General features: G+C 36.4%; 1 protein-coding gene and 1 long non-coding RNA gene across 2 annotated transcripts; both read right to left on the bottom strand.

The window, feature by feature from the left end:
* Positions 1-7,271: 7,271 nt before the first annotated feature.
* On the bottom strand, positions 7,272-15,011 carry LOC143250385 (ADAMTS-like protein 1). The gene is made up of 8 exons (XM_076500830.1): positions 14,980-15,011; positions 14,018-14,163; positions 13,314-13,443; positions 12,214-12,415; positions 9,691-9,844; positions 9,281-9,365; positions 8,815-8,945; positions 7,272-7,799 (listed from the first exon to the last, which is right to left on the bottom strand). The coding sequence occupies exons 1-8, from the start codon at positions 15,009-15,011 to the stop codon at positions 7,423-7,425; spliced, it is 1,257 nt and encodes a 418-aa protein (XP_076356945.1). The 3' UTR covers positions 7,272-7,422.
* A 296-nt stretch (positions 15,012-15,307) lies between these two features.
* LOC143250314 (uncharacterized) lies at positions 15,308-23,624 on the bottom strand. Its single transcript, XR_013028141.1, has 3 exons — positions 23,521-23,624; positions 16,347-16,511; positions 15,308-15,519 (listed from the first exon to the last, which is right to left on the bottom strand). It is a non-coding gene; the product is annotated as an uncharacterized LOC143250314 (long non-coding RNA).
* Positions 23,625-63,093: the final 39,469 nt, after the last annotated feature.

Here is a 63,093-nt window from a genome sequence, read left to right as displayed (position 1 = left end):
CAAACACCAGCATCAGACACAATTTCCACAACACCCGTTGAGAAAGTCCAACACTAGTAATTGGTTGACCCTAGCTTAAATGAACCAACCAATTGACCCTGGGGAGCCACTCTAAGGCCTCCCATCTACGAGAATTCGAGGTCAAGGTGGTGTGATAAGGTTGACCCCTCACCTCTCAACCAGCAGGATACTCTCCTTCCCTTCACGGGTCACCGCACAAACATTTTAGATCCCAGAGGAGGTAAACTGAAAGTACTGAACCTTTTTTGAAAGGTCCCTCAACACGTACAGGAATCCACACCGAGGGAATACGTAGAGCTAGACAATAGTTACTAACTAGTTTTATTTTATGATTCGGTTGGTGTCCTGCTCTTGTTTTCATGAGAGAACTGGGAACTATTTAGTTTTAATGGTAATCAGCTTTGACGTATGGTGTATTTGTATTTCAAAGGGTACAGATATAGATGTATTCAGTCAATTATGTATGGCTCATAATCTCTATATAAATTACACATTTTTCAAACAAAATGAATTTTGCACATTTCATAGACATTTAAGTCATCAATTTATTCAGATATCAAATGTAACCAGCTTTCTACTTGTAATAAATTACAATATAAAATATTGATAATAAATATAATAAATTCTAGTATCAATCATAAATGGAACAAGGCATTTCACTTGTTGTTGTTTGTTTCTAATTCGGGTACAACAATATTCTCAGAGAACGTTTCATTTGTTTGTTTGATTACTTGCTATTGTAAAACGATATTTTAATAATCTGTGTTTCCATAATAAGACAATAAGACAAGCGAGGAACAAAAACTGAAAATCTTTCTTCACTTATCTACAACGAGAATGAATCAACTGTTAAAAAGGATTTGGTTACCACATTTCTTTCTCTCGTCTATACCTTTCGTGTTTTTCCTCAGTAATTAATCCCGACTTTCATGTCTAAGTTGGCGTGATATTCAACGCAATAACACAGAGCACGAACATGTTTGCAAAGGGAGTTGTTACAGCAGTGCATTAGAAGACATTTAAACCTTATCTACTGCGCCATCCAACAATTTTTTAATAACGTATCGTTGTTTCTCTCATTATATAAGTTAGTCGAGCTTTTAAGCAAAAACTATTATGGAAATATGTGCACAATACGGGAGAACTGATGTCTTAATCGAACATCAAATGTTAAAGCGTGTTGCACTTTTAATCAACATCAGAACATTCAGCTTCAGCGGCACATTTAGGGGGTGGCTTGGGTAACTACCTCACTCTTTTTCTATATATTTTAAAAAAAGTTATGTCACATTTAGAAATATATTTAATTATTAGTGAATAATTCATTGCTTAAGTAATTAAAATTCATGATCTGACTAACTAATTTCATTGGATAATACCTCGAATAAATAGGTACGTCTGTAGCATTATGTTACATTTTCTGTAGCGCCTCTAGCGGTCGACCATTCATACATTTAGACTCAGGGAATCCCACAGTCACTTAATATAATATGTTTTACATTGCACATCTGCGCAGGCGAACAATTCTTCTTTCAAACAATTTGCACCATTTTAAGTGTATTACATATTTACTATGTATGTGCTCCTGTTATATTAATTCAACTTTACACTTTACTTACCTAGCTAGTTTAAATGGTATTACTGATTCCTTATACTCAATATTTTATACTTTTGTCATGTTAAGCGAACTACCCTCAACCCATTAAGCGTCTAAAACAACGCTGTCTCTTCTATTTTGATTTTGGGTTCCGAAGTCCAACGAAGCATGCTGTCAAGACAAATCAACACATACGACTACAACACAGCCTTCTGAAGCGATTTCAGCAACACATATTACATCTGTACTTAATGAGTGGCTCCACGAAAGCGTAATTTGTATAAATGTTGATGCAAGCACCCCCTACATTAGAAATTTCACAATGAAACGCTCAAAATTGAAGACAATTTAAGACAACCGCTTTACAATCGACATGGATTCATGACTATAAGTGGATTACTTACAGCAGTCGCCCTTATTACAAAAGTGGATGGTGTCACCTTTGTGTTTTCTTTTCATAAGAAGTGGAAAAGCATATCTTGGGTGTTTACTTAAAGAAGTCATTCAATAACTCTAGTAAGTCCAATGAGTTCCTGAGTGGTTAATCCTGGACTTCAATCATTGCTGACAATACGAAAGACAATAAACAAATCCTTCCAACTATAGCTGATTTCGTTTTATATTTTGCAACAGAGCAGATAGGCTTAAGAAGACATCGAGATGACAGGATAGAATACAAAGAGGTCCTAGACCACAATGAAGATAATTTTATTGCGCTGATTTTTCTTGTACAGAAACTAATTTTGATAGAGCACCTCCTTTCAGGTGCAAAAAAAAAATGCCACCTGCGCCAGTAAGACAATACAGAACGAAATAAGGCAACCAGTTGCAGATACAATTGGTGAAATTTTCGAATGAGCTTCTGTGCATGAACTCACGAACAGCAATAAGAGTGAATGAAATTTCTTCCAATGAGTGTGAAATTCTCTCATAGTTTGCCAGTGGAATTTTAAGCTTAACTAAACACCCAAAATACAAGAAGTACTTTTCGACTTAGCCGACCTTGAGCGAATAATAGGAGAAACTATTGCATCAGCAATACTCTTCAGAGAGAACATGTTAAAATCAAAGACTACAAAGGCTAGACTTATGAACCTCCTTGAGTTCCGATAGAAAAGGAGATGAAACATGCATTAAGAACTTTGAACCAAATGTTGATTACCAAGGATGTGCGTTTCACTCTCTAAACCTAACAGCATGCCATAATTATGTGCGTGTTTCTTTTAGCAAAGCTGCATCGGGTTATCTGCCGAGCCTATCGACTGGAATCGAACCCCTGATTTTAGCGTTGTAAATCCGTAGACTTACCGCTGTGCTAGCGGGGGCCGCTATGATTATGAGGTTTCTTACCATCGGATATATGTAATGAATTCTTGTTGAGAGTCATTTTCATTTTTGGACAATTTACCCAAACACTAAACGTTTTTCCAAAATGTCACTGATGCTCTTACTCCTAGTATTAAGAAAAAAGACGTCTGCAAAAGACCAACACACCACTTTCGACACAGTTGAAGAAAGTTATGTCTACAAATTCAGAACCTTCTGTTGACCCATGTATTTGCATCGAAGGAGAGAATTGGATACGAGGTTCAAAAACACGAAGTAAGGCAAATGGACGACGTCATACATTTACTAATTTCGAGCATAACATCAGTTGTATAATTGCAAAAGAACCAAAGTCTCTACATGCGCCGTGTCTTCAAGGAAAGACAACTGATGCTTATATGGGTTTTCAAAATGTAGATCAAATAATTTCTTTTTATACAACCTCCGTGCATCTGTTGATTATTGGTTTCCCACTGTTTACCCCAAAGCCAAAGAATTAGCACAGTCTATGGATTCCAAAACAAATGTCCCAGAATTATATGGATGTCAGGAGCATCGCTCCAATAGCACTCCAAGACGACGAACACAGCATGGCTATTCATTTTCTAGGTATAATATCTGGAAAACTGAGGCCACGATCTGGAGAAAACATGCGAGTGCACTTCGAGCTGTGCTCATTGGTCCAGATGTCATAATAAAGAAGAACCATATTGAACTTTATGTACTGACAAATCCGTTGCCCAGAAATGACAATTTTGTCTGTTTGTTGGTTGAATTTCGCACAAAGCTACTCGAGGGCTATATGCGCTAGCCGTCCCTAATTTAGCAGTGTAAGACTAGAGGAAGGCAGCTAGTCATCACCACCCACCGCCAACTCTTGGACTACTCTTTAACCAACGAATATTGGGATTGACCGTCACATTATAACAACCCCACGACTTAAAGAGCGAACATGTTTGGTGCGACGGGAATGCGAACCCGCGACCCTCAGGTTACGAGTCGCACGCCTTAACCCACCTGGCCATGCCACGCCAAATGGCAATTTATTATTCCACGTCCAACAATGAATTACTTTGATGGCAGGAACTTTGTAAGGATGGTGTAAACAGATCTCTGATGCAACTCATTTGGCTGATGAACTGATCTTCCCAAACCTTAGAATATTATTTCCTATTTTAGCAATCTTACCATTTGCATTGTAATACGAGTATGTTACTTTATGAACAGGTGAAATTGTACAACGATTTATTTCACTTTAAACTCGTTGAATGTAGCCACGAATCCTTTGTTTAACTACTGATATCAATTATTCCTTCTTTGGATTTACATACTGTCATAGACTATCATAGTTATGGTTTGACTTCCGTTAACGTACTTGCTTATACTTCATATACTGAATAGATTCGTGTGTATATTCAATGGTTAAATATGTTTAATATGTTCACGTATTTCAAATATATACTTCATTTTCTATGTTACTTTAGTCATAAATTCAAATGGAATGTATAACCTTTATACAGATCTTATTCACAAAATTCAAACAAACTATTATTTACACAGGTTCGTAAATTTTTCATAGCCACACACTAGCAAATTCCTACACCATCGACTGAGCTTATATGAAATAGCTCACTGTAAGCTTCTATACAGATGTGTCTGACTAAATTCGTTTAAGTCTTCTTTAGAAGGTCGCTTGAAGTGTCTTTCGTTAGCCATTAACTGACCAAGTCATGTCTGAATTCTCCAGCATTTGAATACAAATAATTGGATCAATTTGGTGTTTTCTTATAGCAAAGCCACATGGGGCTATCTGCTGAGTCTACCGAGGGGAATCGAACCCCTGATTTTAGGATCAATTTGGATAGCATAATCATATACAAGTATTTTGAAAACAAACGAAAACCCCTACTTTAACATATACCGTGTTTCTCCGATAATAAGACCTTCCCATAAAATAAGATCTAGTGTGATTTTTGGGGATAGTTTTAATATAAGCCCTACCCTTAAAATAAGCCCTAGTTAAGAGTGGCAAGAAGAGGAAAGAAATAAAAAAAATTATTTTATTAATTAGTTTAATAGATAGTTAGTTAATTTGTTTAAGTATTAATCAGTTAGTTTAATAGTTTTACTTTGTAACTTCATTTTTTTAATATATCAAAATAAGACATCCCCCGAAAATAAGCCCTAGTGTCATATTTTGGAGTGAAAATTAATATAAGCTCTGTCTTATTTTTTACCGGAAAGAAACTACTCGAGGGCTATCTGTGCTAATTTGAAGACTAAGGCAGCGTCATCACCCAATAGTTACCAACGAATAATTGACCGTCACATTCTGATCAGCAGATAAGTGATTAGGTAACATTCGCTATTGACCAAATAGTTTAAATTCTGATCAGCAGATAAGATAGGTAACATTCGCTAGACCAAACACAAGTTATGCTTAACGTAAACTATGCTAAGCCTACAACCAACTGAGAACTGCAGGATTACGGCCATATAATAATTAAAATAACATTAGTACCTAAGTGACAATAATAATAACGTCTTACCTTTTTTAGAAATGCACTTTCCGACATTTTGTGACTTTTCTTCCCAGTAGTTTCACCTGAAGATGTTGGCAGTCTAACTGCGTAACTGTGGTCTAATTTTACACTTTGAATTTACATACCGTCCACATAGTATCTACAGCGAAATGTTTACTTCGTTTCTTTTCACCATTAAATACTCGAGCTTGCAAACCTATAGCCGGCCTTAAAGCATTAGAATTCCAAGTGCTCCCATCTATTGGTCTGTTTTTTTAATTATTTATTTTGCTTTTGTTAGGCGTTTTAATTATGCTTTTCTTAAGTACATTTCAAAATAAAATAATAAAAAAATACTTTGTGAAAGTGTTTAGGATCCAACAGTTTCAACATGTTGCATACATTAAAGAAAGCAAATAACATGTATTTGTTGTACTATACAGTCAAATCGAACAGCTGAAAAATACTGAAAAATCTGACTTCAAATCTATCATTTGATTCACTAATTGTCTCTGAGTTTTAGTGGTTTGAATGAATTCTACACCTCACTACCAACCCTCTAAAGGGCATTTCGAAATAATATAATAACCATACGTCATGTAATACGTATGAAATACAATCCACCCATATATGATATTTAGTATCTGTTCCTTCAAGCTGTCCTTGTTCAGAATTACTAGTGAAATATAGATTTCCACGTAATCAGTACAACTCATGTACAAGTGGTAAATAAAATGGTAGAGGGGGTTTCCCTTTTATTTTTATAATATTAAATACCTTTATTGACTAAGCTAACTGGTAGCTCAATTTTGCATGTTCTTAAACTTCTCATATTATTAAGTACAGTAGTACTTAGTAGTAGGGTTTGACAAGGTTTCCAAATAACTCCAAAAAAATCACCGTATTGAATTCCAAAGCAAAACAAAAAACAACTAACTATTCAAAGTATTGATTACAATATATTATGCGCTATACTGACAATACACTAAAAATGTCACTGAGATTTTCAAAAATATACAAGATCGTCTATCACCTGCCTACCTGATCACGTCAGCGGGGCTAGCCCCTAGACGGCTCAAAATATCACTACAAAATTTCTCCAGGTTACTTAAGTGGTCTGTGAGTATCCGATTTTGTTATTCCGATAAATATACACAAATTCTGTATAAATGATAAATACATCATACACGTACTTGAACATCTTTTCAATCCAATTTAACCCAAAAGATGGCGCAACATATCAATGAATAGGCACGTGACAGTTTCTCAAGGTAAAGTATATACTTTATACAGATATAACATAAAGGTAAACAAACAAGAGTATTAAAGAACTAAAACTACAATAACAAATTTACAAAGTTTAATCCGTAGTATGGCAGCTTTACACACACTTCTGTAGACCAAAGTAAGAATTACATCTTCTAAATTTGTGATTTTAAATCTTGTCAAAGTTATAGCTGTCATAAATATGGATATTTTGAAAATTTATAGATGTTGTATTTATTTCCACGGACATATAAAACAGAATAAATAAATAGGAAGAAAATAAAATTTTAACATAAAATAGGGATTGTTTATTGCTCATAAAATTTTTATAAGAAGCGTCCAAAACAAAATAAACATTTCAATAAAATTTAGACTGCTTCATTTAGCTGTAGGGGTGACAAGGCCAACCAAAGTAGGGACTAAAATTGTTTTAAATCTATTTAAATTCTCTATTTGTGTACTTTTTTATTTCAGCATTTATTTTGTTTTTGATGCTTCGTATAGCATTTCTACAAATAACAAACGATTCTTACTTTCCGTTAATTTGTTTACTCATATGTAAATATAAGATCACTATACAGCTCAAGCAACAACAACTTACTTTAACTTGTATTTGTCTGAAGGAAAAAACAAACACAATTTTGATAATAACTTAACCATAAATATGGTAGTATATTACGTACTTTTACGTCATATATGACGTGACGATAGATAGATTAAATGTGTTGCTAATTTGTTACGAAATTCAAACCGATACACGCGACATGACACAAATTGTAACAAACATAAAGTATATTTAATGTTAATACGAAAAAAATGTGATTCAGAAGACATGATATATAAAGCTTTACCACCCAAACAGGAAGCGCTACAAGGAGACATTCCAACTCTCTTCCAAAAGTACTTGATTACGTGCTCCGACTTGTCTCCCAGTCTTCCTCGTGCACCATCAGCTTTTTGTTGAATCCATTCTTCAAGATGATTCACTGACGTCCCTCCCTCGGGTGATTTCCGATGGTTGTCACATGGCTGGATGAAGCAAATGTCTTTCCCGGGAGGCCGGGGTCCTGTAATTGATCAGACTGGCTTGTGATGTTCTTTATTTTTAGATTTTATTCTTAAGCGGTAGTCAGAAACAAGGATAAGAAATGAAAACTTTTACAAAGGTTTTGTTAAGTTCTTCGTAGTTGAATTGTTGTAGTCAGGTTATCCGATACAAAGAACCGTGTTCTCACGTATTTTTAATTCCCTTAGCGAGGTGTATCCGATACAAAGAACCGTGTTCTCACGTATTTTTAATTCCCTTAGCGAGGTGTATCCGATACAAAGAACCGTGTTCTCACGTATTTTTAATTCCCTTAGCGGTGTTTGTTTGTTGTTTTAAAGCAAACCCACATCGGGCTATCTGCTGAACCCATCGAGGGGAATCGAACCCCTGATTTTAGCGTTGTAAATCCGTAGACTTACCGCTGTACTAGAGGAGGGCAGGAGCGAAGGAGAATATTCCTATTCCTGACTTATAGCAAAGCCACATCGGGCTATCTGCTGAGCTTATCGAGGGGAATGGAACCCCTGATTTTAGCGTTGTAAATCCGTAGACTTACCGCTGTGCTAGCGAGTGGCAATTAGTGGATCAAAGTCATCGACTAAAAACTATGTTTCGAAGTATTATGTTGGTTATTTCTTGTTAACGACAAATTGTTTATTTAAGTGACGATGTACTTCACAAACCACAAGGAAACATAATCAATATTATAAATATAGAGGCTTTTGTTCAATACACTGACTTTAGCATGTTCGTTTATTAATGAACAGAAGTGAAGATATTGTTTATTAATTATCAAGTTTAAGCAAGCTTTTAAAGATCATTTACGTAAATCTTGTATTGCAGAAGTTATCGTTCCGAAATAAATGTATTTTTATAGGGTCCGTACGAATATTGATTGATTATTATAAACGCAGTTCAGACTATTTTCCTCGTGCAGTATTTAATTGGTCAGCTTAGTAAAAAAAAAAGTGTTACCCAAAAAAAATCAAAACCAAAACTTATCAACGAGGTGAAACAACAGAATTGGTTTTAACCTGGGCATTCGTTATCAGGTAATGTAGAAGCCGTTTTTGCAAATTCTAGATACATTATACATTCCACAGATCGTCGTTTCGTCCCTTCACCACAGGTGGCGCTACAAGGTTCCCATTCGCCTACCTTGAATCTGAAAAGAAATGAAAATATTTTATTAATTTCTCAGATCAATACTTTATAAGTGCTGAGGAAAAAACGTTTAGTGTTATTATTGTTCTCATTACATTTTATTTTATTAACTGCAAATTTTAACAACAATAATAGAACAAATAAGTTGATCTTTAATTGAAGTATTATTATATCAGCGCATCGCATCCGACTGTACGTCCGATTACTTTGAACGTGCCATTATTTTAGTTTTAAAAATAGCACTTGATTCTAATTTACGAGTTATGAGCAGTTTGAGGTTTAGCAATCGCTCTATACTAGTCGAATAAATGTCACACCACCTGGTGGTAAACTCACTTTGTTTGTGTTTTCGGTCGAGATGATTCATTGGTTTGTGTTGTTAAGGAAACGCCAGTCTGACTGTGCCGAAGGTCTTCAGTTTCTTCGCTCCGAGATTGAAAATAACATTTAAATTGTAATCATAGTTATTATTGTTTAAACACTGAGTTTCTATAAATTATTGTCTTACACTTCTAGTTATTATCACTGTAATAGTACATTCTAAGAATTTAAACTATTGATATTAATTGAATCATGTGTGTATTTTACGTATTAAGTATTTCCTACGTTTCAATAGTTACTAGTAAAAATTAAAATGTGATGTTCTAGATAATTTATGGAAAGTCTTGAAATGTGATCTCCAGTCACACGATAAATGGAACGGTAGAGTAATACTATTCATCACACACATTAAACATATAAATTACCTGTGTCTTTATTAACAGCGCATGGCACTCGGCTCACACATGTTCTGCTTAACACAGGTCGAGTGTTCAGTTTACATTCTGGACTCAAATGTCCATCACTGTTCCGGCAAACCACAGATCTTTGCTGGTAACCTTGTCCACATGTTACTGAACACTACGGAAGAGAATTCCGTGAACAAACGTACACATAGAAATAGGATTTTAAATCCTTTAGGGTAAAGTATTTATAATTAACACTGTATGTGTTTGGAAACATTTGGGACATTTACACGGTATTTTCTTGAAAAATAAAACATTTTTTTTTCTTGAAAGTTCACGAGTGTATTGTAGCATAGCTTCACCCGTGTTTTCAAACTGTGGGGCACGCCCTGTGAGGGCGCAAATGATCTCTTACGGGGGCGCGAGTGAATAGGATAAAATAAATAGTGCAATAATGCAGAGTTAAGCGTTTTTAATATGTTTTTATTAATGAAAATAATATGTAATTTCTACAACACATATATAATATTACTGTGTATTATATCCCCACATTTAACTCTCTCTTTTACGGGCCCGGCATGGCCAAGCGTGTTAAGGCGTGCGACTCGTAATCGGAGGGTCGCGGGTTCGCATCCCTTCGCGCCAAACATGCTCGCCCTTTCAGCCGTGGGGCGTTATAATGTGACGGTCAATCCCACTATTCGTTGGTAAAAGAGTAGCTCAAGAGTTGGCGGTGGATGGTGGTGACTAGCTGCCTTCCCTCTTGTCTTACACTACTAAATTAGGGACGGCTAGCACAGATAGCCCTCGTGTAGCTTTGTGCGAAATTTCAAAACAAACAAGCCCTCTTTTACTCATTTACAAGTGAAATGGGCACCAAGAAACAATATTTATCAAAGAAGGTGAATGACAAAAGTTTGAAAAACACTAGTTTAACCTATAACTCATTCTCTAAGCCTTAAGAAAAGTCAAATATACTTTAATATAATCCATTAAGTTATTAAGCAAACGTATATCTACTCTAAACAAGATCAGTCCGTTGACAGGTTTTGAATCTCGGAGTCCCTGATCACTGACGATCAGCGATTAAGTCAGGCTTTTAACATCAATTATCATCACAGACAGTGGTACTACCCTCATCCTTATGGAATCATCGATATAACATCAATATCAGAGTCTGTATACGCGTTTACTGTTCTTTTTCTAATGATTTGTAATGCACTCTGTATGTTAAATCAGTTTGTGTCGTTGGGTGTCTCGTGAGATTAAACACTTGTATTTTATCTATTTCTGAATAACATTTGTTTGTTTGTTTTGGAATTTCGCACAAAGCTACTCGAGGGCTATCTGTGCTAGCCGTCCCTAATTTAGCAGTGTAAGACTAGAGGGAAGGCAGCTAGTCATCACCACCCACCGCCAACTCTTGGGCTACTCTTTTACCAACGAATAGTGGAATTGACCGTAACTTTATAACGCCCCCACGGCTAGGAGGGCGAGCATGTTTGGCGCGACTCAGGCGCGAACCCACGACCCTCAGATTACGAAGCGCACGCATTAACGCGCTAGGCCATGCCAGGCCCACTGAATAACGTCTTATTCAATTTTTCTTTGTGTTGATACCATTAAAATTATACGATAAATATTTTAAATAATTTAGAATATTATTAATCTATACCATAATGAAGAAGGTTTTACATCAGTAGCTAAAGCACTAGAAAACAACGTTATTAGGATGGAAGAAAGGTCTTGGCTTACAATAGTACTTGGGATTAAGGTAGTTGCGAAAATAAATGCTCAGATTTTTGTGTATTAATTAATGTCATTGTGTATTTACAACCCGATTGTTGTTCTGGATAGATTTCATTCGTCTATAACTTCTTCCTTTCAGTATTGACTTACATTGTAACAAAACAAAGTCGTAATACCAAACCAACAACTAATTTTTGTGTAATGTTTAACTGACATATTTTTTATCAAGTCCATTCTGTTTGAAAAACGTCGAATCTAGCCTATTGTTGTACTTGTTTTGTTTGAATTCTAAACGAAATTGTGATTCATAATTTTAGAAATGTTAGCTTGGGAATTTATTTATACAGGGTGTTCGGAAAGTCACTGTGCAGTTTTGTACTCATATGTCTATTCAGTCTATTTCAAGCCAGCAACTGATAGCGGTGTTTAGAAACAAAATAAGAAGGATCCAGGCCTGTATTGATGTCAACGGGGGTCACTTTCAACATTGTTTATAATTGTCATTCATATTTACCTCTTGTATTCTATATTGAAACATGTCTGTTAATAAATATATAAGTGCACAGTGACTTTCCGAATACCCTGTATGTATATTACCAGGGCATTGTCTTTTGTGACTTTAAAGCGGTGATTGAAAATAACAACGGATATTGATAAAAGGATTCTTTTATATGTATCTGTATATACAGATTACAAAGTCTACTTTAACTGAAATTCAGAGGTTAGAAAATTAGAAAACGGGTCCAGTTGGACCTAATCAACAAGATGGCTAAACTAGAACACAAATGAACTTACTTCAGACCAAGGACCTTCAAACCACCGAGGACAGATCCTAGTGTTACAGGGTTGCCGGTCGACGGGTTTAGGTGGAAAACAAAACCTAGTGTTAACCTGGACATTTGTTCTGTTATAAGAATCTGGAACACATTTTACATTACGGGTTTGGAAACCTCCGCCACAGGGAACACTGCAGGGACCCCAGTCTTCGGTAATCCAGCTGAAAAGTAATATAATTGTAACAATAAAAGTTTAGTTAAGAAAAACGTCTTTGTTATCAACTGTATTATACACATTTCTTCCATCGCATTACTTAGATCCTCACGAATTGTTTCTTAATGATCGTGGGAATAAGAAATGGATTTGTAAATGAAACACATAACAGGAAACTATAAGGTTGGAGGACTGGATATAGTGATGTACTGCTATTCGGTATCGAATTTTGACCATCTATATTTGCTCTAGATAGTGGTAGGCATACATCACGAAAAGCAATTTTCTTTTACAAGAAGCTTTTTGAGAACGTCCATTTAATTGTGTAGGATGTTAAAAAAAACAGAAGCAAAATCTCACAAAGAAATTGTATTTCGTAACCTTATACATTCATGAATTAAAAGTTCATCGGGCCCGGCATGGCCAAGCGTGTTAAGGCGTTCGACTCGTATTCCGAGGGTCGCGGGTTCGAATCCCGGTCGCACCAAACATGTTCGCCCTTTCAGCCGTAGGAGCGTTATAATGTGATGGTGAATCCACTATTCGTTGGTAAAATAGTAGCTCAAGAGTTGACGGTGGGTGGTGACGATTACTAGCTGCCTTCTCTTTAGTTTTACACTGCTAAATTAGGGACGGCTTGCGCAGATAGCCCTCGAGTAGCTTTGCGCGAAATTCAAAACAAACAAAAATTCATTGACATTACGAATTACTATTTACAAACATCCATACTTTCGGGCGACATTCAACAATCCGTTATTTATTTTCATCATCACTAGATTTCCAGGAATTATCCTGGAAAATACCCGAGTTTTATATCTGCTTCACTCAAAAGAAAACATCCCTTTATTAAAGGTTCAAACATAGTAGTATCATTCGACAGTGAGTACATATTTACGTATACGTACATTGCTGGACAAACTTGCGTATTACATAACCGTATTTGAGGTCGGGGTCTTGTGGCAAAGTCGCAGAATCTTTCGGGAAATTCTTTGCGAGTCTCTGTATCACTGCAAATGGGCCTTGACATCTGATAGCCTGAATAACAATATTACAATTACAGATAGTTACAGATAGTCCATTCTGTTGGATTTCGCTTAACAACTAATAATACTTTACATTGGTTTCTGTTTCTCCTTCCATAAAAAAACAAAAAACAACGTAATATAATTTAAATGTAGCAGTTTTGAAACTTTCACCACAAAGTTTCTATATTCGTACTTATTGTAACGGTTACGCCCGTATAGTTACACACTAACCAGATATCTTTCCCCAAAAGCGATGACGATTATAAACTTTGTAATGTGAAATTAGATTAATCAACTTAATGACCTAAGGATAATATGGTTGTGGAAAGACTTAAGCTGCTTATTTTATAAGAAAACTTATAAGAGCTCATAACGGTCGACACTAATGCATGGTATAAGGCACATCTCACTTGAAGCAGAGTGACCTTTTTTCACGACTACATCTGTGAAATACACAGGACCCTAAGTTTAGATAAAAAAACCAACATATTAACCATTAGCTCAAGTCACATAATTTACACAGAATACACAATTAGCACCGTTATAAGTCATAAAAAATGTGTAAATGGACAAGTAGTACTCACCACCACCACATGTCACAGAACAAGGTGAAAGGTCAGTTTCTGACCATTCATAAGTAGGATATTTACAACTTGTTCCATTTCCTCCACAAATTCCACATTCGTCAATCTTTTTTCGCTGAGCCAAGCTGAAGATCACATCCAACGGACTGAAATACAATGAATATTTAATAGCATCAGATGCGGCTACCTCCTTATTCTAAGTACATATATATATATATACATAAATATATTGGTGGGTAATTACAATATTGCTCTAGTTAGATTAAAAGTTTATCAGTTTGTTCACTTTATTCTTTCTTATTTTATCTTTCATTACTGGATACAGATTGTGACTTACAACTTTTCGTTTTTATCCACATTCGTTTTATTCTAATTCGTATCTATATATGATCACACGGTCGAAACTATACGGAAACAAGGTTGTATGCTCTACTAACTAGTTGACTTAAACCGTGTCAAATAGGCCCGTCATGACCAGGTGGTTAAGGCACTCAATCGTAATCCGAGGATCGCGGGTTCGAATCCCCGTCACACCAAATATGCTCGCCCTTTCAGCCGTGAGGGCGTTATAAAGTGACGGTCAATCCCACTATTCGTTGATTAAAGAGTAGCCCAAGAGTTGGCGGTGGGTGATGATGATTACCTGCCTTCCCTCTAGTCTTAGACTGCTAAATTAGGGACGGCTAGCGTAGATAGCTCTCGTGTAGCTTTGCGCGAAATTAAAAAACAAACCATGTCAAACACGCGTCACTCTTTAAGTTACTGTTAGGTTGTTAAAAGAACAGTGAATAAAAAAACGAATGGGTGGATAAACAAAAAAAATAATTTGTGCGTTTTTATGATTAATCAGGTTTGGTTTTAGCTGAAAAATATTTGTGTACGAAAATCGACTGAAGCGTAAGTGTAATAACCTAGAATTTCTTGTTTAGGAACCGCAGTGAGACTTTACTACGTGTTGATACATCTGTTGTTCTTGCAACGTAGCGAAAGACATTTGATATAAAGCTTCTACGTATTGAACAACTTCCTCACAATAAAATGCAAGCCTGCAACACGCTCACCTGCTACGTTATATGTGTTCTATGTATAAATAATATATAAATAAGCTGTTATCAGTATATGTATATATTGAGCGAACTCTGATGGAAAGCCCGATTGGTATTAGTCAAAATATTATATATAATGAAAACCGTTAAAAATATTTTATTTTTGTTGCTTTTTTTTTACATGTACATAACACGACCCCTGGCGAGAACTTATAAGAATATTCACCATGCACACCCCTTCCACACACATATCAGTGAACCCTTCCGGCAACGAGTGCCATCTTGAGCTTTATGCGCTAGTTTGGCGACGAATAAGAAACTCTTTGCCTGGCACGTTAAACTGCACGGATCTTCCGGATCGTGGAATGGCTTCCAGTCGTAGAGCCGTCCTCGGTATGGTCTGTTGTCGTAGGCCTTGCACTGCATAGCTCGAAAGTCAGACCTGTCCTTGCAAGGCTGAAAAGAAACAACGAATCTTACCCTTTTATATTGTCGTGCACTCAAGAATTCTACAAATAACAAATATGTCGCACACACCTGGAATTATTTACGTGCGCTATAGAATATATAACGTTTACGTTAACTTTAGTAGGTGTGTGTTTGTGTGTGTTTTCTTATAGCAAAGCCACATTGGGCTATCTGCTGAGTCCACCAAGGGGAATCGAACCCCTGATTTTATCGCTGTAAATCCGAAGACTTACCACTGTACTAGCAGGGAACTCTTTAGTAGGTATGGTTAAAAGTCCACCGCTGGTACAGCGGTAAGTTTACTGATTTACAACTCTAAAATCGGCGGTTCGATTCCCCTCGGTGAACTCAGCAGATAGCCCGATGTTGCTTTGTTATAAGAAAACACAGACAAACACACACGATCATTAAAGAGAGCATTGAACTTCTATTTTTCATGATAACACAAGCTTTCAAAAACCAAGACTAAAAATTAGAAACTAAGGTAGACACTACACTGTGAAAGGGCAAGTTTGTAGTCTTGCTTCTTTCTTAGTTTGTTTGTATGGCGACGTTTTTTTATTTTTGGTTTTTCCATCCCTAAACAAATATATACATTGCTAGTAGCTATAACGAATCTCTTTGCTATAAATATACATAAAAACAGCACATTTTTAAAGATTCACAAAGTACTTGACTTAAGAATGGTGATTCTGCATTTCAAAGTGTCTTTCTAACACAGACACTACGAGGGCTTATGGTGTCGCTTATTGATTTTGCCTTGACTTGCCCGAAGGCATAGTGTATTAAAAGTTCAAACAAATTTCTTATTTTACCTGCATATTACAAATACGGTAACGTATTGAATCTCCACGGCACCCCGTTTTCTGTAAACACTGTCGAATTTGGTAGGTGACGCCACCGTCGCAGCTCCTTGAGCATATCCCCCAGAGACTCCATTCCGACCATCCGATTGGAGTGTCGCTTCTCCTCTGATTGGTCTGTTAGTACCAACATACAAAATAAAGAATGTAAAACAATGTCCGCATGTAAAAATAGATAAAAACTCACGAATCGAGATGTTTATCGATACAACTCTCAAATGCAAGTTTGTTCAAACCGTGTATAAAAAAAATCACTGGATGTTCGACTCCTGTTCACTGCCAATAATCCAATGACTGCTCATTAACAATCCTCAGTCATTTAATTAAATATTTAGCAGTTTTAAAATAATAATAACTAGAAACTTCATAGTTCAGTTGGTCCATAATAAAATTCTAAAATTTCTGCGCTAGTTGTAAAAATAAAACTACCATATTCGAAAGATAAGAAAGTGTCATAGGGTTTGTGGTGCCCAGTGATGTTGATTTAAAACATTACCTGGGACGAGGAATGGCTTCCGTCTAGCTACCCTGATAACGTAGCCCATTCTATGAACATAACTTCTGATTACCCCGGCATGGCCAGGTGGTTAAGGCACTCGACTCGTAATCTGAAGGTCGCGGGTTCGAATCCCCGTAATACCAAACATACTCGCCCTTTCAGTCGTTGAGGCGTCAAAATGTTACGGTTAGTTACATTATTCGTTAGTAAAGAAAGTAGCCAAAGAGTTGGCGATGGGTGGTGATAACTAGCTGCCTTATCACTAGTCTTACACTCCTAAATTAGGGACGGCTAGCGCAGTACCTTTACCTCGTGTACCTTTAGGCGAAATTCAAAAACAAAACAGAACTTCTGATGGTATCTGTGGCGGCTGCTTAAAATAAACCATTCGACTTACGTCCTTTCACAGACATTCTGATCAGTTCGGATGCCTAGGATGAACATAAATTGTTGTTTTCCAACGTAACTAAAACTATATTAGTACCAAATTCACTGAGGTGTTCTAATTCACTTGATTTCATGTTTCCATCATCCAGTCATTAGATTTTGTGAAAACACGGTTAAATCGCAGGATTATTTTTTCATACGTGTCAAGATTTTCACTGAAATATGATTGGAATATTTACATGTGACGCTAGTGAGATGGTTGAATTTTCAGGTATGTACTTACTTACTGGTAGGCTGTATATATTGAAAGGGAATGTACAAATATCGTTTTGTTTATGTCAGTTATCTTGGTTAAAGTTAAATATGTTTATTCGAAAACAAGGTGTTTAAAAAAAATGTGAATTGTTAACAAAACGTTCAAAACCAAAGTCTGGTTCCACACCGTATCCTTCATTTTTATATTTATTGAAAACTATACCGAGCTAATCTGACTAATTAAACATGAATTAGAACAGGCGTACATTAGATACAATATAAACAGGAAGACAGCTTCACAATTGTTTTCACTGTTACTGTCTTACACCAGTAAAAAAGTTAAGGTTTGTTTATGTTTCCGTGTGTTTGTTAAATGTAGTGTCTCTTCATAAACCTTATCGGGAAGTTAAACGATGGTTGCTAGGCACCGGAGACACCAAGAAAACAATAATGACGGTAGCTTGTAGTGACCACACAGGTAACGTACTTAATGACGGTAGCTTGTACTGACAACACAGGTAACGTACTTAATGACGGTAGCTTGTAGTGACAACACAGGTAATATACTTAATGACGGTAGCTTGTAGTGACAACGCAGGTAACATACTTAATGAAGGTAGCTTGTAGTGACCACACAGGTAACGTACTTAATGACGGTAGCTTGTAGTGACCACACAGGTAACGTACTTAATGACGGTAGCTTGTACTGACCACACAGGTAACGTACTTAATGACGGTAGCTTGTAGTGACAACACAGGTAACGTACTTAATGACGGTAGCTTGTACTGACCACACAGGTAACGTACTTAATGACGGTAGCTTGTAGTGACAACACAGGTAATATACTTAATGACGGTAGCTTGTACTGACAACACAGGTAACGTACTTAATGACGGTAGCTGACGGTGACAACACAGGTAATATACTTAATGACGGTAGCTTGTACTGACAACACAGGTAACGTACTTAATGACGGTAGCTTGTAGTGACCACACAGGTAACGTACTTAATGACGGTAGCTTGTACTGACAACACAGGTAACGTACTTAATGACGGTAGCTTGTAGTGACAACACAGGTAACGTACTTAATGACGGTAGCTTGTACTGACCACACAGGTAACGTACTTAATGACGGTAGCTTGTACTGACCACACAGGTAACATACTTAATGACAGTAGCTTGTAGTGACAACACAGGTAACATACTTAATGACGCTAGCTTGTAGTGACAACACAGGTAACGTAATTTAATGACGGTAGCGGTGACAACACAGGTAACGTACTTAATGACGGTGGCTTGTACTGACAACACAGGTAACGTATTTAATGACGGTAGCTTGTAGTGACGACACAGGTAACGTACTTAATGACGGTAGCTTGTACTGACCACACAGGTAACGTACTTAATGACGGTAGCTTGTAGTGACAACACAGGTAATATACTTAATGACGGTAGCTTGTACTGACAACACAGGTAACGTACTTAATGACGGTAGCTTGTAGTGACAACACAGGTAATATACTTAATGACGGTAGCTTGTACTGACAACACAGGTAACGTACTTAATGACGGTAGCTTGTAGTGACCACACAGGTAACGTACTTAATGACGGTAGCTTGTACTGACCACACAGGTAACGTACTTAATGACGGTAGCTTGTAGTGACAACACAGGTAACGTACTTAATGACGGTAGCTTGTACTGACCACACAGGTAACGTACTTAATGACGGTAGCTTGTAGTGACAACACAGGTAAATATAATTTAATGACGGTAGCTTGTACTGACAACTGGGTAACGTACTTAATGACGGTAGCTTGTAGTGACAACACAGGGTAATACTTAATGACGGTGGCTTGTGGTGACAACACAGGTAACGTACTTAATGACGGTAGCTTGTAGTGACAACACAGGTAACGTACTTAATGACGGTAGCTTGTACTGACAACACAGGTAACGTACTTAATGACGGTAGCTTGTAGTGACAACACAGGTAACGTACTTAATGACGGTAGCTTGTACTGACCACACAGGTAACGTACTTAATGACGGTAGCTTGTACTGACCACACAGGTAACATACTTAATGACAGTAGCTTGTAGTGACAACACAGGTAACATACTTAATGACGCTAGCTTGTAGTGACAACACAGGTAACGTACTTAATGACGGTAGCTTGTGGTGACAACACAGGTAACGTGCTTAATGACGGTAGCTTGTAGTGACAACACTGGGTAACGATTTAATGACGGTGGCTTGTAGTGACAACACTGGGTAACGTACTTAATGACGGTGGCTTGTAGTGACAACACAGGTAACGTACTTAATGACGGTAGCTTGTAGTGACAACACTGGGTAACGTGCTTAATGACGGTAGCTTGAGTGACAACACAGGTAACATACCTTAATGACGGTAGCTTGTGGTGACAACACAGGGTAACGTGCTTAATGACGGTAGCTTGTACTGACAACACAGGTAACGTACTTAATGACGGTAGCTTGTACTGACAACACAGGTAACGTACTTAATGACGGTAGCTTGTACTGACAACACAGGTAACGTACTTAATGACGGTAGCTTGTACTGACAACACAGGTAACGTACTTAATGACGGTAGCTTGTACTGACAACACAGGTAACGTACTTAATGACGGTAGCTTGTAGTGACAACACAGGTAACGTACTTAATGACGGTAGCTTGTAGTGACAACACAGGTAACGTACTTAATGACGGTAGCTTGTAGTGACAACACAGGTAACGTACTTAATGACGGTAGCTTGTAGTGACAACACAGGTAACGTACTTAATGACGGTAGCTTGTAGTGACAACACAGGTAACGTACTTAATGACGGTAGCTTGTAGTGACAACACAGGTAACGTACTTAATGACGGTAGCTTGTAGTGACAACACAGGTAACGTACTTAATGACGGTAGCTTGTAGTGACAACACAGGTAACATAGTTAATAACGGTAGCTTGTACTGACAACACAGGTAACGTACTTAATGACGGTAGCTTGTACTGACAACACAGGTAACGTACTTAATGACGGTAGCTTGTAGTGACAACACAGGTAACATACTTAATAACGGTAGCTTGTAGTGACAACACAGGTAACGTACTTAATGACGGTAGCTTGTACTGACAACACAGGTAACGTACTTAATGACGGTAGCTTGTTGTGACAACACAGGTAACGTACTTAATGACGGTAGCTTGTACTGACAACACAGGTAACATACTTAATAACGGTAGCTTGTACTGACAACACAGGTAACATACTTAATGACGGTAGCTTGTACTGACAACACAGGTAACGTACTTAATGACGGTAGCTTGTAGTGACAACACAGGTAACGTCATAATGACGGTAGCTTGTACTGACAACACAGGTAACATACTTAATGACGGTGGCTTGTACTGACAACACAGGTAACGTGCTTAATGACGGTGGCTTGTACTGACAACACTGGGTAACATACTTAATAACGGTGGCTTGTACTGACAACACAGGTAACATACTTAATAACGGTAGCTTGTACTGACAACACAGGTAACATACTTAATGACGGTAGCTTGTAGTGACAACACAGGTAACATACTTAATGACGGTAGCTTGTAGTGACAACGCAGGTAACATACTTAATAACGGTAGCTTGTAGTGACAACACAGGTAACATACTTAATGACGGTAGCTTGTAGTGACCACACAGGTAACATACTTAATAACGGTAGCTTGTAGTGACAACACAGGTAACGTACTTAATGACGGTAGCTTGTACTGACAACACAGGTAACGTACTTAATGACGGTAGCTTGTACTGACAACACAGGTAACGTACTTAATGACGGTAGCTTGTACTGACAACACAGGTAACATACTTAATGACGGTAGCTTGTACTGACAACACAGGTAACATACTCAATGACGGTAGCTTGTACTGACAACACAGGTAACGTACTCAATGACGGTAGCTTGTACTGACAACACAGGTAACGTACTTAATGACGGTAGCTTGTACTGACAACACAGGTAACGTACTCAATGACGGTAGCTTGTACTGACAACACAGGTAACGTACTCAATGACGGTAGCTTGTACTGACAACACAGGTAACGTACTCAATGACGGTAGCTTGTACTGACAACACAGGTAACGTACTCAATGACGGTAGCTTGTACTGACAACACAGGTAACGTACTCAATGACGGTAGCTTGTACTGACAACACAGGTAACGTACTCAATGACGGTAGCTTGTACTGACAACACAGGTAACATACTTAATGACGGTAGCTTGTACTGACAACACAGGTAACATACTTAATGACGGTAGCTTCTAGTGACCACACAGGTAAGGTACTTAATGACGGCAGCTTGTACTGACAACACAGGTAATGTACTTAATGACGGTAGCTTGTACTGACAACACAGGTAACGTACTTAATGACGGTAGCTTGTACTGACAACACAGGTAACGTACTTAATGACGGTAGCTTGTACTGACAACACAGGTAACGTACTCAATGACGGTAGCTTGTACTGACAACACAGGTAACGTACTCAATGACGGTAGCTTGTACTGACAACACAGGTAACGTACTCAATGACGGTAGCTTGTACTGACAACACAGGTAACGTACTCAATGACGGTAGCTTGTACTGACAACACAGGTAACGTACTTAATGACGGTAGCTTGTACTGACAACACAGGTAACGTACTTAATGACGGTAGCTTGTACTGACAACACAGGTAACATACTTAATGACGGTAGCTTGTACTGACAACACAGGTAATATACCTAATGACGGTAGCTTGTACTGACAACACAGGTAACGTACTTAATGACGGTAGCTTGTAGTGACCACACAGGTAAGGTACTTAATGACGGCAGCTTGTACTGACAACACAGGTAATGTACTTAATGACGGTAGCTTGTACTGACAACACAGGTAACGTACTTACACCAAACCTACTAGTTCATGAGCAGAATCTAAAGGTGATTGGTCATTTGTCACTGTCAACCAATCACTCTAATTACCCGCAAACTCAATAAATGTACTTATTATATTAAATACACGTATGTACAGTCTATTTGAATCTCCAAAGTGAGCTGTTTTTTTCATTCCTTTAAATCTGACATAAAATTTTTTTCAAGTCGTGTTCCAGCGAGTAAACTACCTAATCGATAAACTAAACACCAAAAACAAAATGGGGAGTTTTATTAACAGCACAAAACAGGTACTAGCGTGACTTTACGAAAAGTAAAACAATGTTGGTTAGTAGTTATATCTGTCTGAAAGTTTAAATGTATGAAGTAGCAGGATTCACGAAACACTTTACCAAATATAACCGACCGATATTTAGAAATAACAAACTAAGTCAGACTTTAAACTCAGGTATAATGTACTGTTCTTTTATTTTTTTTCTCTCATGATCCCTCTGTGGCTAATCGGTGAATTTTCGGACTTATAACACAAATATTCGAGATTCGATTTGTAAGGCTGACACAGCACCACACGGTAACTGGTTCTAAAGTAACTTGTGGTAGGTAAATGGAGCCTTTTACATGAAAAACCATTATGACGTGTTAAGTTCATCTAGCCTCAGTAAGTATTCGACATGTATGAATTCAAACCTCTTCTGCAAACATCTTCGTCTTTTCAACTATAGGGGCATTATAATATAATGGTCCACCTCACTATTCGTCTGTGGAAAAAAAGACAAAAAAAGAGGCCGAAGAGTTGGCGGTGGGTGGCGTTAACTGCTGCCTTCCCTTTAGTACATTATTACTAAATTAGGGACGACTAGAGCAGATAGCCCTCAAGTAGCTTTGCGTGAAATACATTACAAACAAAGTACCATATTTCGTGGAAACGAAAAGCGACTTAATACGTGAATTATTTCATTTTGTTTGTCAGCTGTCTACTATGGATGGTGTTCTGTTTGGGATAACCTCTTCTTTTTCTTTCTACTTACCTTGTCAGTAGAGAAGAACCATCTCTCGGATTCTGCTGGTGGTGAACTTGAAACAGCTAGATGCAATTCTTGCTTTCTTAGCCCCAAGAAGACCTAAAACAGTTATGCTTTAAATTAGTACGAAGTAATATCAGTTCCAATGTTCAACAGATTATTAACCTACAGCCATATCTGTGTACTTACAAACAATTATGATAATTTTAACCCCTATAGAAAAGAGAGTATGCAAATAACATCGTCTTACCTTATAACGACATGATAACATAACTTCTCAAACAAGAAAGCCAAGACCTAAACTTTATGCGTAAAAATAATATTAGTTATCTCAACCATATCTTTGTATCGACAGCACAGTTGAACTACAAATATTTAAGTTAAAACTTACTACTATCGGATGAAAGAAAAACTGAAGTCATCTCTGAAAACAAAGAGTCATGTATTTAATGGTAAGTCAGTAAATATTGTGCCAGTAAATACATAAAAACAAATAAATACAATAAAATTAGGTTTGTTATTCACGCATGTTGAATTTTTTGCATAATTGTTTTTTTAAAAAAAAAGATCTAATGTGTTTAAACTAAGTTTATTAGTTAATTAATTATTTTAATTAAATATTTAAAACGTAAAAAAATATACTGTTGCTCGACTACTGATGGCAGTAGTAAAAAGATGGACACCATTGGTCATGTATTAGTGGAAGCTGTAAACAATTTACACCATTGGTCATGTATTAATGGAAGCTGTAAACAATTTACACCATTGGTCATGTATTAATGGAAGCTGTAAACAATTTACACTATTGGTCATGTATTAATGGAAGCTGTAAACAATTTACACCAGGTTAACACACAAGTTCGTTGTGTTGCCGCTGCGCCACTAGAGGGCGATATAAAACAATTTATACACCTTATTTATTGAATTAATAAGTTATTTTTAACACTGTGATTTGAATTATTGTCTTCTTAAAAGGATGTGGATGAAAACATGTTTTAAGTTTGGTCGTTTTTCTTTATCACGTTTAATTTAACTGAGTTAGGTTATGCACAATAATAACGTAATGTTTTTCTACACTGGAATCTTTCGACGGCATATAACATAGATAAATAGACGCTAAACAAATTATGCCAATTATACAATTTATGCTGTGATTAACATAAAATTGCTTGCTTGGTATACTAAAATAAATTATGTAGCTTTGTAACTGTATATATAGATCTTCCGTAATATATGATAATTAGTTGCATAGGTAATTAAATTATTTACTAAATCCACACGTGGATCGTAAAAAAACACCAAAAAAACTTCAGTTTCTCGTGTTTACCGTAATGTTGCCAAGGGAACAATTTTTGAATAACACAAAAATAACATTAATATTTTCCTACTTTAAGTTTTTTAACGATTAAGTGGAAGGTCGATCTTTTGTCTCTGACCTTTCTTGTTTGAATGATGTTTACTGTAAGAGCCGTAAGGGTGCGTGTTTGTTGCGTGGGATAAAACGCGCATTTCCCGGCTGAGAAAGTGACCATCTGGATAAAATGTTTTACCAGTCAGAAATAATAGTGGTCCATGTACAAACATGTTTGTTTCGTCTATAATTTTGTTTACTGGAGAATAATATATCTATATTTCAATAAGTGCGAAATAAATCACGGGAAAAGTGAAAATTCTTGACAGACGAAATTATACAACGTCACAGACTTACAACTGTCTGCTATAAATTTACAGTTTCTATTGATTAAAAATTAGGCGCAGAGTCAAATAAATAACGTCACAAACGAGGATTCTACTTAAAACTAAGAATTACATAATAATGAGATTTTTTCGATTGTTTTTCTTCCGACGTAATTAAACCCGCAAATAAATTTATTTACACACAAAACAAAAATATAAGCTGCAAATTTTCAAGAAATAACAATATTATCATAAATATCAGTCTACGAGGTAGCCACGAGGAATAAATATTAATAATGAGGCTGATTTTGATATATTACAACCACAACTGATGTAAATCGCAGAGAAACAGCATGTATCAGAACTACATCTTGGCATGTGTTTAAGTTGGGATTTAAACCTATTGTCATTGATAGTTTATCTAAGTGCATTGAACAATAAATGAATATGTATCATCTTTAAGCACCAGAACCATTCAGAGTGACACCTGTAACAGTTCATACCCTACTCACAAAGTTCAGTGGCAAAAATTATTCAGTTGCAACATGTAACATAACCAGGAAGGAACTCCATCTGAAAACGAGAAACAAATCATGTGTATGTGTACAAGAGTTGCTTCCATGACGTGTCTGTTCAACCTTTACACATCTCAAACGAATATTCATCCCATACCATATTAAGACATATCGATCAAGTCGTTGGACGCAGCTCCTATGAAGTCTGTGTGATCGAACTTTTGAAACGAATGCTGGGAATTCGTCGTTCTTGCACACTAAATGGATTTTGGATAGTAAACACGGAAGGGTAATGTGCTTTGGATGTGACAGCTTTACGATGGATCTTGTGCAATTGAAACTATGTTACAGGACTATTGTCAACACGTATGGTTGTCAAATAGAATATGATAGAGCGTGAATACGTGGGCTGTAATAAGGCGCTGAAGTTCCAAAATCTTTTTGCTTTCGTCAATCAGGTTCGTGTGGAAACAAATAAAGAAACAATGTCGGGAAATGCTTAAAAGCATTAAAACAAATAATCTTGCAATAAAAAAGATAACTTTTAAAACTGGATCTAGGCCTTGCATGGCCAGGTGGTTAAGGCACTCTACTCGTAATCCGAGGGTCGCGGGCTCGAATCCCCGTCACGCCAAACATGATTGCACTTTCAGCCGTGGGGACGTTATAATGTGACGGTCAATCCTGCCATTCGTTTATAAAAGAGTAGTCCAAGAGTTGGCGGTGGGTGGTGATGACTAGCTGCCTTCTCTCTGGTCTTACACTACTAAATTAGGGATGGCTAGTGCAGATAGCCATCATGTAGTTTTGCGCGAAATTCAAACCAAACCTAAGCTGAATCTTAATGGGGGCAAAACGTGTGTAATTTGACAGTTAAATATTGTTATTTCATTTACTTTTCTGGTGGTTAAAAATTTAAGATTTAAACTGAGTCTGCGCTAAAGCTGCTCCGAAAATCGTTTTTTAGAAAACTGTTATACATTATTTCTATTGTGCTGGATAATACTTTGGCTAAGTATGTAAGAAACGAATTATCTTTTCTGTTTCCCTTGTAGCTTGAAATGTCTAAGAATAAATCTGAAATAATTCTCAGAACATTCTACTTTGTTCATTGTATAATTTTTCATTTATCCATTTAAATGACAAAAGTTATGTAAATATTTCAGAAGAAAAACCTTCATATTGCAAGATTTCTTCTTTAATACATAAATAAATTCAGTCAAGAGTCTTGTCGCTATTTCTTTATTGTATATACAATCACTGCTTGTCTACATCGTAAATATCAAACACATTTAGGACAGTATCGATCTACTATACAATATTACCATATGTAACAGTTTGCTGTACCGAACGAACTCGGTACTTATAAATTTCTTTGGGAAATGGAAAGCAAACGGAAGATTTTTTTCTTTGTAGTTAAACATAAAGCTTCACAGTGGGCTATCTCTGTAGTGCCCACCACTGGTATTCAAACCCATTTTCTATCGTTATAAGCCTTTTATCGCTGGGTTCATACATAGATAGATAATAGACAATTAATTTTTAACGTAATAATATTGAAAATCGTCATCAGATGGATGACCACCATTTTTTCAGCTGTGACGACTGTCTCTAAATTCCACCTTAATTAAGAATAAACAATTCGAATAACGGAGGGTTATCATTATAAAGAAAGGCCTTCAAATACGAGTGCTGTTAGTAATTCCGTTTTAAGTTGAATGAAATTATACCTTTTAATTTAAATAGTTGATGCATAATGGACCCTAAAACCTTTTCAATCTGTGTCACCCCCAACCACCTCTTAGCTCGTTTGATTGACTCGTTTTGCTTTGCGTTCGGAACTGTATAATTCAGTTCTCGGTCGTCCTCTGAAATTCTTATTCAGAATGATTCTCAATATTCCAAAAAAAAAAATTTCTGATTAGAAACAAAACTATCTTCAACCCAATCTTTCCTTTTATCCTCTCTCACTGAGAAATTGATCTTCAAAAGCTAATTTCTCTCCATCTATTCCTCATTGAGGTTAATCTTTTCCAATGTTATGAAAGTCAGAGGAAAATATTTTCATATCCGTTGTTTTTTTTGTCCACTCCTCTTTCAGGGTTAGCAGTTGGACCCTTGGTTCAAATACAACAAATCCTCAATTTTTGCCTTCTAGTTTAGGGTTTCTTCCTTAAGCACAAATCTACATAACAAACTTTCGGCGTTGCGCTCACCACACGTTATTAAAACACGATTTCAAACATTATGAGTCTTGTGAGTCAGCAGAGCGAGTGAAGTGGCTAACTTTGGAAATATCTTGATTGCTATATCTTAACTTTTTCGAAGAAAAAAAAAGTTTTAATCTCAAATATTGGCTCAAATTATCGCGTTGTTTCTTGTGCGAGGACTGCAAACCGTAAACCTAAAGAGTTATTGACGTCACACACGTACACTTCCATTCTGTGTTTAATCTGGCAGAGGTACTAAAGCCTTATTGACTTTTATAGCTAAAGCGTTCGACGAACCATAATTATGAATTTAATCATTTTGCTCAATATTTTCGCGAGTGGTTAAGGAACAGAAAACACCACCTGACGTCCATATCGACGCTAGCTCAAATAATGTAACAAGTATTAAATAACTTACGAAACAGTGTGCACGAGTGCATGTATATTTGTGTGTGTACGTTGGGTAATTTTTGCAAGTGAAAGACGCCAGCGTTCATTGTAGCGCGACGTTGTGCAGTTAAACAAAAAATTCAAATGTTTTAAGAATGTGCTACAGTTAACGCTAAAAGATGTGACACTTAGTACATATGCGTATTTTTAATATTTTTCCGCTTGAAAACATTTATAATACCCTTAACTGCAAAGTCTGTAAACTGAGAATTCTAATTTATACTCCTGAGTTTGTACTGCTGTCTATTTAACAGCTCGAATATAAAATGAACTTTGCGAAAAAGATAACAATAAAACGTGATCACCAATATTTCACAACTACATTTGTTCATCACTGTGATTTCGCTGACCACGAACTCATGTATATGTATATATACATAAATACATGTGTAAACAACCCACGAAAAGACAGTTAGTCACTATATACAACCGACGCCCCCTATTGTGATAAAATGTTTTATTTAATATTCTGTATAATTATATATTTATGCTAATGCCCTCAATCTTCTGGTTATGCGACTAAGCCTAAAAAAACAAGACAAAAAATGTCCTGTCATGTTTCACATACACCATTATCTTTTGATCGTGTTTGTAAATTCCAGGTATTGTTTTATTTTTCCACCTGAATATTTTCCCCCGTGAGGCAATGGATTTACAACGCAAAAATCAAGGGTTTGATTCCCCGTGGTGCACACGGCAGATAGCAAAATGTAATTTTGTCCTAAAATAATTAAACACTTATCTTACTTTTGAATTTCTCGCAAAGCAACACGAGGGCTACCTGCACTAGCCGTCCCGACTTTAGCAGTATAAGAGTCTAAAGGGAAGGCAGCCAGTCATCATCACCTTCCGCCAACTCTCAAGCTACTCTTTTACCAAATAATAGTAGGATTGACTATCATATTACGACTGAAAGGGCGGGCATGTTTGGTGCGACCGGGATTCGAACCCGCGACTATTAGATTACGAGTCGAACGCCTTAACCACCTGGCCATACCGAGCCTTAGCTAGTTTTGATAAATAAGGTTGTTTCCATGCTTACGTTCTGCTAGATTTGAGATACCTACCCTGTTTTAGACTTCTATTAAAACTTAAGAAATGAACAATACAACTTTAAGACTGTCTAGGCAACATTGCGAACGGATTCTAGCTGACATTTTAAGCAACATTATCCCATTCCAACCTCATCTCAAATAGTAATAACTGAGGAGAAAAACTTAATTTATGCACCGATGTGAAGTGTTAGTATTCAAAACAGTTAAGTAACTTTCGTATGACAACATCGTTTGTACTTCTCTAACCCTAATTCGTTTCACATAATTTTGTGAAGTTTGAAAAACTTCCCACGCGTGCACACACGTCATTCATTTAATTATACAGATAGTAAAAATGTCCACCACGTAACAGCAAAAATTCGGCAATTTTTATGTGTTATTTTATGAAATTAAACACTTATATTCGAAAAGAAGACACTTCAGTGTCAACAGTTAGTAATATTTTGATACACGGATGGCAAAGTAGTTAATCTTTGTTCTCTTTGTTAGTTTAAATAAACAAAACGACTCGCAGTTCAGGGCGGATTTGTTTTATCGGTGAAACAATTTGGTTTTGGTCAGAGAAACTCTTTAAGAAGAGAAATAAAAAGAGAGTTTCTTTCATCTAGAAAAATCTCAAATGTAGTTGCTACAAATACTAATCTAATGTCGCTCTTCCATCTATATGTCTGCGTGAAAACAACACACACACACACACATCTCTCAACTAAATTACAGATAATAAAAATCTGATAAGTTGATGGAATGTTAGCTTTAAAAAGTAGAGAACATAGACAATGGAAAACTAAGCAACTTGCAGTTCCGTGATAAGCACGTTTATAGAGTATCAGTTGGCCCGGCATGGCCAAGCGCGTAAGGCGTGCGACTCGTAATCCGAGGGTCGCGGGTTCACGCCCGCGTCGCGCTAAACATGCTCGCCCTCCCAGCCGTGGGGGCGTATAATGTGACGGTCAATCCCACTTTTCGTTGGTAAAAGAGTAGCCCAAGAGTTGGTGGTGGGTGGTGATGACTAGCTGCCTTCCCTCTAGTCTTACACTGCTAAATTAGGGACGGCTAGCACAGATAGCCCTCGAGTAGCTTTGTGCGAAATTAAAAACAAAACAAAAAACATTATCAGTTCTCGTCAGTATATTAAATGCATCCAAAAAAAAGTTCAAAGTAATTGTACCCTTAAGAAAACAATCACGCACTCTGACGGGAACGTGATCACCTAAAAATAATTATTTTTATACTGAATTTCATATAACAGTAACCTGATGTCACTGTTAACGACAGGAGTTTCAGCCTTAAAAGAATATGTTTCCTGTTTTTACACAGTTGATGAGAAAAACTCGAAATAATCTACGGTCGCATTATTCCCACTATTCAATGAATTTTCACTGGATCTAGTTGGTCTAGCCTAACATACTATATTGTAATCGGCGCTATATAATAATACGCCATCAGAGTTGTAAGCTTTAAGGAAGTGACGAAACAACTTAATAGTTCATGCACGTGCTAAGAACTGGCATTCTGTAAATGAGTGAATAAATATGGAACAATATAAATACGTTCAACATTAAACAAAACATGATGGTAATACAATATGTGCAACATCAAACAAAACATTATGGTAATAAAATATGTGCAACATTTAGAACGTGGAATTATCTATCCTTTTCTAAAATTAAAATCGAAACTCCTAAATTTCTATAATTATATGCTTTTACTTTAAAATATTCAAGAGACTTTCCCCAGTGACATAGCGGTATGTCTACAGACATTTTAGTTATTAGTTACAGAAACCTGATTTCGATAAATGTGGTGGGCAGATCATAAATAGCCCATTTGTACTTTTATTGTGTGTGAGGCTCGGCATGGCCAAGTGGATAAAGCATTCGAAGCGTAATCCGAGGGTTGCGTGTTCGAACCCTGTCACACCAAACATGCTCGACCTTTCAGCCATGGGGACGTTATAATTTCGGTCAATCCCACTGTTCTTCGATAAAATAGTAGCCCAAAAGATGGTGGCGGGTGGTGATGACTAGCTACCTTCCCTCTAGTCTTACACTGCTAAATTATGGACGGTTAGCGCAGATAGTCCTCGTGTAGCTTTGCGTGAAATTCAAAACAAACAATGCGAAAGAACTCTTCGATTGAATAATAAATTTTAAAACAACTGACGCACTTACGTTGCAGTTACCAGAAGTTTTTGAATAAAGATTTTACTTCGCAAACCATAAACGATACACAGTTAAAGCGATCACAATAGACGAGAAACATTCATCCGCGAATGGAATTATTTACTAAGTTTTTGATACTTAATATGGGGAATGATTGTATAAGGTTAAAAGTAGCAGTCAGTGACCGAGACGTTAATTACTAAATAGTACATTATTGTGTAAAGAGTCTGCTATTCTATATTTTGTGTCATGTAAATTAAAATAAAAATAATCTCATCTTGTCTCTAGTAGTATCATACACGGTTAAAAAAACAGCATTGTAACATAAAGAATTTTTGTGACGATTAGTGCAGCCAACAAAACCTACTGCGTCACATAAGAGTCTCAATTTTCCAAACAATAACTTTTTTATAACTATGTGTCTCCTGGGTGTTATTCGGATAACGACATTTTTTGTCTTCTCTCAAAGTAGCCAAAAGGCCCGAGAAATCTTATATCGAACCATGGACTCATTCCCTTCCTTACATCCAGTTGCTAAACATAAAATGAAAGTATTAAAAAGAAGGCAAGCGTTTTATAAAAGTTTATTTTTCTTCTACGTTCTCTGTGATTAATGTGGATGGTAGAAAGAAGCAGAAAAATTTAATGGAAGTAGAATTATCTCCAAACACAGGTAGGAGTGGTCCAGTGAGTAATGGGGCAGAGGTAAAACTGTTCATTCCAAACAAACAAGTTTCGTTCGGTATTATAAAACGTTGATGTAAGAATGAGTTTGAAAATAATGGAGTTTGAGTTAAAGTTTGAATTCTGTTCTATTGTGAGGCATAACATCCGTTATTACGTTCTATTGTGATGTAAAGTTTTAGCGTCATTTCTTTGTAAGCAAAACATTAGCGTGTGTTAATTTTACTGAAAGATGTTCATGTTTGTCTTTGCATACGAACACTGTTGAACATTCTGGAAAGTAGTACAGTTTTATAAGTAGTTAAACAGTTTCAGCTGAACTTTAAGAACTGGAAACTTCAATATTCCACTGTTATTTAGTATATTCGTAACAGTATTAATTGCTTTCTGAATATAATTAAAGTAAAATCTCTCTTTCGGGGACGGTATAAGGACTCGAAAGCCAATTTTAAAGATACAACGGTCATTAAAACAGAAAATAAATTTATAGTAGGGTGACAAAACAAACCTTCACTGTTTCTCTTCATTCTATTCACATTCTAATGTTTTATAAAATAATATTATTTTGGTTTTAAATGTGCATCTGAGAATCCCAGGAACTTGGATCAAGTAAATTGATGGTGTTTGCAAGTTCTCAAGAATTGAGCGTCCATTTCAAATTTCCGGAGTTTCAGGACTGTTTCAGTAGGCCAGGTAAGTAGGGTGCTTGACTCGCAATCTGAAAGTCGCGGGCTCGATTTCCCGTCGCAACAAACATGCTCACTTTTTCAGCCATGGGAGAGTTATAATGTGACGGTCAATCCTACTATTCTTTGGTAAAAGAGTAGCCCAAAAGTTGGCGCTGCGTGGTGATGACTAGCTGCCTTCCCTCTAGTTTTACACTGCTAAATTAGGGATGGCTAGCGCAGATAGCCCTCATGTAGCTTCATGCGAAATTCAAAACAAACAAACAAACCTCCCGGTAAACTTAAGTTTAACTTCTTTAACTACATGTTCCCTTTCGAGAGTACTTATAACATTTTGAAATCTCAATTTATTTCCTACAGGGATGGTTTACAGAGCCTAGAGACACTATACACGAATATTTTTTTAAATAATGTTTCTCTTGAGTTCGTTTCTTAATGTATTGTTTACAGGACGTAAAGTGTGTGACCACTGTTTTAATATTATCTCTCGTGTGTTAAGTTCACAGTGTACTGAAGACATACCTGTTTCTAGTGTTTTAATGTTGTCTCTCATGTGTTAATTTCGCAGTGTATCGAAGACGTACCTGTGACTACTGTTTTAACATTATATCTCGTGTGTTAATTTCACAGTGTACTTTAGGCGTACCTGTTACTACTGTTTTAATATTGTTATCTTTCGTGTGTTAATTTCGTAATGCACTGTTTAAAGGACGTAGCTGTCTGAAAGACTGATGCTAATTTTCTCGCTAGTTTCTGATGCCATAAAAGAGGTTGTAAAAAGCTGTTAGAAATGAGATGAAGCAGAAGACATTGATGTACGTTTTGTAGACTTCTTTCCTCTGCAGATATTGGTAAAGAAAACACACGCTTGTTCGTAACTGTTATTTATTTCCTTCACGTGTTTAGCAAGGTTTGTCACACAGCTCATAAAACGTTGTCAAGCAGTTGGTTCACTAGGCTTAGAGATCTTAACGACCGACCTAAAAAATATTTATGACTGAACCAACATCTACTTTATACAGCTATCATTTCTATAACTAATAATTTATATATTAAGTAGTGGAATACAGGTTAAGTAGGTTGATGTAATTACGTTGTAACTCGCACAACGAAGTAATAATTTACAGATGATGGAAGTTTATCGAAGTACTTTGCTACTTATAAACAACAGTAGTGCCTTACTGATAAAACAGTTTTCTAAATTACGTTGCAACTTGCATAACGAAAAAAAAACTAGCTACGTTGTAAACTACGTACAAAGGTAGTAACTGAGGCATTTAAAGAAATTTACCAAATTATATTATAACTTAGCCCCAAATTTGTAATTTACAAACCAAAGTAATATAGCTTTCACACGTATAAAATAGTACGTTACATTAAAGTCCCTGATGTGTTGAAATATTAAGAGTGCTAATTCTTGTAAGTATAACAAACGAAAACCTTATAAACTAAAGAGTTGTCTTTACGGTCAGTTACTTCTGAAATCATGGGCTCCTTAAACGGTCAACTGATCATGTGTTTGTTTATTTTAGCGCAAAGCCACATTGGGCTATGTACTGTCTCCACCACAGGGAACCAACCCCGGATTTTTGCGCAATAAATCCGTAAACTTACCGCTGACAGAGGACAAACAACAAGGCTAGAACAGTTATTTTGTCATATGTGGATAACAATTAATTGTGTAAAGAAATTCACGAAACAATATGGGTCACTCCAGGTTTAATCACCTAAAATCAAACTGAACACTTTCGCTTTAAGAAACCATTCCGATAACTTGTTTAAAATTTCCAACCCTAGAGAGCAACCAAAGTTGGATGTTATTGTAGTTTTGTCCTTTTGAATTAAGCACAAAGCTACACAATGGACTATCTGTGCTTTGCACACCACGGGTATCGAAACCCGGTTTTCATACGGCTGAGCCACTGGAGGAGGCAAGGTTGGATGTAATAATCAACTCACCACCAGAAACCTCAAAATAAAAATGTAAACACAACTACCTGAAAAGAAAGTCACACAAAAAGTCACCTTTTTCAAACTAGAACACACTGTCATATCCGAGAAGGTCAAACTAGAACACACTGTCATATCCGAGAAGGTCAATGGCTAACTTTAGAACCGATTTTAAGTACATATGAAAGTATATGTCCGGTGAAGACAAGTTTGGAGAATGTTTCACAAGAGAACATGCAAAGTAGGTTAAATACTTCAAGGTAAACAATCCATCAGTTCACCAGAGATACAACAGACAAACAGTTCATCACAGATACAACAGACCATCAGTTCACTACAGATATAACATACCATCAGTTCACAACAGATTGAAAAGTTTGATTTTGAAAAATATTTAAAGCTTACTGAGCTAAATATCACTTTGGAAGAAATAAACTTATAACATATGAAAATAACATGATAAAAATATAGGAAAACAAAGACGGAAAGTGGTGTGACCGAAACAGAGGACTACAAAGATAAAAAGTGGTGAAACTAAAATATAGTACAACAAAAACGGAAAGTTGTGTGACCAAAATATAGTACAACAAAAACGGAAAGTGGTGTGACCAAAATATAGGACAACAAAATCGGAAAGTGGTGTGACTAAAATATAGGACAACAAAGACGGAAAGCGGCGTATCCGAAATATAGGACAACAAAGATAAAAAGTCGTGTAACGAAAATATAGTACAACAAAGATGGAAAGTGGAGTGACTAAAATAAAAGACACCAAAGACGGAAAGTGGTGTGACTAAAATATAAGACACCAAAGACGGAAAGTGGTGTGACTAAAATATAAGGCACCAAAGACGGAAAGTGGTGTGACTAAAATATAAGGCACCAAAGACGGAAAGTGGTGTGACTAAAATATAGACAACAAAGACGGAAAGTGGTGTGACTAAAATATAAGACACCAAAGACGGAAAGTGGTGTGACTAAAATATAAGACACCAAAGACGGAAAGTGGTGTGCCTAAAATATAGTACAACAAAAACGGAAAGTAATGTGAATAAAATATAGTACAACAAAAACGGAAAGTAATGTGACTAAATTATTGGACAACAAAGACGGAAAGTGGTGTGACTAAAATATAAGACACCAAAGACAAAAAGTGGTGTAACTAAAATATAGGACAACAAAGACAAAAAGTGGTGTGACTAAAATATAGGATTAAAAAGACGGAAAGTGGCGTGTCCGAAATTTAGGACAACAAAGATAAAAAGTGGGGTAACTAAAATATAGTACAACAAAGACGGAAAGTGGTGTGACTAAAATATAAAACACCAAAGACGGAAAGTGGTGTGACTAAAATATAAAACACCAAAGACGGAAAGTGGTGTGACTAAAATATAAAACAACAAAGACGGAAAGTGGTGTGACTAAAATATAGGACAACAAATACGGAAAGTGGTGTGAGTAAAATATAGGATAAGAAAGACGTAAAGTGGCGTGTCCGAAATATAGGACAACAAAGACAAAAAGTGGTGTAACTAAAATATAGTACAACAAAGATGGAAAGTAATGTGACTAAAATATAAGACACCAAAGACGGAAAGTGGTGTGACTAAAATATAAGACACCAAAGACGGAATGGCGTGTCACAAATATAGGACAACAAAAACAAAAAGTGGTGTGACTAAAATATAGGACAACAAAGACGAAAATTGGTGTGAATAAAATATAGGACAACAAAGACGGAAAGTGATGTGAATAAAATATAGGACAACAAAGACGGAAAGTGGTGTGACTAAATTAAAGGACAACAAAGACGGAAAGTTCTGTGACTAAAATAGAGGACAAAAAAGACAAAAAGTTGTGTGTCCGAAATATAGGACAACAAAGAGGGAAAGTGGTGTTACCGAAATATAGGACAACAAAGACGGAAAGTGGTGTGACCGAAATATAGGACAACAAAGACGGAAAGTGGTGTGACCAAAATATAGGACAACAAAGACGGAAAGTGGTGTGACCGAAATATAGGACAACAAAGACGGAAAGTGGTGTGACCGAAATATAGGACAACAAAGACGGAAAGTTGTGTGACTAAAATAGAGGACAACAAAGACAAAAAGTGGTGTAACTAAAATATAGGACAACAAAAACAGAAAGTGGTGTGACCAAAATATAGGACAACAAAGACGGAAAGTGGTGTGACCGAAATATAGGACAACAAAGACGGAAAGTGGTGTGACCTAAAATATAGGACAACAAAGACGGAAAGTTGTGTGACTAAAATATAAAGACAACAAAAACGGAAAGTAATGTGACTAAAATATAGGACAACAAAAACGGAAAGTAATGTGACTAAATTATTAGGACAACAAAACGGAAAGTAATGTGACTAAAATATAGGACAACAAAGACGGAAAGTGGTGTGACTAAAATATATGAAAGAAAGACGAAAAGCGGTATCACTAAATTATAGAATAACAAAGACGGAAAGTGGAGTGACTAAAATATAGGACAACAAAGACGGAAAGTAATGTGACTAAAATATAGGACAACAAAGACGGAAAGTAATGTGAATAAAATATAGGACAACAAAGACGGAAAGTGGTGTGACTAAATTAAGGACAACAAAGACGGAAAGTTCTGTGACTAAAATATAGGACAAAAAAAGACAAAAAAGTTGTGTAACTAAAATATAGTACAACAAAACGGAAAGTTGTGTGACTAAAATATAGGACAACAAAGACGGAAAGTAATGTGACTAAAATATAGAACAACAAAGACGGAAAGTGGTGTGTCCGAAATATAGGACAACAAAGACGGAAAGTGGTGTTACTAAAATATAGGACAACAAAGACGGAAAGTGGTGTGACTAAAATATAGGACAACAAAGACGGAAAGTGGTGTGACTAAAATATAGGACAACAAAGACGGAAAGAGGTGTGACTAAAATATAGAACAACAAAGACGGAAAGTTGTGTGACTAAAATATAGGACTACAAAAGACAAAAGTGGTGTAACTAAAATATAGGATTAAAAAAGACGGAAAATGGCGTGTCTAAAATTTAGGACAACAAAGAAAAAAGCGGGGTAACTAAAATATATTACAACAAAGATGGAAAGTGGTGTGACTAAAATATAAGACACCAAAGACGGAAAGTGGTGTGACTAAAATATAGGACAACAAAGACGGAAAGTGGTGTGACTAAAATATAGGACAACAAAGACGGAAAGTGGTGTGAGTAAAATATAGGACAACAAAGACGGAAAGTGGTGTGCCTAAAATATAGTACAACAAAAACGGAAAGTGGTGTGCCTAAAATATAGTACAACAAAAACGGAAAGTGGTGTGTCCGAAATATAGGACAACAAAGACGGAAAGTGGTGTGACTAAAATATAGGACAACAAAGACGGAAAGTGGTGTGACTAAAATATAGGACAACAAAAAAGAAGGAAAGTGGTGTGACTAAAATATAGGACAAAAAAAAGGAAAGAAAGTGGTGTGACTAAAATATAGGACACCAAAGAAGGAAAGTGGTGTGACTAAAATATAGGACACCAAAGAAGGAAAGTGGTGTGACTAAAATATAGGACACCAAAGACGGAAAGTGGTGTGACTAAAATATAGGACAACAAAGACGGAAAGTGGTGTGACTAAAATATAGGACAAAAAAGACGGAAAGTTGTGTGACTAAAATATATGACAACAAAGAAGGAAAGTAATGTGACTAAAATATATGACAACAAAGACGGAAAGCGGTGTGACTAAAATATAGGACAACAAAGACGACGAAAGTGGTGTGACTAAAATATGGAACAACAAAGACGGAAAGTGGTGTGACTAAAATATAGGACAACAAAGACGGAAAGTGGTGTGTCCAAAATATAGGACAACAAAAGAAAAAAAGTGGTGTGACTAAAATATAAGACAACAAAGACGGAAAGTGGTGTGACTAAAATATAAGACACCAAAGACGGAAAGTGGTGTGACTAAAATATAGGACAAGAAAGACGGAAAGTGATGTGAATAAAATATAGGACAACAAAGACGGAAATTGGTGTAACCAAAATATAAGGACAACAAAGACGGAAAGTTGTGTGACTAAAATAGAGGACAACAAAAACGGAAAGTTGTGTGACTAAAATAGAGGACAACAAAAACGGAAAGTTGTGTGACTAAAATAGAGGATAACAAAGACAAAAAAGTGGTGTGACCAAAATATAGGACAACAAAACGCAAAGTTGTGTGACCAAAACATAGGACAACAAAATCAGAAAGTGGTGTGTCCGAAATATAAGACAACAAAGACGAAAAGTGGTGTGTCCGAAATATAGGACAACAAAGACGGAAAGTGGTGTGTCCGAAATATAGGACAACAAAGACGGAAAGTGGTGTGTCAGAAATATAGGACAACAAAGACGGAAAGTGGTGTGACTAAAATATAAGTCACCAAAGACGGAAAGTGGTGTGACTAAAATATAAGTCACCAAAGACGGAAAGTGGTGTGACTAAAATATAAGACAACAAAGACGGAAAGTGATGTGACTAAAATATAGGACAACAAAGACGGAAAGTTGTGTGACCAAAATATAGGACAACAAAGACGGAAAGTGGTGTGACCGAAATATAGGACAACAAAGACGGAAAGTTGTGTGACTAAAATAGAGGACTACAAAGACAAAAAGTGGTGTAACTAAAATATAGTACAACAAAAACGGAAAGTGATGTGAATAAAATATAGGACAACAAAAACAGAAAGTGATGTGAATAAAATATAGGACAACAAAGACGGAAAGTGGTGTGACCGAAATATAGGACAACAGAGACGGAAAGTTGTGTGACTAAAATATAGGACAACAAAGACGGAAAGTTGTGTGACTAAAATATAGGACACCAAAGACGGAAAGTGGTGTGACTAAAATATAGGACACCAAAGACGGAAAGTGGTGTGACTAAAATATAGGACAACAAAGACGGAAAGTGGTGTGACTAAAATATAGTACAACAAAAACGGAAAGTGGTGTGTCCGAAATATAGGACAACAAAGACGGAAAGTGGTGTGTCCAAAATATAGGACAACAAAGACGGAAAGTGGTGTGTCCAAAATATAGGACAACAAAGACGGAAAGTGGGTGTGACTAAAATATAGGACAACAAAGACGGAAAGTGGTGTGACTAAAATATAGGACAACAAAGACGGAAAGTGGTGTGTCTAGAAATATAAGACAACAAAGACGGAAAGTGGTGTGTCTGAAAAATATAGGACAACAAAGACGGAAAGTGGTGTGACTAAAATATAGGACAACAAAGACGGAAAGTGGTGTGTCTAAAATATAGGACAACAAAGACGGAAAGTGGTGTGACTAAAATATAGGACAACAAAGACGGAAAGTGGTGTGACCAAAATATAGGACAAAAAAGACGGAAAGTGGTGTGACTAAAATATAGGACAACAAAGAAGGAAAGTAATGTGACTAAATATAGGACAACAAAGAAGGAAAGTAATGTGACTAAAATATAGGACAACAAAGACGGAAAGTGGTGTGACTAAAATATAGGACAACAAAGACGGAAGTGGTGTGACTAAAATATGGAATAACAAAGACGGAAAGTGGTGTGACTAAAATATAGGATAAGAGGAAAAAGACGGAAAGTGGTGTCCGAAATATAGGACAACAAAGAAAAAGTGGAGTGACGAAAATATAAGACAACAAAGACGGAAAGTGGTGTGACTAAAATATAAGACAACAAAGACGGAAAGTGGTGTGACTAAAATATAGGACAACAAAAGACGGAAAGTGGTGTGACCAAATTAAGGTCAACAAAGACGGAAAGTGATGTGAATAAAATATAGGACAACAAAGACGGAAAGTGGTGTGACCAAATTAAAGGTCAACAAAGACGGAAAGTTGTGTGACTAAAATAGAGGACAACAAAAACGGAAAGTTGTGTGACTAAAATAGAGGATAACAAAGACAAAAAAGTGGTGTGACAAAACATAGGACAACAAAAACGGAAAGTTGTGTGACCAAAATATAGGACAACAAAATCAGAAAGTGGTGTGTCCGAAATATAGAACAACAAAGACGGAAAGTTGTGTGACTAAAATATAGGACTACAAAGACAAATAGTGGTGTAACTAAAATATAGGTACAACAAAAACGGAAAGTTGTGTGACCAAAAATATAGGACAACAAAATCGGAAAACGGTGTGACTAAAATATAGGACAACAAAGACGGAAAACGGTGTGACTAAAATATAGGACAACAAAGACGGAAAGTGGTGTGACCAAAATATAGGACAACAAAGACGGAAAGTGGTGTGACTAAAATATAGGACAACAAAGATGGAAACGGTGTGACTAAAATATAGGACAACAAAGATGGAAACGGTGTGACTGAAATATAGGACAACAAAAACGGAAAGTAATGTGACTAAATTATTGGACAACAAAGACGGAAAGTGGTGTGACTAAAATATATGAAAGAAAGACGAAAAGCGGTATTACTAAATTATAGAATAACAAAGACGGAAAGTGGAGTGACTAAAATATAGGACAACAAAGACGGAAAGTGGGTGACTAAAATATAGGACAACAAAGACGGAAAGTGGTGTGACTAAAATATAGGACAACAAAGACGGAAAGTGGTGTGACTAAAATATAGAACAACAAAGACGGAAAGTGGTGTGACTAAAATATAGGACAACAAAGACGGAAAGTGGTGTGACTAAAATATAGGACAACAAAAACGGAAAGTGATGTGTCTAAAATATAGGACAACAAAGACGGAAAGTGGTGTGTCTAAAATATAGGACAACAAAGACGGAAAGTGGTGTGTCCAAAATATAGGACAACAAAGACGGAAAGTGGTGTGTCGGAAATATAGGACAACAAAGACGGAAAGTGGTGTGACTAAAATATAAGTCACCATAGACGGAAAGTGGTGTGTCTAAAATATAAGTCACCAAAGACGGAAAGTGGTGTGTCTAAAATATAGGACAACAAAGACGGAAAGTGATGTGACTAAAATATAGAACAACAAAGACGGAAAGTTGTGTGTCCGAAATATAGGACAACAAAGACGGAAAGTGGTGTTACCGAAATATAGGACAACAAAGACGGAAAGTGGTGTGACCGAAATATAGGGCAACAAAGACGGAAATTGGTGTGACTAAAATATAGGACAACAAAGACGGAAATTGGTGTGACTAAAATATAGGACAAGAAAGACGGAAACTGGTGTGACTAAACTATAGGAAACAAAGAGGAAAAGTTTTGTAACTAAAATATAGGACAAAAAAGACGGAAAGCGGTGTGACTAAAATATAAGACACCAAAGACAAAAAGTGGTGTAACTAAAATATAGGACAACAAAGACAAAAAGGGGTGTGACTAAAATATAGGATTAAAAAGACGGAAAGTGGCGTGTCCGAAATTTAGGACAACAAAGATAAAAAGTGGGGTAACTAAAATATAAAACACCAAAGACGGAAAGTGGTGTGACTAAAATATAGGACAACAATTACGGAAAGTGGTGTGAGTAAAATATAGGACAACAAAGACGGAAAGTGGTGTGCCTAAAATATAGTACAACAAAAACGGAAAGTAATGTGACTAAAATATAGTACAACACAAACGGAAAGTAATGTGACTAAATTATTGGACAACAAAGACGGAAAGTGGTGTGACTAAAATATGACAACAAAAACGGAAACAGGTGTGACTAAAATATAGGAAACAAAGACGAAAAGCGGTGTGACTAAAATATAGGATAAGAAAGACGGAAAGTGGCGTGACTAAAATATAGGACAACAAAGACAAAAAGTGGTGTAACTAAAATATAGTACAACAAAGATGGAAAGTGGTGTGACTAAAATATAAGACACCAAAGACGGAAAGTGGTGTGACTAAAATATAAGACACCAAAGACGGAATGGCGTGTCACAAATATAGGACAACAAAGACGAAAATTGGTGTGACTAAAATATAGGACAACAAAGACGAAAATTGGTGAGAATAAAATATAGGACAACAAAGACGAAAATTGGTGTGAATAAAATATAGGACAACAAAGACGAAAATTGGTGTGAATAAAATATAGGACAACAAAGACGGAAAGTGATGTGAATAAAATATAGGACAACAAAGACGGAAAGTGATGTGAATAAAATATAGGACAACAAAGACGGAAAGTGGTGTGACTAAATTAAAGGACAACAAAGACGGAAAGTTGTGTGACTAAAATAGAGGACTACAAAGACAAAAAGTGGTGTGACTAAAACATAAGACACCAAAGACGGAAAGTGGTGTGACTAAAATATAGGACATCAAAGACAAAAAGTGGTGTGACTAAAATATAGGACAACAAATACGGAAAGTGGTATGAGTAAAATATAGGACAACAAAGACGGAAAGTGGTGTGACTAAAATATAGTACAACAAAAACGGAAAGTAATGTGACTAAAATATAGTACAACAAAAACGGAAAGTAATGTGACTAAATTATTGAACAACAAAAACGGAAAGTAATGTGACTAAAATATAAGACACCAAAGACGGAAAGTGGTGTGACTAAAATATAGTACAACAAAAACGGAAAGTTGTGTGACCAAAATATAGGACAACAAAGACGGAAAGTAATGTGACTAAAATATAGGACAACAAAGACGGAAAGTTGTGTGTCCGAAATATAGGACAACAAAGAGGGAAAGTGGTGTTACCGAAATATAGGACAACAAAGACGGAAAGTGGTGTGACCGAAATATAGGACAACAAAGACGGAAAGTGGTGTGACCGAAATATAGGACAACAAAGACGGAAAGTTGTGTGACTAAAATAGAGGACTACAAAGACAAAAAGTGGTGTAACTAAAATATAGGACAACAAAAACGGAAAGTGATGTGAATAAAATATAGGACAACAAAAACAGAAAGTGGTGTGACCAACAGTAGGACAACAAAGACGGAAAGTGGTGTGACCGAAATATAGGACAACAGAGACGGAAAGTTGTGTGACTAAAATAGAGGACTACAAAGACAAAAAGTGGTGTAACTAAAATATAGGATTAAAAAGACGGAAAATGGCGTGTCCGAAATTTAGCACAAGAAAGATGGAAAGTGGTGTGACTAAAATATAAGACACCAAAGACGGAAAGTGGTGTGACTAAAACATAAGACACCAAAGACGGAAAGTGGTGTGACTAAAATATAGGACATCAAAGACAGAAAGTGGTGTGACTAAAATATAGGACAACAAATACGGAAAGTGGTATGAGTAAAATATAGGACAACAAAGACGGAAAGTGGTGTGCCTAAAATATAGTACAACAAAAACGGAAAGTAATGTGACTAAAATATAGTACAACAAAAACGGAAAGTAATGTGACTAAATTATTGGACAACAAAAACGGAAAGTAATGTGACTAAATTATTGGACAACAAAGACGGAAAGTGGTGTGACTAAAATATATCAAAGAAAGACGAAAAGCGGTATCACTAAATTATAGAATAACAAAGACGGAAAGTGGAGTGACTAAAATATAGGACAACAAAGACGGAAAGTGCAGTGACTAAAATATAGGACAACAAAGACGGAAAGTGGTGTGACTAAAATATAGGACAACAAAGATGGAAAGTAATGTGACTAAAATATAGGACAACAAAGACGGAAAGTAATGTGACTAAAATATAGAACAACAAAGACGGAAAGTTATGTGACCAAAATATAGGACAACAAAAACGTAAAGTGATGTGTCCGAAATATAAGATAACAAAGACGGAAAGTGGTGTGTCCGAAATATAGGACAACAAAGACGGAAAGTGGTGTGTCCGAAATATAGGACAACAAAGACGGAAAGTGGTGTGACTAAAATATAAGACACCAAAGACGGAAAGTGGTGTGACTAAAATATAGGACACCAAAGACGGAAAGTGGTGTGACTAAAATATAGGACAACAAAGACGGAAAGTGATGTGAATAAAATATAGGACAACAAAGACGGAAAGTGGTGTCACTAAAATATATGAAAGAAAGACGAAAAGCGGTATCACTAAATTATAGAATAACAAAGACGGAAAGTGGTGGTGACTAAAATATAGGACAACAAAGACGGAAAGTGGAGTGACTAAAATATAGGACAACAAAGACGGAAAGTGGTGTGACTAAAATATAGGACAACAAAGACGGAAAGTGGTGTGACTAAAATATAGGACAACAAAGACGGAAAGTAATGTGACTAAAATATAGAACAACAAAGACGGAAAGTGGTGTGACTAAAATATAGGACAACAAAGACGGAAAGTAATGTGAATAAAATATAGGACAACAAAGACGGAAAGTGGTGTGACTAAATTAAAGGACAACAAAGACGGAAAGTTCTGTGACTAAAATAGAGGACAAAAAAGACAAAAAGTTGTGTAACTAAAATATAGTACAACAAAAACGGAAAGTTGTGTGACCAAAATATAGGACAACAAAGACGGAAATTAATGTGACTAAAATATAGAACAACAAAGACGGAAAGTTGTGTGTCCAAAATATAGGACAACAAAGACGGAAAGTGGTGTTACCAAAATATAGGACAACAAAGACGGAAAGTGGTGTGACCAAAATATAGGACAACAAAGACGGAAAGTGGTGTGACCAAAAATATAGGACAACAAAGACGGAAAGTGGTGTGACCAAAATATAGGACAACAAAGACGGAAAGTTGTGTGACTAAAATATAGGACAACAAAGACAAAAAAAAAGTGGTGTAACTAAAATATAGGACAAAAAAGACGGAAAATGGTGTGTCCAAAATATAGGACAAAAAAAGAAAAAAAAGCAGGGGTAACTAAAATATATTACAACATAGATGGAAAGTGGTGTGACTAAAATATAAGACACCAAAGACGGAAAGTGGTGTGACTAAAATATAGGACATCAAAGACAGAAAGTGGTGTGACTAAAATATAGGACAACAAATACGGAAAGTGGTATGACTAAAATATAGGACAACAAAGACGGAAAGTGGTGTGACTAAAATATAGGACAACAAAGACGGAAAGTGGTGTGACTAAAATATAGGACAACAAAAACGGAAAGTGGTGTGACTAAAATATAGGACAACAAAAACGGAAAGTGGTGTGACTAAATTATAGGACACCAAAGACGGAAAGTGGTGTGACCGAAATATAGGACAACAAAGACGGAAAGTGGTGTGACTAAAATATAAGACACCAAAGACGGAAAGTGGTGTGACTAAAATATAGGACAACAAAGACGGAAAGTGGTGTGACTAAAATATAGGACAACAAAGACGGAAAGTGGTGTGACTAAAATATAGGACAACAAAACGGAAAGTAATGTGACTAAAATATAGGACAACAAAAACGGAAAGTGGTGTGTCCGAAATATAAGACACCAAAGACGGAAAGTGGTGTGACTAAAATATAGGACACCAAAGACGGAAAGTGGTGTGACTAAAATATAGGACACCAAAGACGGAAAGTGGTGTGACTAAAATATAGGACACCAAAGACGGAAAGTGGTGTGACTAAAATATAGGACAACAAAGACGGAAAGTGGTGTGACTAAAATATAGGACAACAAAGACGGAAAGTGGTGTGACTAAAATATAGGACAACAAAGACGGAAAGTGGTGTGACTAAAATATAGGACAACAAAGACGGAAAGTGGTGTGACTAAAATATAGGACAACAAAGACGGAAAGTGGTGTGACTAAAATATAGGACAACAAAGACGGAAAGTGGTGTGACTAAAATATAGGACAACAAAGACGGAAAGTGGTGTGACTAAAATATAGGACAACAAAGACGGAAAGTGGTGTGACTAAAATATAGGACACCAAAGACGGAAAGTGGTGTGACTAAAATATAGGACAACAAAGACGGAAAGTGGTGTGACTAAAATATAGGACAACAAAGACGGAAAGTGGTGTGACTAAAATATAGGACACCAAAGACGGAAAGTGGTGTGACTAAAATATAGGACACCAAAGACGGAAAGTGGTGTGACTAAAATATAGGACAACAAAGACGGAAAGTGGTGTGACTAAAATATAGGACAACAAAGACGGAAAGTGGTGTGACTAAAATATAGTACAACAAAAACGGAAAGTGGTGTAACTAAAATATAGGACAACAAAAGAAGACGGAAAGTGGTGTGACCGAAATATAGGACAACAAAGACGGAAAGTGGTGTGTCCGAAATATAGGACAACAAAGACGGAAAGTGGTGTGACCGAAATATAGGACAACAAAGACAAAAAGTGGTGTAACTAAAATATAGTACAACAAAAACGGAAAGTTGTGTGACCAAAATATAGGACAACAAAGACGGAAAGTGGTGTGACTAAAATATAGGACAACAAAAAAGGAAAGTAATGTGACTAAATTATTGGACAACAAAAAAGGAAAGTAATGTGACTAAAATATATGACAACAAAGACGGAAAGTGGTGTGACTAAAATATAGGACAACAAAGACGGAAAGTGGTGTGACTAAATATAGTACAACAAAGAGGGAAAGTGGTGTGACTGAAATATAGAACAACAAAGACGGAAATTGGTGTGACCAAATTAAAGGTCAACAAAGACGGAAAGTTGTGTGACTAAAATAGAGGACAACAAAAACGGAAAGTTGTGTGACTAAAATAGAGGATAACAAAGACAAAAAAAGTGGTGTGACCAAAACATAGGACAACAAAAAACGGAAAGTGTGTGACCAAAACATAGGACAACAAAATCAGAAAGTGGTGTGTCCGAAATATAGAACAACAAAGACGGAAAGTTGTGTGACTAAAATAGAGGACTACAAAGACAAATAGTGGTGTAACTAAAATATAGTACAACAAAAACGGAAAGTTGTGTGACCAAAATATAGGACAACAAAATCGGAAAACGGTGTGACTAAAATATAGGACAACAAAGACGGAAAACGGTGTGACTAAAATATAGGACAACAAAGACGGAAAGCGGTGTCACCAAAATATGAGACAACAAAGACGGAAAGCGGTGTGACTAAAATATAGGACAACAAAGATGGAACACGGTGTGACTGAAATATAGGACAACAAAGATGGAACACGGTGTGACTGAAATATAGGACAACAAAGACGGAAAGTGGTGTGACTAAAATATATGAAAAGAAAGACGAAAAGACGAAAAGCGGTATTACTAAATTATAGAATAACAAAGACGGAAAGTGGTGTGACTAAAATATAGGACAACAAAGACGGAAAGTGGTGTGACTAAAATATAGGACAACAAAGACGGAAAGTGGTGTGACTAAAATATAGGACAACAAAGACGGAAAGTAGTGTGACTAAAATATAGAACAACAAAGACGGAAAGTGGTGTGACTAAAATATAGGACAACAAAGACGGAAAGTTGTGTGACCAAAATATAGGACAACAAAAACGGAAAGTGATGTGTCCGAAATATAAGACAACAAAGACGGAAAGTGGTGTGTCCGAAATATAGGACAACAAAGACGGAAAGTGGTGTGTCCAAAATATAGGACAACAAAGACGGAAAGTGGTGTGTCGGAAATATAGGACAACAAAGACGGAAAGTGGTGTGACTAAAATATAAGACACCAAAGACGGAAAGTGGTGTGACTAAAATATAAGACACCAAAGACGGAAAGTGGTGTGACTAAAATATAGGACAACAAAGACGGAAAGTGGTGTGACTAAAATATAGAACAACAAAGACGGAAAGTTGTGTGTCCAAAAATATAGGACAACAAAGACGGAAAGTGGTGTGACTAAAATATAGGACAACAAAGACGGAAAGTGGTGTGACCGAAATATAGGACAACAAAGACGGAAAGTGGTGTGACCGAAATATAGGACAACAAAGACGGAAAGTGGTGTGACCAAAATATAGGACAACAAAGACGGAAAGTGGTGTGACTAAAATATAGGACAACAAAGACGGAAAGTGGTGTGACTAAAATATAGGACAACAAAGACGGAAAGTGGTGTGACTAAAATATAGGAAACAAAGACGGAAAAGTGGTGTAACTAAAATATAGGACAAAAAAGACGGAAAGCGGTGTGACTAAAATATAAGACACCAAAGACAAAAAGTGGTGTAACTAAAATATAGGACAACAAAGACAAAAAGGGGTGTGACTAAAATATAGGACAAAAAAGACGGAAAGTGGTGTGTCCAAAATATAGGACAACAAAGAAAAAAAAGTGGGTGTAACTAAAATATAAAACAACAAAGACGGAAAGTGGTGTGACTAAAATATAGGACAACAAAGACGGAAAGTGGTGTGACTAAAATATAGGACAACAAAGACGGAAAGTGGTGTGACTAAAATATAGGACAACAAAACGGAAAGTAATGTGACTAAAATATAGGACAACAAAACGGAAAGTAATGTGACTAAATTATAGGACAACAAAGACGGAAAGTGGTGTGACTAAAATATGACAACAAAAAACGGAAAGTGGTGTGACTAAAATATAGGACAACAAAGACGAAAAGTGGTGTGACTAAAATATAGGACAAGAAAAGACGGAAAGTGGTGTGACCGAAATATAGGACAACAAAGACAAAAAAGTGGTGTAACTAAAATATAGGACAACAAAGACGGAAAGTGGTGTGACTAAAATATAGGACAACAAAGACGGAAAGTGGTGTGACTAAAATATAAGACAACAAAGACGGAATGGTGTGTCTACAAATATAGGACAACAAAGACGGAAAAGTGGTGTGACTAAAATATAGGACAACAAAGACGAAAAGTGGTGTGAATAAAATATAGGACAACAAAGACGAAAAGTGGTGTGACTAAAATATAGGACAACAAAGACGAAAAGTGGTGTGACTAAAATATAGGACAACAAAGACGAAAAAGTGGTGTGACTAAAATATAGGACAACAAAGACGGAAAGTGATGTGTGACTAAAATATAGGACAACAAAGACGGAAAGTGATGTGTGACTAAAATATAGGACAACAAAGACGGAAAGTGGTGTGACTAAATTAAAGGACAACAAAGACGGAAAGTTGTGTGACTAAAATAGAGGACTACAAAGACAAAAAGTGGTGTGACTAAAACATAAGACACCAAAGACGGAAAGTGGTGTGACTAAAATATAGGACAACAAAGACAAAAGTGGTGTGACTAAAATATAGGACAACAAAGACGGAAAGTGGTGTGACTAAAATATAGGACAACAAAGACGGAAAGTGGTGTGACTAAAATATAGGACAACAAAAACGGAAAGTAATGTGACTAAAATATAGGACAACAAAACGGAAAGTAATGTGACTAAAATATAGAACAACAAAGACGGAAAGTAATGTGACTAAAATATAAGACACCAAAGACGGAAAGTGGTGTGACTAAAATATAGTACAACAAAGACGGAAAGTTGTGTGACTAAAATATAGGACAACAAAGACGGAAAGTAATGTGACTAAAATATAGGACAACAAAGACGGAAAGTTGTGTGTCCGAAATATAGGACAACAAAGACGGAAAGTGGTGTGACCTAAAATATAGGACAACAAAGACGGAAAGTGGTGTGACCTAAAATATAGGACAACAAAGACGGAAAGTGGTGTGACCGAAATATAGGACAACAAAGACGGAAAGTTGTGTGACTAAAATAGAGGACTACAAAGACAAAAAGTGGTGTAACTAAAATATAGTACAACAAAAACGGAAAGTGATGTGAATAAAATATAGGACAACAAAAACAGAAAGTGGTGTGACCAACAGTAGGACAACAAAGACGGAAAGTGGTGTGACCGAAATATAGGACAACAGAGACGGAAAGTTGTGTGACTAAAATATAGGACAACAAAGACAAAAAAAAAGTGGTGTAACTAAAATATAGGACAAAAAAGACGGAAAATGGTGTGTCCGAAATATAGGACAACAAAAAAGACGGAAAGTGGTGTGACTAAAATATAAGACAACAAAGACGGAAAGTGGTGTGACTAAAATATAAGACAACAAAGACGGAAAGTGGTGTGACTAAAATATAGGACAACAAAGACGGAAAGTGGTGTGACTAAAATATAGGACAACAAAGACGGAAAGTGGTGTGACTAAAATATAGGACAACAAAGACGGAAAGTGGTGTGCCTAAAATATAGGACAACAAAGACGGAAAGTAATGTGACTAAAATATAGGACAACAAAACGGAAAGTAATGTGACTAAAATATAGGACAACAAAACGGAAAGTAATGTGACTAAAATATAGGACAACAAAGACGGAAAGTGGTGTGACTAAAATATAGGACAAAAAAAGACGAAAAGCGGTGTGACTAAAATATAGAACAACAAAGACGGAAAGTGGTGTGACTAAAATATAGGACAACAAAGACGGAAAGTGGTGTGACTAAAATATAGGACAACAAAGACGGAAAGTGGTGTGACTAAAATATAGGACAACAAAGATGGAAAGTAATGTGTGACTAAAATATAGGACAACAAAGACGGAAAGTGGTGTGACTAAAATATAGGACAACAAAGACGGAAAGTAATGTGACTAAAATATAGGACAACAAAGACGGAAAGTTATGTGACTAAAATATAGGACAACAAAAAACGGAAAGTGATGTGTCCGAAATATAGGACAAGAAAGACGGAAAGTGGTGTGTCCGAAATATAGGACAACAAAGACGGAAAGTGGTGTGACTAAAATATAAGACACCAAAGACGGAAAGTGGTGTGACTAAAATATAGGACAACAAAGACGGAAAGTGGTGTGACTAAAATATAGGACAACAAAGACGGAAAGTGATGTGACTAAAATATAGGACAACAAAGACGGAAAGTGGTGTGACTAAAATATAGGAAACAAAGACGAAAAGTGGTGTGACTAAAATATAGAACAACAAAGACGGAAAGTGGTGTGACTAAAATATAGGACACCAAAGACGGAAAGTGGTGTGACTAAAATATAGGACACCAAAGACGGAAAGTGGTGTGACTAAAATATAGGACACCAAAGACGGAAAGTGGTGTGACTAAAATATAGGACAACAAAGACGGAAAGTAATGTGACTAAAATATAGAACAACAAAGACGGAAAGTGGTGTGACTAAAATATAGGACAACAAAGACGGAAAGTGGTGTGACTAAAATATAGGACAACAAAGACGGAAAGTGGTGTGACTAAAATATAGGACAAAAAAAGACAAAAAAGTTGTGTAACTAAAATATAGGACAACAAAAACGGAAAGTGGTGTGACCAAAATATAGGACAACAAAGACGGAAAGTGTGTGACTAAAATATAGGACAACAAAGACGGAAAGTTGTGTGTCCAAAATATAGGACAACAAAGACGGAAAGTGGTGTGACTAAAATATAGGACAACAAAGACGGAAAGTGGTGTGACCAAAAATATAGGACAACAAAGACGGAAAGTGGTGTGACCGAAATATAGGACAACAAAGACGGAAAGTTGTGTGACTAAAATAGAGGACAACAAAGACAAAAAAAAGTGGTGTAACTAAAATATAGGACAAAAAAGACGGAAAATGGCGTGTCCAGAAATATAGGACAACAAAAAGGAAAAAAGTGGGGTAACTAAAATATAGGACAACAAAGACGGAAAGTGGTGTGACTAAAATATAAGACAACAAAGACGGAAAGTGGTGTGACTAAAATATAGGACAACAAAGACGGAAAGTGGTGTGACTAAAATATAGGACAACAAAGACGGAAAGTGGTGTGACTAAAATATAGGACAACAAAGACGGAAAGTGGTGTGACTAAAATATAGGACAACAAAAACGGAAAGTAATGTGACTAAAATATAGGACAACAAAAAAACGGAAAGTAATGTGACTAAAATATAGGACAACAAAGACGGAAAGTGGTGTGTCCAAAATATAGGACAACAAAGACGGAAAGTGGTGTGACTAAAATATAAGACAACAAAGACGGAAAGTGGTGTGACTAAAATATAAGGACAACAAAGACGGAAAGTGGTGTGACTAAAATATAGGACAAAAAAGACAAAAAAAGTTGTGTAACTAAAATATAGGACAACAAAGACGGAAAGTTGTGTGACTAAAATATAGGACAACAAAGACGGAAAGTGGTGTGACCAAAATATAGGACAACAAAGACGGAAAGTGGTGTGACTAAAATATAGGACAACAAAGACGGAAAGTGGTGTGACCTAAAATATAGGACAACAAAGACGGAAAGTTGTGTGACTAAAATATAGGACAACAAAGACAAAAAAGTGGTGTAACCAAAATATAGGACAACAAAAACGGAAAGTGATGTGACTAAAATATAGGACAACAAAAACAGAAAGTGGTGTGACCAAAATATAGGACAACAAAGACGGAAAGTGGTGTGACTAAAATATAGGACAACAAAGACGGAAAGTTGTGTGACTAAAATATAGGACAACAAAGACAAAAAAAAGTGGTGTAACTAAAATATAGGATTAAAAAACGGAAAATGGCGTGTCCGAAATTTAGGACAACAAAGACGGAAAGTGGTGTGACTAAAATATAAGACACCAAAGACGGAAAGTGGTGTGACTAAAATATAGGACAACAAAGACGGAAAGTGGTGTGACTAAAATATAGGACAACAAAGACGGAAAGTGGTGTGACTAAAATATAGGACAACAAAAACGGAAAGTAATGTGACTAAAATATAGTACAACAAAAACGGAAAGTGGTGTGTCCGAAATATAAGACACCAAAGACGGAAAGTGGTGTGACTAAAATATAGGACACCAAAGACGGAAAGTGGTGTGACTAAAATATAGGACAACAAAGACGGAAAGTGGTGTGACTAAAATATAGGACAACAAAGACGGAAAGTGGTGTGACTAAAATATAGGACAACAAAGACGGAAAGTGGTGTGACTAAAATATAGGACAACAAAGACGGAAAGTGGTGTGACTAAAATATAGGACAACAAAGACGGAAAGTGGTGTGACTAAAATATAGGACAACAAAGACGGAAAGTGGTGTGACTAAAATATAGGACAACAAAGACGGAAAGTGGTGTGACTAAAATATAGGACAACAAAGACGGAAAGTGGTGTGACTAAAATATAGGACAACAAAGACGGAAAGTGGTGTGACTAAAATATAGGACAACAAAGACGGAAAGTGGTGTGACTAAAATATAGGACAACAAAGACGGAAAGTGGTGTGACTAAAATATAGGACAACAAAGACGGAAAGTGGTGTGACTAAAATATAGGACAACAAAGACGGAAAGTGGTGTGACTAAAATATAGGACAACAAAACGGAAAGTGGTGTGACTAAAATATAGGACAACAAAGACGGAAAGTGGTGTGACTAAAATATAGGACAACAAAGACGGAAAGTGGTGTGTCCGAAATATAGGACAACAAAGACGGAAAGTGGTGTGACTAAAATATAGGACAACAAAGACAAAAGTGGTGTGACTAAAATATAGGACAACAAAGACGGAAAGTTGTGTGACTAAAATATAGGACAACAAAGACGGAAAGTAATGTGACTAAAATATAGGACAACAAAAAAAGGAAAGTAATGTGACTAAAATATGACAACAAAAAAAAGGAAAGTGGTGTGACTAAAATATAGGACAACAAAGACGGAAAGTGGTGTGACTAAAATATAGGACAACAAAGACGGAAAGTGGTGTGTCCGAAATATAGGACAACAAAGAGAAAAAAGTGGAGTGACGAAAATATAAGACAACAAAGACGGAAAGTGGTGTGTCACAAAATATAGGACAACAAAGACGGAAAGTGGTGTGACTAAAATATAGGACAACAAAGACGGAAATTGGTGTGACTAAAATATAGGACAACAAAGACGGAAAGTGATGTGAATAAAATATAGAACAACAAAGACGGAAAGTGGTGTGACTAAATTATAGGACAACAAAGACGGAAAGTTGTGTGACTAAAATAGAGGACAACAAAAACGGAAAAGTTGTGTGACTAAAATAGAGGACAACAAAGACAAAAGTGGTGTGACTAAAATATAGGACAACAAAACGGAAAGTTGTGTGACCAAAATATAGGACAACAAAATCAGAAAGTGGTGTGTCCGAAATATAGAACAACAAAGACGGAAAGTTGTGTGACTAAAATAGAGGACTACAAAGACAAATAGTGGTGTCACCAAAATATGAGACAACAAAGACGGAAAGTGGTGTGACTAAAATATAGGACAACAAAGACGGAAACAGGTGTGACTAAAATATAGGACAACAAAGACGGAAACGGTGTGACTGAAATATAGGACAACAAAGACGGAAAGTAATGTGACTAAAATATAGGACAACAAAGACGGAAAGTGGTGTGACTAAAATATATGAAAGAAAGACGAAAAGTGGAGTGACTAAAATATAGGACAACAAAGACGGAAAGTGGAGTGACTAAAATATAGGACAACAAAGACGGAAAGTGGAGTGACTAAAATATAGGACAACAAAGACGGAAAGTGGTGTGACTAAAATATAGGACAACAAAGACGGAAAGTAGTGTGACTAAAATATAGAACAACAAAGACGGAAAGTGGTGTGACTAAAATATAGGACAACAAAGACGGAAAGTTGTGTGACCAAAATATAGGACAACAAAACGGAAAGTGATGTGACCGAAATATAAGACAACAAAGACGGAAAGTGGTGTGTCTAAAATATAGGACAACAAAGACGGAAAGTGGTGTGTCCGAAATATAGGACAACAAAGACGGAAAGTGGTGTGTCCGAAATATAGGACAACAAAGACGGAAAGTGGTGTGACTAAAATATAAGTCACCAAAGACGGAAAGTGGTGTGACTAAAATATAAGTCACCAAAGACGGAAAGTGGTGTGACTAAAATATAGGACAACAAAGACGGAAAGTGATGTGACTAAAATATAGAACAACAAAGACGGAAAGTTGTGTGTGACCGAAATATAGGACAACAAAGACGGAAAGTGGTGTGACTAAAATATAAGACAACAAAGACGGAAAGTGGTGTGTCACAAATATAGGACAACAAAGACGGAAAGTGGTGTGACTAAAATATAGGACAACAAAGACGGAAAGTGGTGTGACTAAATTAAAGGACAACAAAGACGGAAAGTGATGTGAATAAAATATAGAACAACAAAGACGGAAAGTGGTGTGACTAAATTAAAGGACAACAAAGACGGAAAGTTGTGTGACTAAAATATAGGACAACAAAACGGAAAGTTGTGTGACTAAAATATAGGACAACAAAGACAAAAAAGTGGTGTGACCAAAATATAGGACAACAAAAACGGAAAGTTGTGTGACCAAAATATAGGACAACAAAGACAGAAAGTGGTGTGTCCGAAATATAGGACAACAAAGACGGAAAGTTGTGTGACTAAAATAGAGGACTACAAAGACAAAAGTGGTGTAACTAAAATATAGTACAACAAAACGGAAAGTTGTGTGACCAAAATATAAGACAACAAAACGGAAAGTGGTGTGACTAAAATATAGGACAACAAAGACGGAAAGTGGTGTGTCCGAAATATAGGACAACAAAGAGAAAAGTGGTGTGACGAAAATATAAGACAACAAAGACGGAAAGTGGCGTGTCACAAATATAGGACAACAAAAAACGGAAAGTGGTGTGACTGAAATATAGGACAACAAAGACGGAAAGTGGTGTGACCAAATTATAGGACAACAAAGACGGAAAGTGATGTGAATAAAATATAGAACAACAAAGACGGAAAGTGGTGTGACCAAAATATAGGACAACAAAGACGGAAAGTTGTGTGACTAAAATAGAGGACAACAAAAACGGAAAGTTGTGTGACTAAAATATAGGACAACAAAGACAAAAAAGTGGTGTGACCAAAATATAGGACAACAAAAACGGAAAGTGGTGTGACCAAAATATAGGACAACAAAAACAGAAAGTGGTGTGTCTAAAATATAGAACAACAAAGACGGAAAGTTGTGTGACTAAAATAGAGGACAACAAAAACAAAAAGTGGTGTAACTAAAATATAGTACAACAAAAACGGAAAGTTGGTGTGACCAAAATATAGGACAACAAAAGACGGAAAACGGTGTGACTAAAATATAGGACAACAAAGACGGAAAAGTGGTGTGACTAAAATATAGGACAACAAAGACGGAAAACGGTGTGACTAAAATATAGGACAACAAAGACGGAAAGTGGTGTGACCAAAATATGAGACAACAAAGACGGAAAGTGGTGTGACTAAAATATAGGACAACAAAGATGGAAAGTGGTGTGACTAAAATATAGGACAACAAAGACGGAAACGGTGTGACTGAAATATAGGACAACAAAGACGGAAAGTAATGTGACTAAAATTATTGGACAACAAAGACGGAAAGTGGTGTGACTAAAATATATGAAAGAAAAGACGAAAAGTGGTGTGACTAAAAATATAGGACAACAAAGACGGAAAGTGGGTGACTAAAATATAGGACAACAAAGACGGAAAGTGGTGTGACTAAAATATAGGACAACAAAGACGGAAAGTGGTGTGACTAAAATATAGGACAACAAAGACGGAAAGTAGTGTGACTAAAATATAGAACAACAAAGACGGAAAGTGGTGTGACTAAAATATAGGACAACAAAGACGGAAAGTTGTGTGACCAAAATATAGGACAACAAAAACGGAAAGTGATGTGTCCGAAATATAAGACAACAAAGACGGAAAGTGGTGTGTCCGAAATATAGGACAACAAAGACGGAAAGTGGTGTGTCCGAAATATAGGACAACAAAGACGGAAAGTGGTGTGACCAAAATATAGGACAACAAAGACGGAAAGTGGTGTGACTAAAATATAAGACAACAAAGACGGAAAGTGGTGTGACTAAAATATAAGACACCAAAGACGGAAAGTGGTGTGACTAAAATATAGGACAACAAAGACGGAAAGTGATGTGACTAAAATATAGAACAACAAAGACGGAAAGTTGTGTGTCCGAAATATAGGACAACAAAGACGGAAAGTGGAGTGACGAAAATATAAGACAACAAAGACGGAAAGTGGCGTGTCACAAATATAGTACAACAAAGAGGGAAAGTGGTGTGACTGAAATATAGGACAAGAAAGACGGAAATTGGTGTGACCAAATTAAAGGTCAACAAAGACGGAAAGTGATGTGAATAAAATATAGAACAACAAAGACGGAAATTGGTGTGACCAAATTAAAGGACAACAAAGACGGAAAGTTGTGTGACTAAAATAGAGGACAACAAAAACGGAAAGTTGTGTGACTAAAATAGAGGATAACAAAGACAAAAAGTGGTGTGACCAAAACATAGTACAACAAAAACGGAAAGTTGTGTGACCAAAACATAGGACAACAAAAATCAGAAAGTGGTGTGTCCGAAATATAGAACAACAAAGACGGAAAGTTGTGTGACTAAAATAGAGGACAACAAAGACAAATAGTGGTGTAACTAAAATATAGGACAACAAAACGGAAAGTTGTGTGACCAAAATATAAGACAACAAAATCGGAAAACGGTGTGACTAAAATATAGGACAACAAAGACGGAAAACGGTGTGACTAAAATATAGGACAACAAAGACGGAAAGCGGTGTCACCAAAATATGAGACAACAAAGACGGAAAGCGGTGGGACTAAAATATAGGACAACAAAGATGGAAACGGTGTGACTGAAATATAGGACAACAAAGATGGAACACGGTGTGACTGAAATATAGGACAACAAAGACGGAAAGTAATGTGACTAAATTTTAGCACAACAAAGACGGAAAGTGGTGTGACCAGAAATAGGACAACAAAGACCGAAAGTGGTGTGATCAAAAATAGACGGAAAGACAAAAATAGACAAAGACGGAAAACGGTGTGACTAAAATATTGATAGGAAAAGACAAAAAGCGGTGTGAATAAAATATAGGATAACAAAGACGGAAAGTGGTGTGACTAAAATATAGGACAACAAAGACGGAAAGTGGTGTGACTAAAATATGGACAACAAAGACGGAAAGTGGTGTGACTAAAATATAGGACAACAAAGACGGAAATGGTGTGACTAAAATATAGGACAACAAAGACGGAAAGTGGTGTGACTAAAATATAGGACAACAAAGACGGAAAGTGGTGTGACTAAAATATAGGAAACAAAGACGGAAAAGTTTGTAACTAAAATATAGGACAAAAAAAAGACGGAAAGTGGAGTGACTAAAATATAGGACAACAAAGACGGAAAGTAGTGTGACTAAAATATAGGACAACAAAGACGGAAAGTAGTGTGACTAAAATATAGAACAACAAAGACGGAAAGTGGTGTGACTAAAATATAGGACAACAAAGACGGAAAGTTGTGTGACCAAAATATAGGACAACAAAACGGAAAGTGATGTGTCAAAATATAAGACAACAAAGACGGAAAGTGGTGTGTCCGAAATATAGGACAACAAAGACGGAAAGTGGTGTGTCCGAAATATAGGACAACAAAGACGGAAAGTGGTGTGTCCTAAAATATAGGACAACAAAGACGGAAAGTGGTGTGACTAAAATATAAGACACCAAAGACGGAAAGTGGTGTGACTAAAATATAAGACACCAAAGACGGAAAGTGGTGTGACTAAAATATAGGACAACAAAGACGGAAAGTGATGTGACTAAAATATAGAACAACAAAGACGGAAAGTTGTGTGTCCGAAATATAGGACAACAAAGACGGAAAGTGGAGTGACGAAAATATAAGACAACAAAGACGGAAAGTGGCGTGTCACAAATATAGGACAACAAAGAGGAAAGTGGTGTGACTAAAATATAGGACAAGAAAGACGGAAAGTGGTGTGACCAAATTAAAGGACAACAAAGACGGAAAGTGATGTGAATAAAATATAGAACAACAAAGACGGAAATTGGTGTGACCAAATTAAAGGTCAACAAAGACGGAAAGTTGTGTGACTAAAATAGAGGACAACAAAAACGGAAAGTTGTGTGACTAAAATAGAGGATAACAAAGACAAAAAGTGGTGTGACCAAAACATAGTACAACAAAAACGGAAAGTTGTGTGACCAAAACATAGGACAACAAAATCAGAAAGTGGTGTGTCCGAAATATAGAACAACAAAGACGGAAAGTTGTGTGACTAAAATAGAGGACTACAAAGACAAATAGTGGTGTAACTAAAATATAGTACAACAAAAACGGAAAGTTGTGTGACCAAAATATAAGACAACAAAATCGGAAAGCGGTGTGACTAAAATATAGGATAAGAAAGACGGAAAGTGGCGTGTCCGAAATATAGCACAACAAAGAGAAAAGTGGTGTGACGAAAATATAAGACAACAAAGACGGAAAGTGGTGTGACACAAATATAGGACAACAAAGAGGGAAAGTGGTGTGACTGAAATATAGGACAACAAAGACGGAAAGTGGTGTGACCAAATTAAAGGACAACAAAGACGGAAAGTGATGTGAATAAAATATAGAACAACAAAGACGGAAAGTGGTGTGACCAAAATAAAGGACAACAAAGACGGAAAGTTGTGTGACTAAAATATAGGACAACAAAAAACGGAAAGTGTGACTAAAATAGAGGATAACAAAGACAAAAAAAGTGGTGTGACCAAAATATAGGACAACAAAAACGGAAAGTTGTGTGACCAAAACATAGGACAACAAAATCAGAAAGTGGTGTGTCCGAAATATAGAGGACAACAAAGACGGAAAGTTGTGTGACTAAAATAGAGGACAACAAAAACAAAAGTGGTGTAACTAAAATATAGTACAACAAAAACGGAAAGTTGTGTGACCAAAATATAGGACAACAAAATCGGAAAACGGTGTGACTAAAATATAGGACAACAAAGACGGAAAACGGTGTGACTAAAATATAGGACAAAAAAGACGGAAAGCGGTGTCACCAAAATATGAGACAACAAAGACGGAAAGTGGTGTGACTAAAATATAGGACAACAAAGACGGAAACGGTGTGACTAAAATATAGGACAACAAAGATGGAACACGGTGTGACTGAAATATAGGACAACAAAGACGGAAAGTAATGTGACTAAATTATTGGACAACAAAGACGGAAAGTGGTGTGACTAAATTATTGGACAACAAAGACGGAAAGTGGTGTGACTAAAATATATGAAAGAAAGACGAAAAGTGGAGTGACTAAAATATAGGACAACAAAGACGGAAAGTGGTGTGACTAAAATATAGGACAACAAAGACGGAAAGTGGTGTGACTAAAATATAGGACAACAAAGACGGAAAGTAGTGTGACTAAAATATAGGACAACAAAGACGGAAAGTGGTGTGACTAAAATATAGAACAACAAAGACGGAAAGTGGTGTGACTAAAATATAGGACAACAAAGACGGAAAGTTGTGTGACCAAAATATAGGACAACAAAAACGGAAAGTGATGTGTCCGAAATATAAGACAACAAAGACGGAAAGTGGTGTGTCCGAAATATAGGACAACAAAGACGGAAAGTGGTGTGTCCGAAATATAGGACAACAAAGACGGAAAGTGGTGTGTCCGAAATATAGGACAACAAAGACGGAAAGTGGTGTGACTAAAATATAAGTCACCAAAGACGGAAAGTGGTGTGACTAAAATATAAGACAACAAAGACGGAAAGTGGTGTGACTAAAATATAGGACAACAAAGACGGAAAGTGATGTGACTAAAATATAGAACAACAAAGACGGAAAGTTGTGTGTCCGAAATATAGGACAACAAAGACGGAAAGTGGAGTGACGAAAATATAAGACAACAAAGACGGAAAGTGGCGTGTCACAAATATAGTACAACAAAGAGGGAAAGTGGTGTGACTGAAATATAGGACAAGAAAGACGGAAATTGGTGTGACCAAATTAAAGGTCAACAAAGACGGAAAGTGATGTGAATAAAATATAGAACAACAAAGACGGAAATTGGTGTGACCAAATTAAAGGTCAACAAAGACGGAAAGTTGTGTGACTAAAATAGAGGACAACAAAAACGGAAAGTTGTGTGACTAAAATAGAGGATAACAAAGACAAAAAGTGGTGTGACCAAAACATAGTACAACAAAAACGGAAAGTTGTGTGACCAAAACATAGGACAACAAAATCAGAAAGTGGTGTGTCCGAAATATAGAACAACAAAGACGGAAAGTTGTGTGACTAAAATAGAGGACTACAAAGACAAAAAGTGGTGTAACTAAAATATAGTACAACAAAAACGGAAAGTTGTGTGACCAAAATATAAGACAACAAAATCGGAAAACGGTGTGACTAAAATATAGGACAACAAAGACGGAAAACGGTGTGACTAAAATATAGGACAACAAAGACGGAAAGCGGTGTCACCAAAATATGAGACAACAAAGACGGAAAGCGGTGTGACTAAAATATAGGACAACAAAGATGGAACACGGTGTGACTGAAATATAGGACAACAAAGATGGAACACGGTGTGACTGAAATATAGGACAACAAAGACGGAAAGTAATGTGACTAAATTTTAGCACAACAAAGACGGAAAGTGGTGTGACCAGAAATAGGACAACAAAGACCGAAAGTGGTGTGATCAAAATAGACGGAAAGACAAAAATAAAACAAAGAAAAAATAGACAAAGACGGAAAACGGTGTGACTAAAATATAGGATAACAAAGACGAAAAGTGGTGTGAATAAAATATAGGACAACAAAGACGGAAAGTGGTGTGACTAAAATATGGACAACAAAGACGGAAAGTGGTGTGACTAAAATATGGACAACAAAGACGGAAAGTGGTGTGACTAAAATATAGGACAACAAAGACGGAAATTGGTGTGACTAAAATATAGGACAACAAAGACGGAAAGTGGTGTGACTAAAATATAGGACAACAAAGACGGAAAGTGGTGTGACTAAAATATAGGACAACAAAAGACGGAAAGTGGTGTGACTAAAATATAGGAAACAAAAGACGGAAAAGTTTGTGAACTAAAATATAGGACAAAAAAAGACGGAAAGTGGTGTGACTAAAATATAGGACAACAAAGACGGAAAGTAGTGTGACTAAAATATAGAACAACAAAGACGGAAAGTGGTGTGACTAAAATATAGGACAACAAAGACGGAAAGTTGTGTGACCAAAATATAGGACAACAAAACGGAAAGTGATGTGTCTAAAATATAAGACAACAAAGACGGAAAGTGGTGTGTCCGAAATATAGGACAACAAAGACGGAAAGTGGTGTGTCCGAAA

The sequence above is a fragment of the Tachypleus tridentatus genome, chromosome 5 (assembly GCF_004210375.1).
Source record: "Tachypleus tridentatus isolate NWPU-2018 chromosome 5, ASM421037v1, whole genome shotgun sequence".
In the NCBI taxonomy this organism is placed as follows: Eukaryota; Metazoa; Arthropoda; class Merostomata; order Xiphosura; family Limulidae; genus Tachypleus; species Tachypleus tridentatus.
Note: the sequence above shows the minus strand (reverse complement) of the source record. Positions and strands in the feature narration are given on the sequence as shown.

What these genes read in the sequence shown, in the direction of transcription:
- LOC143250385 (XM_076500830.1), bottom strand. Translation starts at nt 15,011, where the DNA reads ATGTCTTTCGCTACGTTGCAAGAACAACAGAT. An exon ending in ACGCAAGTTTGTCCAGCAAT is followed by an intron (nt 12,416 to 13,313) that starts GTACGTATACGT and finishes ATTACTTTTCAG; the next exon opens with CTGGATTACCGAAGACTGGG. An exon ending in CGCTGTTAATAAAGACACAG is followed by an intron (nt 9,366 to 9,690) that starts GTAATTTATATG and finishes CTCGGAGCGAAG; the next exon opens with AAACTGAAGACCTTCGGCAC.